The sequence below is a fragment of the Mustela putorius genome, unplaced genomic scaffold, assembly GCF_011764305.1.
Source record: "Mustela putorius furo isolate JIRA1106 unplaced genomic scaffold, ASM1176430v1.1 tig00000580_pilon_pilon_pilon, whole genome shotgun sequence".
Classification (NCBI taxonomy): Eukaryota; Metazoa; Chordata; class Mammalia; order Carnivora; family Mustelidae; genus Mustela; species Mustela putorius.
This window is the reverse complement of record NW_025421423.1, coordinates 12,219,484-12,291,572: the sequence shown is the minus strand read 5'-3', so window position 1 is coordinate 12,291,572 and position 72,089 is coordinate 12,219,484. Positions and strand designations below refer to the sequence as shown.

The 72,089-nt window shown below is 42.3% G+C and overlaps 1 long non-coding RNA gene across 1 annotated transcript; it reads right to left on the bottom strand.

Annotated features, from left to right (window-relative positions):
• Positions 1–32,503: 32,503 nt before the first annotated feature.
• Positions 32,504–61,917, bottom strand: LOC101686054. The gene is made up of 4 exons (XR_199105.3): positions 61,111–61,917; positions 57,968–58,261; positions 42,617–42,793; positions 32,504–35,526 (listed from the first exon to the last, which is right to left on the bottom strand). It is a non-coding gene; the product is annotated as an uncharacterized LOC101686054 (long non-coding RNA).
• Positions 61,918–72,089: the final 10,172 nt, after the last annotated feature.

Below are 72,089 nucleotides of genomic sequence, written 5' to 3'. Positions count from 1 at the left end.
TTTTCTTGCAGTTAGATGGGTCACTGGCTAGTTTGGGCCAATAGGCACTGAGTTTGAATAATACATGTCATTCCTAGCCAAGAGATTTTAAAGGAAACTCTCCTTCCTTTCTGTGGCAGTGCCGAACCCTGACATCACTTGTTAAGGTAGTAGTGTTCCTGTCTTGCTCTTCTGCCAGGCCGGGTCCTTGGATGACCGGATGGAGCTGGACTGTCTGCTGATCTGCATTAGACGTGTGCTGTGACCAAGAAGGGGTCCTTTGTGGTGCTATGTGTCTGAGATTTGGGGAGATCTATTTTAACACTTTCAGAGATGAGGACACTGGGCCTCCAAGAGATGATGTCAGTTATCTAAAGTCTTGAAGAAAATGGTGATGTTGGGTTTTGATACCACAGACCATGCTTCGCCTCAGTCTGTTGTTCTGCCTATCTAGCAGGGAGAGGGGATCAACCCTGAAAGTACGTTGGTGAACGTAGAAGCCAGGCAGAAGGAGTTGGCTGGTTTGGAGCCATGGCAACTCCAGCTCCACAGGGGGGCCTCCTCCCCAGTGACTGGGGGTGGGGGGGGCTCGTCTGCTGGGGTCTGTGTTGGCTATCTGGGCAGGGATACACGAGCTCTGACACGTTCTTCTTTTAGGGTTGTTTTTTTCTAGACTAGGACATGTTCTTTAGATAGGAGTACTAGTTCAGATGCAGAGTGTTGGAAGGTTCACTGAACAACCCTGACAAATGGAGCTGTAACGGTCATACTTTGAATATACTGTATGCAAAACTGAGGTTGAAGAGTATTGCATGGGGTGCTTTGAATTACAAAAGCATGCAGACCCCCTCCCTTCTCTTCACCAGCATCTCTTCCACGATGATCACTCACGTGGATTGGCGTATATCTTTACTCATCATTGCATGGCTGTGTTCTGTTCCCCCAGCTTTGAGTGGGAAGGTAAGTCAAATTGACTGGGGAAGATGGCGGTCTCTTCGTGCTCTGGGGACTTTCCTGATTTATTTACCTTTTCTCAGGAATAACAGGCTCTGGGTGGGAGCTCCTCTACACAGACTGCAGTGCAGAGCCGAGGCCGAGGTGAGGTTAGCACCAGGAGGGGCTCCGAGGGCCTTTGCAGCCCCGCTGTCCCTGAGGGTCTGGGGGTGGGATGTACCTGAGATGGGCCATGAGGCTGGGCTTGGAATGTTGAACAAGAATTTCCCAGGATAAGGACATGGGGAAGAGGATTCTCAGGGAGGGCACAGTGTGCACAGAGGATGATGACCCGAGGCACCTGAATGTTTAGGGCAGGAGTTAGCAGATTCTTGTGGCTGGAAGTCAGGGTACCTGGGGAGACTAGAAGATGCTGGAGGCCCTGTCCTCTCCTTAGTAGCCAGCAAGGGCTGAACCAAAGTGAATGTTCAATCATAATTTGTTGCTTGAGCACTGTAGAGGTGGGGCGAATGAAGGAAAGAGTGAAAGCAAGGAAAGACCTATGCCCGGAACCCCTCACTTTATCAGGACCCTCTTAGATCTTACTGGGGATGGGGCCACTGATGCCAGCTCTTTGCTCTTCATCTGATGACATAGACCTGTGCCTTAACAGAGGAGGACATTCCCCCTCACTTTCTGCCCTTTTTGTAGTTCTTTCCGATTATAATCCCAACATAATCCATCTATCTTTTTTTCTCTTGGTTTCTTTGTTTCTCTGGTTTTAATGAAAAAAGATCTAGCGTTGGCATTGGAAGCCTTTGGCTCTAATCCCACCTTATACTATTTCCAAAGTTTTGCAATTCACTTGAACAACTGATATGACGATTTTATCATCTGTATAATGGGAATAATAATGCTTGCCTCACAGGAATACTATGAGGCTGAAATGTACCATGCTGATGCTTCTCACTGTATAGTCCACAGATTTCTGATAGGCGTTCCAAGAAGGTGAGAGAGAAACACCTATCCTGTGGCTGTCCGAGTGTAGGAAAGTTTAGGTTGGGCACAGTCAAATTCTCAAAGTCTCTATATGTTAAAATACCTTGTGATCCCCCCAAAAGGGGAGGGTGGTTGGCAGGGTGTATAAAATGCAGGATTTGGGTGGCAGGCACTGTTTATCGCCTACCTAGAAGAATCCCGATTTCCTGTGGCCTCAGATACACACAGCCCCTCGGCAGCTGATCTCTGGCAGTTCAGGGTTTGGTGCTGTAGCCCACTTAGCCCTGCTTATATGTAGACCGCAAGCCAGGAGGTGATGTTTGAGCAGGGCCTTGTGGCATGAGTAGAAGCTTCCATGAAGCCCCAACGTGGAGGGAGGGCGCTCTAGAACGCACAAGGCCCAGAATAGCTTGTCGTGTCATGGCTTGTGTGTGAGTGGGGCCCCAGCTTTCTCAGACTTTTGTCTCGGATCTGAGTAATGGGGCTCTGTGAAAGTATGGGGTGAGAGGGAGATGACATAAATCATTAGCTTCCTATTCTCCAGTGACAGCGTTATTTGCTCACAAGATCATGCCCTGTGACCTCCCTCTGTTACAATTGCGTGCCGTGTTTGGGGAAATGGAGCATTCCCCAGGCCACCTCAAGGCACACCCTAATCCTCTTTGCCCAAATGACACAATGAGCAGTTGGGAGGAGAAGCTCTCCAACAATAGCGGAGGCGGCCTTTGGACTTGACTCTTCCACTCAGACACTCCCAGGTACCACCCCTGGGATGTGGGCGTTGAGTATCTCCCAATTAGTGTCTCCCGGAGAGCTCCAACCCGACGAGGACGAGGACGTTAGCAGCAGCCGCCTGCCCTACCTTCAATCCCTGTGGCTAAAAGCTGACAGGCTTGCCGAAAAATACCAACCCGGCAAGCCAGAGGGGATGACAAGTGCACCCGAGAGACAAGTGCAAAGACAAGATTATGCCAAACAGATCCCACACGCTGTTGACTCCTGGGGCGAAAAGGAAAGGTGAACTTGGGCACTTGGGAGCAAACGCAAGGTGATTCGCTCTGCTTCTGTGGGGTGCACCCTTGGATCGCAGCCATCAGATCCCTTTCAGAGGGAGTTTTTCCTCACCACCAGTCTGGGTCAGGTGTCCTCCTCTCGGTGTAACCCCACATTCTAGCACATTTTCTTGTAAACACCTGCCGCGTTCGTCTGGTCCCTTCACTAGACCGTGGGCTCCCTCCACACAGAGGGCCTCAGTTTCCTGCCTCAGTTTCTATTTACCACGCAAAAAGAACTGCCGGGTGATCCAGGGAATGCATTTTCTTAAAACAGTTCAGCAAAACTCAGCCTCGGTTTCCTAGTTTGGTGGCAGCACCAGCGCTCTCCATATTCCTCTGTTGTTCAAAGGGACTACAGTTTGAGTTTGTAATCTAGGGTAGCTGTCGTGTTGCAGAGAATAGTTCCTTCGTCATGTCTAAGAGGCCCAGGGCCCCCCTGTTGTTCATGTCTACCAGGCTCCACCTGGGAGAAGGCGTAATGCAAAGCCACTTCACATGCCGGCTTCCAAAGTGGCCCTCACAGTCATCCTCAGGACAAGAAGAAGCCATCACGCTGTTTGCAGACTAGGTACCCGAGCCTTCGGGAAGCTGGCTGCCTGTTCTGCCCAGCATTACAGGTGCGTGGGCCGCTGACACCTGCCTTCTGCTTCTCCAAAGGCTGGTTCTGTAGGCTCCGTATTTATGCAGCTGCACCCAAGTCAAGGGTCCTGCCCATTTATTCATGTAACAATAAATGTGACTGATTCCTAATTTTCGCTTTCTTGATGGTTATTATTCTTTAGCAGGCAAATAAGCTACTTTACAGAAATGCACCAAAAGGAAAATGATCACTGTCCTTTAAATGAAAGAGGAAGCGATTAGCATAGCGATGGTGGCAATGTGGTTAGGCTCCCTACTGGGGCCCTGACCATGTGTCCTGTCTCACTGTTCCTATGCCTTGAGAAGTTCTTCCCAAGTCTTCCTGCGTTAGGTAATGCTGCTGACAGCCTTGGAATCTCAGCGGGAGGATACGTTATGAAAGTAAAATTTAAAAGTATTTCCTTCTCAAGATTCAAGAGATTGAAAGGAGGGAAAGATCAAATACTTGAGTAAACATGGCAGAGGAAAACAGTTATAGCACATTATAATTCCGGGATTTCTTTCTTTCTTTTCTTTTTTTTTTTTTTTCTTTTAGCATTTGTCAGATTCCTTATTTCATGCTCATGCTTGTTACTGAACATTATTGAATGTTCTGGTCCCATGCTGAAACCAACCTGACCACCCAGCATGAAATTTTTACCTGGGATTCAAGACACAGACACGAGATGAACCCCCTTTCACAGCTCCTTGCCAATTTCTGCACCGGCTTTGAGGGGACAGATCTAGAAGCAGCAGTTAGCAGATTATCTCCCATTTTCAGTTTCTTCAAGGACCAGCCTCTACCTTTATCCCAAGGGGTCCTAATGAGAAGCTTTAGAGATGGCCTCTGATGCTATGTTTTTACATGCTGTTTTTTTTCGGGGTGAAACCAGGGGGGAGCACTTTCTGAATCCCGTGGAAGCTGTGGAGAGTCTTCCCAGCCCTCCTCAGGACTCTGACTGCCAGCAGCTAAGTAAGGGCTCAAAGAAACATGCAGGTTGAGGTCATTTCTGCTCTCAAGCCTGATTTCTGTTCAAGGAGAGGAGAAAGAAGTCCTCTCAGGCCCAAGCTGACAGCCAGGCCGGGGAAACAACAAGGCCTCTCTCCCCTCCAGCTTGTGGCTGGAGGGCCTGAGCCCCACCGCGGAGCCGACAGTCACTCCCCAGACCTCCCTGGCAGTTCAAGGGCTCCGTCGCTGCACAGAGTGCAGTGGGAACCCTCCCAGCAGCTTTGATCCTAAACCATGTGCGTTCTTGGACTGGCTTGCAGTGGAAGGAGCAGAATAATAGCAGCGAGGCCCACAGCCCCCTAGGGGGAACGGGAATCCTTTATCTCTTGGAGCCAAGGGTGAGAACTCTCAGGGCCAAAAGAAGCCTTGATGGCTGTCCATTCGGCCTTCCCTGGCCTGCCACGTGGCCTCTGGCTTGCATACCTCTAGAGACGGGTAGTGTTCTGCTCGATCTTTCCCGTCTCACCAATCCCAGCCTATCAGCAGCCTGACTCTCTGATAGCTTTCTTCAGTGGAATCCAACAAACTTGTACTGACGACTCCGGGCCAGGCACTGTGCTAAGCACTGGGAACATGGCAGTGAACCTCCAAGGTATCCACCCTTTGGTGTCCTCAATGCAACCATCCTACTTCCTCTTCCCTTCTATACCTATGTAGTGTTTGAAAATGGATCATGCCTATAAGGCCGAGTTCATCTCTGCTGTAGATTAACATCCTGTGTCTGGTGCTTGACTCCTGTTCCTCTTTGTCTATATCCTCCTAAAATTTGCATGTGGAAGGGAGTACACGCAAGCAGCCTGATACGGAAGAGGCAATACTAAACTTCATAATGTAGCCCTATGGTGAGACCGTGCCTTGGTCCAACATAGCTCAGAATGTGGATCACAATATTGATTAGAGATGCAGCTGAATTTGGGGGTACATATGGAAAACAGCAGAAAGAAATCTTAACCCCGTTCTCACCAGGCGGACACCCAACTCCTCTGAGACCTTTTGTAAGTGACTTACTAGAAAAGTCAGTGATCAGTCTCCAAAGGGATTTTTGAGCAAGCTCTGAGTTCCTACTGGGACTTTCTCCCTAGGACAGCATCACAAGTTATAAATTTCTTTGCTCTAGACCCTATGTGCCTCATATGTGTTCCCAATCTGCTTTTCCCTAGTGTCTGGTCTGTCTGCCTGACATGTACCTCCTGAGTGCATGTAGGGTTGAGGGAGGGGTAAGGGGAGTGACATTTCCTCCATCTCTCTCCCCATAGAGCACAGTTCCTGAGCACCTGGTCACTCTTGCCCTTCCTGGCTGTAGCTAAGATTCATGGACTAAGGGCTCTGTTCTTTGGCCTCCTGCCTCTGAAGGGAGGGGCGGTTCTTTCTGAGCCTTTTCTCTGCCTTGGGTGGCCTGGCAAGGAGTGGGATGGTGTACATAGGGTGGTGCAGGGGTGGTGGTGGCAAGATTCCCTATCTGATTCCTCTCATGCATAAAATACAGTTTTCAACACATAATAGGTGCTCAGTAAATCTTTGCTGAATAAATGAATGAGGAATGAAGAAGTATTAAACAACTGATGTTGACCCTGAGGAAGCTGGTGTTCTCTCTTAGCCCTCTCTAGTCACTCTGTTTTCCTTTTAAGACCAGTATCCTACTTTGTTGTTGTTATTATTTTTTTTTAATTGACATGTAGTCAACAGGCAATATAACATTAATTTCAAATGTTCAGTGCAGTGATTCAGCAAGTTCTCTGATGACCTCTTGTCTTCTGATCTGGACCAAGGGTTATTAGAGAGCCTTTCTTTCTTGGCAGGGAAGGGGAGATGAGGAACATTTATTAGGCACTTGCTGTGTGCCAGGGAACTTGTATAAAGCAGGCATAAGGACTTTTACAGATGAGAAAACTTGAGTTTCTTATTGGTAAATCATGTGCCCATGGACGTAGTCTGGTAAGTGGCATGGAGGGATGGGAAAACCTCGGTCCATCTGGTTCTCAAGACTTGGTCATCTTTACGTTGTGCCAAGCTGGCCTCTTTACAGGGCTTATGGTAAGAACTGGCTCAGGCTTCTGTAGCAGGCCTACAGTTCCCCCTAGGGACACACGCCTGAGCAGACTCTTGGTGCCTGGCTCTCAGCACCCACTTGGTACAGGGTCATCTGCCTGGGTGGTCTTAAACCTGTGAGGGCCCGAGAGCTGCTGTTTATCATTGTCTAGGCAGCAGATCAACCGTGGCTGGCCGTATTCTAGTCCTCTGGATGTTCAGTTTTGTTTTCTACACTGGTGACTGTGTGAATGAAAATAGGAATCAGATCCCTGGAAGGGGGACCTGTCTGTCCTTCTGTGACTGTAGAAGGCAGGTAGAGCATCTTCTGAATGTTCCTGAGGATGTCTGTCTGCCCCAACTGAATGATCTGGGAACACTCACCTCAGAGGAGTTTGAAGATGAAAGAGTTCTAGGAACGTGTTAGACACACACTGGCCCCATTTATCTGTGTATACTTAGGCCTCTTTGTGCTGAACTTCCTGGCTTTCCTGGGAGGGTCTCAGCATTGAATCCTAAGTATGGCCTGTTGGACCCAAGCAGAGTTGGGTTTAAATGCTCTGGCAAGATGTGAGTACCAGTGCTTACTAGCTGGTTCATTTCCTTTTCTGAAAAGTGGGAGTCAAGATGCTTACTTTATGGGGCTGGAGCACATCTGATGGTCAGCAGATGTGATCATGACCGTTGTTGAGTTGAGGCTGGAAGGTCCTTTCCATGTCAGCTTATGATCTGACCCAAGTGTTTTCCAGCTCATCTTTATATAGCGTCTCTTTAATAGACTTTAAGAAACGATTTTGAATCTACTGTCTCATTTTTTTTAAACATTTTAATTTTTAATTTTTTTTAAGATTTTATTTATTTATTTGACAGACAGAGATCACAAGTAGGCAGAGAGGCAGGCAGAGAGAGAGGGAGGAAGCAGGCTCCCCGCTGAGCAGAGAGCCCGATGTGGGGCTCGATCCCAGGACCCTGGGATCATGACCTGAGCCGAAGGCAGCGGCTTAACCCACTGAGCCACCCAGGCGCCCAACTGTCTCATTTTATCTTTATAATAATCCCACAAGATGGGTATTACTGGTATTTTATTAATCATACACCTTATGGGAAAATAAAATCTTAACAGAGGTTCAGTGAATTATTCCCTGTCTTCCCTGTAGTGCCGAAGAGTGGAGTGGTAAGGAATGCTAAGGCTCTGGAGTCACCTCTACTTACCTTGGGCAAGTTTTCATCTCCGTGCCTCAGTTTACTCACCTGTAAAATGGGATCATTCCCCTCGTAAAGCATTTGGTATAGGTGCAGAGGGAGCACTCAGTTGAGCCTGTTTGGAAGGATAGAGACGTGGCAAGTAGAGGACAGGGCCTCAGAGTCAGATCTGAGTCCACACACCTGTACTTTCCGCTGCCCCAGAACGTCCCTCACCCAAGTGCTAGTTTCAAGATGAAGGAGTCTGACACAGTCGAGACACTGTGGGCCTCCTATGATCCTCCCTCCTACCCCAGCTCTCTAATCCCCCACTTTATTTGTTTTTTCCTAGATGAGGGAACCCAGAAAGGTTAAGTCACTTAAGTCTTAACGTGGTTTGTGGCAACCCAGAATTACCATCCGGGGCTCCTGACTGTGAGTTACTCTTTTTGTGAACCCAGTATCTAAAAATTAAGAAAGGAATGAGATACACCCACACACAGAGAAAAACAGCATATCTTGAATTTCATTCCTGCCTCCAGCTAACACTTACAACTCTTGTGATCAATAATTCATTCCAACAGTTCTGATTTCTTCGAGGGTGGTTCAGCATAGATTAATAGTGGCAAGTAGACGCGGTCTGGGGTCTTCACGGGAGAAGCACTTTCTCAGAAGTTTTGCATGACCGAGCTGCTACACATGCCCCTCCTAGATGGTGCCCGGAATTCCGGGTTCCATGTGTTCAGTTTCACATCCCTTTGCCTGCCTCCCAAAGGGTAGGACAAGTGCAGGCTGAGGTGGTGAGATCCACGTGTCAGATAGAGTCCCAGTGGCTCCCTGGAGGGCGTGTGGAAGAGGGCTGGCTCATGTGTTGGAATTCCCAAGTAAAAACAAACAAAAAAATCTATCATCACATTGGTGCAGAGTTCCTGCTTCTCAAGAATTGGATTTCTTGGAGCCTGTCTCTTCCCACTACAGCTCAAAGCATTCCCTCAAGTGGGAATTCCAAGTGCCAAGAGAAGACATATGGATAAGCTTGGGAAATAACTTTGGTGATTAATATGGCCCCCTAGCATTTAACCTTAGCTTACCTTTGTCATTTTCTTTGCATGATATCTCTTTCTGCACCCTGTGTTCCAGCCAAAGTGAACTGCTCATCCTGTCTGTGCCCCGCTGGCCTCCCTGTCTTTGCTTGAACAGGTCTCTTGCCCTGGAATATTTCCCTGGAATCCCTGACCTCTTGGTCTCCACTAGCCTGGTCCCACCTGATCTTCAAGATGCAGCTCACATGCTGCTTCCTGACATCCTGTCTGATCTCTGGGAGCACTGCTCCTTCTTCCTGGCCCCTCGAATAGTAATTGAGTTCCTTCCATGAACCAGGAACTATTCTAGTTATTTGGGGTGCCGAAGTGAACAAAGATCCCTGACTTCGGACTGTTTACCTTCTGGTGCCTCCCATAGTTGATTGCTAATGCTGGGCATATGAAGTTCTCCTGAGAAATACTGTGCCACTCAAGGTCAGATTCATGTCACGTCCGGTATCTTTAGTTATCCTCTCAGTGGCTTCTATTGCTGTTGGTGTAAGGATGTTAATGCTGAGCATTCCTTCCTAGATCTCCTATGGATCCCATCTCCCCTCATATCACTTCCCTCCCAGCATTCTCTGTTCCGCTTTCTTCTTGTCCCTGCTTCTTTCCCTGATACGGTGCCTTTGCACAGGCTTTCCTTCTGCATGGAACGCTGTCCCCACCTGTCTCCATTTGGTTCCTTTCAAATCCCAGCTGAAACTTTACTTCCTCAACATTGCTGACTAAATCAAATACCTTGACGCTTCATGATGTCACCACTGCCATGTCACTCCCCACAGTTGCCAATTTACTTGTGTCTGTGACTGTTTTCTTCATTATCTGTCTTCTAATCTGGATGGTGAGTAAATCAAGGGCAGAAGTGGTGTCTATGTTTGTTTATCATTTACAGCCGTAGCAGATAGTAGGGAGTCAATAAGCATTTGTTGAACGAATCAATGTATGGATATCGCCTATGTATGGCAGATTATCCGCGATGGGCTCAATTTCAAGCACTCTGTTCTTGCTTGTACATTTTTAGTTGTCTGGACATCTGTCCTAGTTTGCGTTTCAGAAAACATCATCATCTGACCCTAGCGATGCTCTGTGCATAGAGAAGGTACTCAGTATTTGTGTTTGCTAATTGAATACATTCATGAAGTCAGAGTTTGGTAGAATGGGGAAGTTGGTGGGAGTGGGAATCACCTATCAGAAGAAATTCTGCTCGAGCCGAAGCTGACAGTGGCGTGTCTCCACAAATACTAACACACACATTTCAGAAAGGCTCATCAAAGGAGGCCCAGGCCTGCTGGAGGTCTGTTTATATTGTGTCAGCAAAGGATAAGGCAGATCTTCCTGTGATTGTTGCTCAAGGTATACAGAGTTTTACCTAAAGACCTTGCAGTCAGTGTACAAGACTAGTCAAAATGGAAAATAAAGTTTTCTTTTAAGTGAAAGAAAAAAGTAGCATTGGGTAGTGATTCTTTCCTCTTTTGCTATTTGCTGTATTTAAAAAAAAATTAAAACCTTAGGTTTACTTAATAAAGAAGAGCAGTTGTTGGTTTACAAAGCACGTTCACATATACTAGCTTATTTTTATTATTATAATACTCCAGAGAGAGTGGTATTATTAGTCCCATTATTTATTTATTTATTTGTTTACAGATGAGGACTGCAAGGCTTAGATCTCTATTCCCAAGGGCACGTGGCTATTGTATCAGCCAGGATTGTCTAGATTATACCGCTGTAAGAGGAATTCCCAAATTCTCTGTGCATAACAGAGTTTTATTTCTTGCTCATGGGGTTTGTCCGTTGTGTGTTTGCTAGGAGACCGTGCAGCATGCTTCAATCAAACATACAGTGTTGTCTGCTCCCTCTGGGCCTTCCTGTGGGCTGTTCCCTTTACCCATCCTTCTGGTCTTCCTTCTGTATCTGGTAAGCTTCTACTTGTTCTTCAGTCACTTAGATCAAACTTCACATTTTCTTGAAAACCTTCCCTGAATATGGCTGGAGATGGTTCTGAGCCTGGTGTCCACGAAGTGCTCCGGACTTACGCCATCAGACTATCCTACAGTTGATGGTTTACCTGACTCTACCCCAAGTAGACTTAGTGCTTCTTGGAGGAAAGGACTATGCCTTGAGTTATTTCTGTGTTCTCAGTGCCATTCATGGAGCCTGTCTCCAGCCAGTGCTCACTGAAGAGAGAAGAAAGGCTAAAGCAGGGTTGGGAGTTTATCTGGGGAATAAGCTGAGAATGGACGACAGTGAGTTGCCCATCACCTCATTCCCATGCAGCACTGTGGTTCCAGTTGTGAGAAACTGGACCCTGTGAGGCAAGTCAGGCTGATTTATCTGCAGATTGTATGCCAGAGTAGTTGAGGCGATTGCTCAAGATGTTTAAGGTTGACCATGTAAAGCCTGATGAAAACCTACCAAGTGTAACAACTGCATAGCCGACTCATTCATCCAGAACTTCTTGCTCGTGAAAATAGTGGATGATCAAAACTAACCACATCTCAAGACCATTCCATCTAAAAAACTCGGAGCAAAATTTAGCTTGTCAATTTTCTCAAGAGTTAGTTGTATCTTTTTTGTTGCTTTTGGATAGCTGGGTAAATTGTTGTTTTTCTTTCCTGTCACAGCCCTGGACTTTGACAGGCCCTTGTTTATAATCTGGCAAGTCTCATTGGTAATATACCTGTTGAAGGATTAATTACAAATGTTTAAAATATGAACTTTCAGTGAATGGGGAGCAGGGATTGTTTTATGAATTTTCTCATTACATCTCATTAGCATCATATCCAGAATTGGAGTCGTTAGAAAAACAATAGACACATGTTCTGGTGCTCTCTCCAAAACTTGTGTGGGCAATTTGAGTTTCGAGGCCTATGTGTGATTTAAGCAGGGTACTGCAGATACGGTGGGACTGGACAGTGCTATGTAAATACACCCAGAATATGAATGTGTCCAGAGTAGCAGGCCCCAGACTTGAACCCCAGACTGAACAGGGGTGAGAGGTGCTTGAATACCCATAGTGCTTGGAGGTCCTCTCATTCTATCTCCAGTTGCTGAAATAGGACAGAGAGCCTGGTCTTGGGAGTCAGAAGACCAGAGCCCAAATCCCATTTCTGATTTGTCTTGTTCGAAGATTGATCATGCAAGAGGCATCTTTGCTCCCGCTGGTCCGCAGCCTGAGGAAATGGTTTTCAGCTAAAGTGAATTTTGCCGTGCACATGTTCAGGCTATGTAGTCCAGTGCGATCCTGGGCAAGTTGCTTAAATTCTCTGAGAACTGGTCTCCTCACTCAGTAAAAGGAAGAGGGTACCATTTACCTTACAAGAGTGGCGTTTGTAAAGTGTCTGGCCATAATTGTACTCACTAGTGGTCAGTTCCTTTTGTAGCCTTTTTCTAGTGTTTGGGGTAGAAGAGACTGATTTATAACCCTTTTGGTCTTTACCAAAAGTTCAGTACATATGAAGCCATTCCTGAAAGGGACAGGAGAGTCCATCCGGGTCAGTGCCAGCGCCTCATGTGGGAATCTAAAGGATGACATGTTATGGTGAAGGGTTTGTGCTTACACTCAATGTTGGATGATTGAAATATTGATCGATGTTGGGAAAGCTTAAAAAAACAATCTAATTTTATTTCTATTTGTCCTTGCATTATGATTTCTGGTTCTACTGAAGGTCAAAATTGGAGATTTCATGGTACTACTATAAAGATTCTTTTGAAGGTGTTTTTGGTTAGCCAAACCAAATTGTACAGGGACTATCTCAAGGACTTTTTTCCCCCTCATGGGAAGGTAGGTTTTTGTAAAGGATATTCATCCAGATGCCTGTCTGGCTCTTTCTGATTGTTCCAACATCTCATGACTTTGGTCATCCCTCAAAAATGTTTTATTCTAGTATTCTTTTTCCTCAATATGAGTCAAAGCCTAAAATTCAAAGGAAAGAAAATAACCTAAATTCTAGAACCATCTAAAAAGTCTGAATATTTGTTGGTTCAAATAGCAGGAAAAAAAATAAGACTTTTTTTTTTTCTTTTTCTGTTCGGCTTCATTCTAAAGAGATCACTTTCAGGTCAGAAGGATTTTTGATGTTTTCCAGACTTTCCTATACTTTTTAAATACTTTTTAGAACATGAAGCACTAGGCATTTATATGTGAAAATCTTATTAAAATTCTTTTTCCAAAAACTTGTCATACCCTTTTCCCTAAAGCATTAAAAACATCCAAAGAGCAACGTATATATCAAAACCCAAATCAAGTAATTTAAAAAAGTATCTTAACAATGAAAATATAGCATATCTGATTTAACCACAGAATATTTGCCTTTGGTTTACATCAAAACTGTTAGATGAAGAAGTTAGTAAATTTAGCTTTTCTCTAATCTTTAGGCGTAGTACTATATTTATTCAGATATTGTTAGTCTACAATTCAAATTGCCTTAAACTTGACAGAACTACAAACATTGTTGAATATAATCTCTAAGTAAATAACATATTTTGGGTGAATCCAAATTCTAGGCATATAATAAGAGGGCTAACACTTGAAATCCTGTTTTCTTCTTTCTCTTTTCTTTCCTCTCTCCCTTCTTCCCTCCCTCTTTCTCTCTCTTTTTTGTAGTTTTTTTCATGCCTAGTCCCAGAAAACTGTGCCATGTGTCTAAGAAGAGATTTCACTTACTAATCACTCACTTACTAATTGATGGCATTGTAATATTTTCACTAACTTTTGGTTGTCATGAAAACTATCCCAAATTCAGTAATGGACAAATGAGGATACGATGTATCCTCTCATTACAGTGTCAGTGGAGTTCAGTAAACTTTCTATTGACTGGGCTACTCTATGGCTCTGTAGGAATGAATACCAGGATAACTTGTAGATTTTTGTCTGGTAGAGAGACAGATAATTCCTGTTAGTGGAAAAGATGTCCCCAAAGATTAAGGGTTATGGCTCTGTGGGACAGTGACCACTTTTGTATCTAAAGTAGAAGTCTGTTATTGTATACCTATTGTATACCTAACTTCTACTACCTAACTTCTCAAATACTTGTTATAACATCTTACTAGTTCGCTCATTAACTAATAGGTTAAATAAAGCCTTTGATACACATTCATTTTATATTTATTGGAGTTGAAAATTTACCTGAACAGTATATAAGATAGTTTATTTATCTTTTAAAAGAAAGTATGTTTTATATTTATTCTTACTGATGAAATTAATAAGTTCAGTGACATCCAATGATCTCAAGGTAGGTTGACTGATATCAGGGAGCCAAGGTGATATTTATGAAAGTCTTCCATATGTTCTCTTCTACCTGATTATGTGCTCAACAAACATTTTATTGCTGTAGTTATTCTTGCTAAGAGAAAGCCACGTAGAAGGGGAGGCCAGGTCCATGTGAAGCATTCACATCTGGTGGCAGAGTCCGATTTAAACCAACTGTTGCTATCTTGGGCCAGAGGATGGAGGTAGGAAGGAAGTGCCATGGGAACAGAGATAAGGAAGTTTAAATAAATTCCCTGTATATTAAAATATATATTAACATACACTTCAAGGAAGAAAAGGCTAATGAATAGCTTTTATTATATAACCACAGGCTTATGAAAATGAGTGTCTAAAAACATTTGAAAGAAATGGATAATAGAATATGTCTGAGGGGGAAATAACCATTAAAAACTTGAAAAATTAAATACCCCATTCTTAAAAACAATTTCAGACTCTGCCCATCAGTTTTAAAAAGCAGTGGTCATGAACTTTGCCATGAGCAGTCCATGAAGATTCAATACTTGATAGCTTTTCAGGAGTTAGGTCTTGTAAGAGGCTCATCTGTCAAAATTGTCTAGAGATAGTGTTCAAAACACAAACTCCTAGTCCCAGTCCAAGATTTACTAAATCAGACTCTTCAGGGGGTGGGTCAAGGAATGCAGGGTGTGTGTGTGTATGTGTGTGTGTGGGTGTGTAGACTTTAACATGCTCCCAGAGGATTTGGATGCAATTGAGTTTTGGAATTACAGGTGGTGGGGGCGGGGTGGTTCATAGTATGGATGGGGATCTAAGGTCTGCTTCAAGTCAGGACCTTTGCTTGATTTTGCTGTAGAAGGCTTCTTAGCGGGCATCCTCGGGCACTATTGTGCATCTTTTAGAACCTTAGGTTCACTATATAAAATTACTCTCTTTATGCGGCATAAGCTGCACCATTATCCCAGGGGCCCAAGGTTGGCTGGGTCTGAACTTAAACCTCCTCCTTTCTTTCAAACTGCTTATGTGCTTGTCTGCCCTCCAAGGAACTCTCACTTCCGGGAGTAAAAACCCCTAACAAGTATATACTTTCTGGAAAGCAAGTTGGCTTTGCAGATAAAAAGCCTTAAAATGAATCATATCCTTTGACTCCTTTATTCCAGTTTTTTTTTTTTTTCCCCAACCCAATCTAACAAAAACCAATGATCAGAACCATGTATACTCATTTTTTTTTTAAATTATTCTTGGAAGAGTTTAAAAAAATTTTTTTTCAAAAAATGCAATATAAATATCCAAGAATACGGGAGAGTGATTCAATCTTAGCTAATAACAATAGGATGAAGTCCTTATGGTATCTACAAACAATGTTTAATGACGTAGGACTATAATTATGGGGTGCTCACTTTGTCCTAGGAATTTGTCTTCTTTTTCAAATTTTCTGTGATAAACATTTATTAACTTTATGATCATAGGAGTGCCGTAAATTTTATCTTTTGAAGTTTTCCTATTTTCTGCAAAAAAATTTATTAACTAACCAGGTGACTGTGAATGATATTTGACTAAGAGACTAATTTTGTTAAGAAATTTAGCATCTGGGCACCTGGGTAGCTCAGTGGGTTAAAGCCTCTGCCTTCGGCTCAGGTCACAATCCCAGGGTCCTGGGATCGAGCTCCACATTGGGCTCTCTGCTCTGCAGGGAGCCTGCTTCCTCCTCTCTCTCTGCCTGCCTCTCTGCCTACTTGTGATCTCTCTGTCTCTGTCAAATAGATAAATAAAATCTTTAAAAAAAATTAGCATCTACCATTTACAAAGTCATCAGATAATTTGCTAAATGAAAGTGAGAAAGCTTTTTATTATTTAATAGGTCTGGCCTCTGCCTGGCAATGCTTTAGCAGTTCTGATTACTTTATTCATTTTAAAGCTAGAGCCTTATTTTTCAGAAGTAAATTCAAATTACCTTCCTTTTTATTTCCCTTCAGTTTCCTTCACCTAATCTGTCTATATCAATAGTGCTTTAATTACTTTTACCTGCATGTAACAACATGTTTGCAGGAGCTAATTAATTCACTGGCTGGAGGGAATCTCCATACCAGAGAGAATCTCTCCAGGCCTCCAGTTCCCCTGTGGGTACCTTCTCACAAATGTAGAGTTTGCACTGATGGCCCCTACCTAACACTGCAGACCGGGACTGGACAAGGGGGAGTTTGATGGAGAGATGCAAGGGAGTGGAAGGGTCAAGGCACTGATTATGAAATACATCATGGAAATTCACCTGGGGATGAAAAATTGGGAATATGATGGAGGCGATAGAAGGTAATAAATTTATAGATCCAGTGAATGGATTGGAACTCTTAACTGGGTCAAAATATTGTTGATGTGGCCATGATAGAAGATGTGAACTGGTGAGATAGAAGGTGGGCATCTGAGAGTGGAGAGTTCAGAAGAGAAATTTCAGCCTGCTGTGGTATTGGTTGATAAGATGTAGCTAAGTATGGCAGTGAGAGGCCAGGCAATGGATTAGTGATCTACATGAGTGATGAAGTCACCAGGAGAGATGCTAAGAGAGGTGGTGAGGAAAAGCGTTAGTCACCATGATCTAAACTCTTCAGTGAATGAGGACACCAACAGCGAGGGGAATCTAATGGCACATCCTTCAATGAAGCTTTTTGTTTATTTGTTTGTCTGTTTTGGAGTAGAAAAAGGGAGGAGAAATGATGTGGAAGCAGCAGGGGATCAAGGAGGATATTACCCCATGAAATAAAACATACCTTATAAGGCTCATAACTCTAGAGACCCTCCTTGGAGACTTTCACCTGGCACGTTTTCTCCTTTGGTCCCATTCATGCTCCTTCTCTTTCCACTCTACCTAGTTAACAGCTTGACACTGTTTGTGTATGTGTCTGTGGGTCTGTGTCTCCCTCTGGATTTGAAATTCTTCTGTGTGGAAGGCCCTTCAGTGTGTGCCCAGCATAAATGCTTAATGAATGTCAAATAAAGAAGTCATTTGATTGAAATGTGCTGGGAGAGTTTTTAGGATTTTGGTTCACCCCAGATTGGTGTACCAGTTCTCTTTGGAGACTATGCTTATAGAACCTCTGATGACCTCAACAGATACCTCTGGACTTTTGAGTCTTGCATTAGATTTGGCTTGGAAGTCCTCATGTGGACACCTACCTTTCCACCAACATTTTTTTTCCCCTAAAACAACTCCATTCATGTGTCCTTCCTCATTACCTGGCCTCTGATGTCCCCCCAAGCAGACGGTTCAGGCTCCCTGCTCTGTCCCAACACACCCTCTCCATGTGCAGGCACACTTGTCTTCTGAAATGCACACCCATGATGATATATAATGGGTTGCCATCAGATGGACTGATTTTGAGTCCTGGCTCTGTCAGAACCTAGCTGTGAGATTGATAGAAACTCATTGACACATGAAGAAATTACAGATCAAAAAGGTTGAAAAACCAGCCCAAGATCTTATAACTCAATAACTTATAAAACCCAGGGTGCTAGGGTTATAGAATTTGGGGTTCACCATTACCCCAAATGCTTCTCAGATGTTTTCTATCAGTTGGTTTGGTGGTGGGGTAGGAGGATAGTTTTCTCTTAATTCTAACAAAGTATCTAAGTGTGGGGCTTCGTTCACAAGTTCCATTTTTTTTTTTTTTTCAGCTCAGATGAAACCTGAATAAGAATGACAGTTGTAAATCGCCCCTTATGCATCAGTAACCTGCACGTCTTCCTGTTAACAGAATGTGACTTTAAATGATATGACTGCTGTTTTATCTTGGGTCAGCCCCTCACATTATTTCCGTCATAAACAATGTTCCAAATGATCGGTATTTGGGAGGAAACACCTTTCCTGTATGGCTTGGTCATGAGATGATGGGCAGTTAGGATAACTGTGACTTCACTGCAATCATGAGTTAGGCAACTAGAAGGTCATACGTGGGGCATAGGGTTACCTGCCTGGTATAAGCCATTTTCCATAAGCCACTCCTCTGTAGAAAGTAGGGGGTTTTGAGTAGTAAGCTTATACTGTATGTTCTGGTGCTACCCAGTGTGGGGGGTGGTGGGGAAGGAGGCAGCTCATTTAAAGCAGAAAGGGCACGAGTCTTGGAATAAAAAAAATTATAGATAGAAATCCTGGCCCTGAAAGTTATCTGCCTGTGGATCACTGGACAGATCCCCTCATCACCCTTAGGTCTGGAATTCTCTTCAGTAAAACATGATTCTTATATTCCTTATATAGGTCAACAGTGGAAAACATAGGGAAGTGCCCATATATAGGCTCCCCAAATACTACTTTGTATAGAAAAACTTTTAGAGGCTTAAAATCTTACTGTTTGTTTCAGAAGTTGCTTGGTGCTGATACCATTTTGAGTTACAACTTCCTTTCTGGTACAATATGTTTGATATATTAAAGCAAAGAGTGATCTGGCTAGTTGAATGAAGATGTTTTCCCTTATATTTTATGTGTTTCTGTAGGGTTCTAGATGTTGACTTTGGTTTTTTCAACCAAGAAAACAATCATGTTCCTAACATGGTTTTGTGTATCTTAACCCAGCAGGCAAGAACAGGCCTTTAGTGTAAGTAGTCTTAAGAAATACTGATAATAATTACATGTTGTTTTCTCACTGTTACTCCTACAGCAATCACAACTCCTCACAAAAGGTATAAAGGACTTTTAGGTCCATTAACTACTTAGAGCTAACTCCACAATACTCTTGAGCATCATGAGGATTAGTATTTGGTATTGACCTTGACCTTGACCTGATAGATGAGGGATCCACCTCTAATTAAAATGCATTTATTTTTCCACAAGTTCATTTTAAAATACAATTTCTGGCCTCTTTTGTAATCAAAACGGATCACACTTATTTGTGTCTTCATTATACTTCTCTGCTTCTCCTTGCTTATTTTCAACTTGCCCTCGACGTATGTATTTATAAATCTCATCCATCAGAATAATAGTGCTTATGCTGCCTGGAGTGGGCGGCGTGTTTAGATGGTGAGCTAACAAGTGCCCTTTCATCCTCCGCAATGCCAGCAAGCAACTGTCAAAATAACAGTATTGCTCTGCCTAGGACAGCTAAAGTCAAGTTCTTGTTCTGCGAACAGGGAAATACAACAGAAAGAAAACAAGCTGTGGCGTTCCCCGGATCCAGGCTGTGCTCCGTCCTGTTTGTTATCTGCGGAGCGCTGATGTTATTTCAGCCCTGTTGTCATTCTGGACGTGCTGCTGCGGAGCTGTTGTGACCGTCAAAATTCCTGCCATTACTTGGGGGCTGATCATGGTAGCCCCATGTGCCAGGAACGGGCTTCCTGGCTATTGCTAGTGACACACATCCAGGGGATGAAAAAGAGCCTCCGAGTTAGCTCTGTGTGTGCACGTGTGCGCGTGCGTGCCTGTGTGTGTCTCTGTGCTTGGTTGGTTAGAGTGGAGGAGCGGCCACGGCATTATTTATTTATAATTTCAGGTACTCTGTTTCACAATGTCATTGTTGGAGGAGTGTTTAAATGCCATTAAGACCAATCAACCTGTCTTTATTTACTTTAGCCTCAAAAATGTTACACAAACTATATGTTCACTTTTTAAAATTGGAAAACACATACAAGCAAAATGGAAACAGCACCTGTAATTTCACTACTCAGGAATCAGTGTAGTTAGGAATCGGGTGCATAACTCTTTGGTCTCTTCTATGAAAGAGATTGTGCTTGACCTTTTTTTTTTTTTTTTTTTTTTTTTTTTTTTTAACTTAGCAAACTATTATAAACATATTTTTCCAAGTAAATAAATTCATAACCACATCTGATTTTTATAGTGTTCCACTGTGTGGGTTGACTATAGTTTTTGTAACTAATTTCCTGTTTTGGGATTTATCTTTTCTAAGTTGCATTAATGAATACCCTTGTACATACATCCTTTCACACCCAACTGGTCTTCGAAAACGTCCTGTATTGGGAAACAGCTCCCTGCCCACAGCAGATTTAACTAGGGCATGGGTTCTAGAAATGGGACCCTTAATCTGCACGATATAAGGTCTGTGTGGCATGGTTCGTGTCACACTGTGTTCCCCTACTCTTCTGAACTCTTTATATTTTCTAGTCACCAACTACATGCTTCCAATTATATCTTCTTCCATCGACTATGGTTGCTTCCATTCGTCTTCCCAGGCCGCAGGACCATTAATGATGTTAACAACATCACATAGTGTCAGCGGTCTTTCTTCAGTCTCTAATTGACAACTTGCCATCTTTTGCCTCAACCAAAAATTGTATTGCTTTTATCAATGATTATGTCCATGTATGTGAAAATGAAAAGCAATAGGGAAAAAAAATGCTGACTTTTAAACACAAACTTAACTGTAAGAAAAAGCACAAAACCAACGATAGTTAAAGGCTCCCAGGAGGTCACAGGCTGAACAGAGCCTCTGAGAACTTCTCTGAATACTCAGAAGTTTCCCGGCCCAGGAAATCAGGTCGCAAGATCTTGAGTGAGCGCTAGAAAATGTAAGGAGTTCTGTAGTGGGGCTATCTGGCAGGACTGTGGTGTAGGTAAGATTCTGGACATCTGGCAGGAAAGTTGTCAGGATGCTGTAGTGCTGTGTTTTCTGTGTCTAAGCTCACTCTGGCCAACTTCCTGCTTGCAAGAGTTGGCCCAGCAGATTGCTTCTTTGCGACAAAAGGAGTAACCTTGGCTGATTCAGGCAATAAGGCATGGAGAGGAGAGTCAGCACTTCACCAGTCAGCATGTAGGCCAGGCGAACCAAATAGTGGCACAGTCCACTAAAACCCTCCTGATTATCTGCTTATCTTCATCCTTGGTTTCCTCATTATTTTTCTGAAGACATCTTGAAGTGTGGCAAAATTGGCAATTTAATTGCTGTAACAACTAATAAGAAAAATAAATCTGGAAAATCCAGATCTATTCTTAAGTCACTTCTGCATTCCACTGTGGGTCAAAATTATTGCTAGTGTGCACATGTGTGGGCACACACACACATACAAGCATTAAAAAAGATCGTAGTCAATAAATCACATACATTACAGAGTGCACTCAACTCAAAGTTGAAGGTAGAGTTCTATTTGATATAGCCTGTTTGATAACTCTTGTTGACTAAAAACATGTAACAGCATGTGAAAAAAATAAAGCACTTTTAGATAATTACATACATATTTATTTTTAGAAAATATACCGGAGACAAAAAGTTTTATTTCATTAGTACTGTTTAGGTATAGCATAAAATGGACTGGGGTGTATTATGTTCAAACTATTCTCCTACAACCAATTTTTCCTATTTCTCTCTTCTTGGGTTTACTCAGAATATGTCTCCACAATGGGTTGTCAAAGGTTGGTAATGTTTCCTGGGTCTTCTCATGTACCGAGGCAATAGCTGCATCTGTTCTAGTCAATATTGTAACCCAAGTGTCATATGTAAACAAGTAAATCTCTACATCCTGGCTTTGGTAAGGGCACCAGACGATCATCATTGAGGGGCATGGACATTCTGAAGTGGTTAGTGTTGGGATGGGAGGTGGTTCCCGAAGAGAAATGAAGAAGGAAGGTAATTAACAAAAGCAAAATGTCCTGGGCCGGGACCCTCAATCAGCTAGCTGTCTTTTCATTTCCTCTGCTCCTAGAAAGGAGCATCATACCTGGAAGGCCCAGCGTTTCTTATTACAAGAAGATTTCATATACAGGTATATTAGGAAGCCAGTAAGCCAAACTCAATAGCTAGGATGAGAGATTGATCATTAAAATGATGATTATCTCTAGATCATTCACTCTATAGATGTGAATTCTGAATCCCAGAGAGGGGCTGGGATGTCTTTGAGGCCACTTGTGAATTAAGAGCAGAATCGAGAGTAGGACTCCTTCCTCATGTTCCAGCTTGATGTCCCTCTCAAGGTAGCACCGTTGGGAACAATGTGAAATGAAGCAGTTCATGTTAGCAGCTGCATTTTGTGACTGGTATAACTCCAAAAATCATCTTAAACAAGAAACTGCAGAGATAATTGTACAGAGGATGTATGGCACATTGAAATTCCATTATTTAAAAAACAAAACAAAAAAAAGCAAAAAAAAAAATAACCTCCACATTTTTTTTTTCTGGTATTGCCGTCTAAATTTATGGTTTGGTTACTGGCCTGGCAGGCAGCATGATGTATGCTTGTATCACTAGGTTGTTAAATACCTCTCTCTGCTTCATTCTCAAGAGATTTTTCTGCTATTCCTCTGTGTATTTTATTTTATTTTATTTTTTTTGGCGGGGGGCGTCATTTGTTACAAAAAGCAGATATACAAAACCATGGAATTGCAAGTGGACCTTTGGGTACTATCAACATTTGAGTAACCAGGCCTGTACCCTTCTGTAAGTCACGGTTTGCTGGGGGATTTTTGTGCTGCTCCTATTATGCTGTCTGGGAAATGGTTCTTAAGATCCCAACCTCAGGGCTGTGGAAACTGAGGTTCAGAAAGGGAACTCCTGTATTCTGAGATTTGGTACAAATTCTCTGCAAGTCAAGTTTCAGAGAGGACTGGGGCTGGGTCAATTCTAATTTGGAGGCCTGCCCTCCGCCCCATTTTGGGCCCTTCCAAAATCACATCCAGTTTTTCAGTCATCTCCTTTAGCAAATCTAATCACTTCAACTTCCCATGCACTCGACATTAGTTGTCCAGATGAGTTGAGAGCTCGGGTTACCTCCAGGCTTGATCACCACCCACATTTTGTATTTTCGTAAGAGAAATGCAATTAGCTAGGGGGCTTAGCATTCTGTGGTTTGTATAATCTATTTGAAGAGTTTGTTTTGTTGGTTATTTGTACGTCCCCTCTTAGTATGTGAGTTGAATTTTTCTTCCATTTTATTCCCATCTTATCATACTTTCATTATCTGGTCATTTAAAAATTAAAACCAGATTTGAGTCGGTGTTTAAGACATGCTATCTGAGGTTGGAAGACAGGATTTTTGTTCCCAGTTCTTCTTCTCTACAGATTCATGACATTGGTTAAGCCTGGTCCCCTCTCGGGCTTTAATTTCTTCACCCGGTGTTGGACTAGCTGACCTGTAAGAGGTCTTCCTAGTCTGAAATGCTGTCCTTGCATTTTGGGTTAGGGATGTTTAGCAGAGTTTGATTATCTTGTTTTAGATCAAAGACTGTGGGAACCAAAAAGGTCTCAGTTTGGGATTGTCTCTGTATGGTGTCCAGGTCTCTCAGAAATTGTCCAGGCAAAGCCTGCTCTGCTCCAGATCCCTGTAGACATCATGTGAGGTGCTGTGGCTCCCATAGTGCTCCGGGTCATGAACTGACAGGCTGGGAACGTGCATGCTTTCAATGTATCATGAAACCCTTAGCAAACTGTCAACAGGTAGACTTGCAGACTTTTTATCTGGTTGTTTCTTAAACAACAACAACAACAACAACAACAACAACCACCAACCATGCCTGATAGCTTCATAGATGATGAACTCTGTGAGGAAAACTTTATATCTTCACTTTACAGAGGATGGTCTTGAGGGCCAGAGAATGAGTGAGTGAGAGAGATGTGATGGCCTAACTCCCTTTTTTCTTTCCCGATTTGAAACCCGCCATTTTGGCTTAAGTTTATAGAGTTAATGCCAAGACTCCTCAAGCCATATGGGTGTCTTCCCCCCGTGTTAGGGTCAGAGACAGAATTAAAATTAAATTCCTATTAGTCTGAGAAGTGGTGCTGCTCTTCCCAAGCAATCTTGCTTCACAGCAGGCTTCATTTGAGGGAAGCCAATTTACCTCAGGTGCCATAGGGCCATTTGCCATTGTCCCATGGAATAATATCCAAACTTCACAGCATGGCATTCGAGGCTGTTCAACCTTTAGTTACAACCCGTTTGCTTTAAACTGGTTTAAGCCTGACTGGCTTGTGGTTGTAAGTCTTCCTAGCCTGTTCCTGATCTGCTGTGATTTCCCCTAGCATCCAGTGACCCTTGGCTCTGCCTCCAGTAATTAATGCCACCCCAACATTTCATACTCAACATGAGTATTCCGTATCCCCAGTTTGGACTATTACCTTTGTCTCAAGGACTCCGTAGGGTTTCCTTCGTGTTCCTTAGCTCCTCTCCCAGGGAAAGACACCCTGTCAGCCTCGTGAAAATTACTCTCTGGCTCCAGTTTGCTTGTCTGGCATCGTGACTGGCTTCTTTTTCACTTGTCGGGACAGGTCAGGAGAAGGAGCTTCAGGACAGCTACGGTGGATTCCCTGAGTAGCTCCTCTATGCCATGCCTTGGGTTAAGCTGGGAATATGGAGAAGGATTAGATGCTCCCCTGCCTTCAAGGAACATGTAAGCCATCAGGGAAGAAAATGAAATAATTAAAGGTAGTGTTATGTTGTAGGTATGATGAGAGAAATCCATATGGAGCGAGTGAAGGGCATAGAGAAGGGACAAGTCCTTTGTGCCAGGGTTGTGGGGATGGTTGGGGAAATGTGTTGCTGAATCTCCAGGAACATCCCACGTGAAGAAAGTACGCCTCCTACAGAACCAGACTTCGTCCCTGAGACTGGGGAATAGGTCCTCTGAAACAGAGAAGTCCATGGTTTGTTAATGATGCCTTTGCAGACAGAGTAATGTGAGAAAGAAGTCAGAGCCTCTTGGATGGAAATCTTTGACATTTGGGATCCAGAGTGCTCCATGGCCAGGCAGCCTGACCAAGGGTCTAATTTGGTCTTCTTCAGAGAGGGGAAATTCCCAGCAGCGACTGCAGTGGAAATGCTAAATCTGGAAGGCCGACAGAATAGACTCTTGTTTTATCTGGCTGAAATGAGGGGGAAATGGCTCTTGATATGACCTTTCTTCCATGAGGGGGTTGCCTTTTAGACTCGGAAAAACTGGCTCAGAAACAAACTGATGACTGAACCAATACATGCAGAACATCAGTGGCGAGTAGTTTCCTCAAGACCACTCTTTTTCATGTGTGTTAGGTGAGAAAGGGTTAGGTGTCCGGCCCTGGGCAATGGCATACAGGGTGGTTCAGGCTTGAGATGAGTAGGGCTGTTTGGTGCCCATCAGCTGGTGGCAGAGCTGGGACAGGTCCATTTCTCAGGAGAGGAGCAGAGCAGAGAGGAAAGGGTTGGAGCTGTCTGCTAGGCCTGTCCCACCCCAGCAGATACAGAGGACGTTGGATTCCCTGGCTCCCTGAGAGAGGTGTTGCTCTGGACACATTTTTCCATGGTGACATTGCCCAGGGTCCCTACAGGAGGTAGACTGGGGAGAGGAATGGGAAAAACAATGTTCTCCAGCAGGACCATGACATAATGGAAACCCTGACACTGATTTGCAAACGTCTCTCTGCTCCGACTACCTGGGGCTTTTATTTAACGTCGGACACCATGGTATTTATGATTCAGAGTTGATGAAATAACTCTACCTTCAATTAAAATACATGTGGGTTAGCCTCAGGATCATACTGTTGAGTGGAAAAACAAAACCAGGAGAGAATACAGACAGTGTGATTTCATTTATATAAAGCTCAAAAAATATACAACTACATATATATATATATGTGTGTGTGTGTGTGTGTGTGTGTGTGTGCGCGCATAGGTTAAAGATGAAAACATATGTATGTTACTATAAAATTAAGCAAGGAAATGATTAACATAATATTTGGGAAGATGATTATGAATTTTGGGAGGGAGGGAATGTTTGGGATAGGGAGGGATACCCACAAGGGATTTCAAGATAATGATAATGTTCTTTTTGAAAAACTACACAGTGAGAACAGAAGTGTTCATTATGTGGTAATTCTTTCTATGTGAGGTATGTTTTATGAATATTAGCTAAATCTACCCTGTTTAATAGAACAAACTGAAGTCTTCTCACTAACAGTGGTAGGATTTGTGTAGGGACAGAGACGTGTGTCTGATGCTCATAGGTTAGAAGGAAGGACATCCGATCAGTTGGCTTCTTACTATGAATCAATATGATTCTGGCTTTCCTCATAGCAATAAGTGATTTATATTTTGAATAAAAACCCAACTGTACAAACTAACCCCAGCTGCCCCTGTTGAATCAAAATTTTATTTCTCTTCCTGATGTGGGAAACAGGAATGAAATAATATAAGGTGAAAAAAAAGAGGAAGATATCAAACTGTTACAGTTTCATCCTGATATTGTGCAACATTTTGTTCATGTGCAGAGTTGAAAAAGGCTTGGAAAGTGTCTATTAAAGTACTTAGAAGGAATTATCTCTTGACTTATTTGTTTTCAGAATAGAAGATAGGTTTTATGAGCGGCTGTCCCATGGATTATTTCCTTTCCCTCCACTTCTGGACAGGTTGCTCCATCCTCTCGATCATTCCTTGTTGCCCTGTGACAGCACCAGTTTCTTCTCTCTGTGTCTTGTCTGAGAAGGACTCTCCTTTCTGCTTTTCAAAAATGGTAAACATTTAATTCGGTCACTGGAACATGTTAGTGAATCCAGGAGCTGGGAGACCAGCCAGGAGTTAGGAAAACCACAGGAAATATGTGGCCGGATGGGTCTTTGACTGGGCAGAGGGTTGTATGGGCAGTGCAGGCTGTGTGGTCCGAACAAGCACAGCAGAGGCAATGGGATCTCACCTCCTGTCTCTTCCTTCTTTTTTTCAATCTACTCCACTGTCCTAGGTTAGGTTTCCTGGGAAGCAGACTGACACTTAGGTTAGTGTTCACGGGGTACATTAGAGAGTGTTCTTGGGACCAACATCTGGGGAAAGGGGGTGGGGAGAGAAAAGGTGGAGAGGGGAGGGCAGAGGAGGGACAGGAAGGAAGCAGGATTGGGTCTAGGGAGAGCTCAGGCTGGGCTGCAGGCTCAGTGGAAGCTTCAGCAGACCCGGAGAAGCTGTCAAGATGGGAGAAGAACCATTTGGAGCCGGTCCAGTTTTGGGGGGTAGGGTCGGACCTATATAGCCCACATTAGTTGGACACCAGATGCTGCCCACCTCAGGAAAAGGGCATGGCCCTGGGTCAAGGGAGGTCCTTTCAGCTGAGATAATCCCCAAAGTGGGGGCCAACAGGCTTCCCAGCAATTTCATATCAAGTTGTTCACTCTTCAAGTGGGATCTTTATTTCCATTCTGTAGTCAAGATTATTTTCTTTTCTTTTCTTTTTTTTTTTTAAAGATTTTATTTATTTATCAGAGAGAGAGAGGGGGAGAGAGCGAGCACAGGCAGAGGCAGAGGGAGAAGCAGGCTCCCTGCTGAGCAAGGAGCCCGATATGGGACTCGATCCCAGGACGCTGGGATCATGACCTGAGCCGAAGGCAGCTGCTTAACCAACTGAGCCACCCAGGCATCCCTCAAGATTATTTTCTTATTAAAACATGAATTTAAGAATGTCAGCTGCTGCTCAAAATCCTTCCATGGCTCTCCACTGACAATAGGAAAAGGATCCAACCCTTACCTTGGCATTCAAGTCTTTTTGCAATCCGATCCCAATTTTCATTCTTCCTTTCTGACAACATTCTTCACCTCTGTCCATGACCTAATAAAAACACAGCATGTTCCAGCTACACTAACTATTTCCCATGCGGAAGGTACACCTTGATATCCCATTTACTCTGTCTGGAACATCTTACTCGCTCAAACCCCTACTCAGTTTTCGAAACGAAGCTCTAATGGTGATGAGCCCCGGGTGATGTACGGAAGTATGGAATCACTGTATTGAATACCTGAAACTTACACAACACTGTAGGGTAACTAAATGGAATGAAAATGAAAATTTAAAAAAAGGGACAAAACCAAGCTGAAATGCCCTTTCAGCTAGAATGTCTCCAGGCATAGACTTTCTTTTCTGCGGATCCTCATGTCCTATTTTTCTGGCCTTCTTCTCTCTCCACTCATATTATTTTCCCTTTCCTCTTCTTCACCCCTGACTTGTGCTTCTCTTCCTTGTTCCTGTACAAATCTTCTCCCATTCTCTCTGATTCCTCTCTTTTTCTCTCTGGGCACTTTTCCTTCTCAGGTAGTCTCCCGGGAAAAGCCAGAGGCCCGGGGCTTGGTCTGCATTACCTGCCTCAAGGGACTCTGGATTGGCGTGCAGGTTAGCGAACACTACTCCCGAAGCTCTTTATGCCACCCTGATGACCCTGCTTTTCCTGAAGGTTCTGATCATTTGCCCGAGAAGAGCTGTCCATGAACGTCGGTGTGCTGGGACTGCTTGCTGATCAGGCGAGCGATGCAGCCTTACCTAGAAATACTGTCAGGGTTGCTCCAAAGAGTTTCCGCCTCAAGGAAGAGGTGACTTATTTTAGCGATGGGCTTACGTATCTGACTCCTCCAGTAGACTGAGAGTGATCCAGGCTGGAGACTTGGCCTGCCATCTGCGTGCGCCCTCTGCCTCGCCCAGCCCAGCTGTAAGTGGTGGTGTGGGTGGTGGTGGTGGGGGGGGGCTTCCTTCAACATCTGTGGAGTGAATGAATTGCTACATATGTTTTGTTTTTCATTTGAGGGTGAAACGAAAGTGAATTCCTTGCTCAGAGACTCAGCAAAGCAGCATGAAGAAGAGGCCACATCCCTTTCTAACATGCTCAGCTTTTCATTGCCGAGTTGATGTCAGTCGTGAATTGATGGTGTGTTGATTACAGCTGTGAAGACTTCCACTTATTTCCATCTGTCCCTGACACACATTAGCAGCAGACACTGACGGAAACCCGGTCACGTGCTAGGATCTGCGTTCATTTCTAGCCCTCACAGTAATCCTACGAGGTAGATACTGGGATGCCCATTTTGCTGGTCGAGCAAGTGAAGTTCAGAAAGGTTAAATGAAGTTGTCTCTGGTGATGTACTTTCAAATGACAGACCAGGATTTGAACCAGGGCAGCCGATTCCAGAGCTCTCCCTCCTGTTACTCCCTACTGCTAAAATTCAGTATACGGGTACTTCCTGCATATATGGGTGGTGAGAGACATTTACCCATTAGGGGTGGGAAACATTTTGGGGAGCAACTGTGCTATCATTTCGAAGAAAGGCCACATAATTCATCCGTCAAAACAAGAATTAACACCAGTTTCATGCTGACTTGAAGTGGACATTTCAGCTGGGTCTCTGTAACATCTTCCACTGTGGAACAGAGAGAGTTGGTGAGTGATTGTGAAAAAGAGTAGTCTCGAAGTTCTCTGAGACAAAAGAACAGCAGAATCCCGTGCTATCACTCGATGTTGTCATTACCAAGAAAATGCATCCAATAATGTTGTTGCTCTTAAGTCATCATGGCGATCTCCCCAGGCCATGCACTGTGCCAAGTGCTTTCTGTGCAACGTCCCATTTCAGGCCCACAACAAACTTTCGGGGTAAATGTGATAATCGTAGATACCGTGGGAGCCAGCACTCTTGCTCTTGGGTCTTTCTGTGAGATAAGTAGAAGTGCACAGACATCCTTGTGTTCGAGTAGTGACTGTAGCTTCATTCATAATAGCAAAACTGAAAACAGCCCAGATGTCCATCAAGAGGAGACGAGATAAACTGTGGCATGTGGGAATATTACTGAGGGATAAAAAGGGAGTAACCCCAATGGGCGCAAAAACATGGATGGAATCTCAAAACCATTATGCTGAACCAAAGGTATCTACTTATTTCACAAGAGTACATATGATGTTATTTCACTTAAATGAAGCTCTAGAAATAGATGGGCTTTTTGGGGTGGAAAAAACATTAGGACTGTGGTTACCTTTGGGATGTAGGACTCCAAAGGCATCAGAGAATTTTCTGGGGTGATGGAAATGTTCTATGTTCTGATAGGGGCCTCCACCACACAGGGAGATGCATTCATCAGAACTCACTGGGAGGTACATTTAAGGTTTGTGCATCTCGTTGTATATAAATTTAACCTAAAAAATGGCAAACAAATATTGATCTCTGGTTAATCATATGCTTGTTGAAGTGTTTAGAAGCCAAATTTACTCATGTCTGTAACTTTCCTTGAAATGCATCAGAAATAAATGGCTGTGGATAGACAGGGAGACATGGCTTGATGTGTGATGAAGGTAGCATAGTAGATGCCAGCTGGCAGTCTGAGTAGTGGACAGCATGGTTATGCATGATGGATTTCCTTCAACTTTTCTCTGTGCTTGAAAAAATTCATAAAAAATGTTGGAAAGAGGCACCTGGGTGGCTCAGTGGGTTAAAGCCTCTGCCTTCGGCTCAGGTCATGGTCCTGGGGTGCCTGGGATCAAGCCCTGAGTCGGGCTCTCTGCTGAGCAGGGAGCCTGCTACCCCCACCCCCACCCCCGCCGCCTGCCTCTCTGCCTACTTGTGATCTCTGTCAAATAAATAAATAAATAAATAAAATCTTAAAGAAAAATGTTGGAAAATCAAGTAGTAGACACCCAAAGAGGGAGTGTAATCAGAACAGAATAAACTAGAATAAAGTGCCCTTATTTTGATACAAACGAAGCTCTTTCACACCAAAGGTCAGAAGACTCTTAAGCCTGTATCTTAGAGTCAAAACCTTACCACATTCGAGCCTTTTACTTCTTCTTGGTCCAATCTGATGTTCCAGTGCATTTCCAGCCACTCTCGGACAGATCTCATCCACTGGTCCCTTGAAATGACTTCTTCCCCCTTGCATTCTCGACATACATTTAGGATTCTGTACCTTTGCTTTATGCTGTTTCCCGTGCATGGAAAGTCTCCATCTCTGCAAAGTCTTTACTGATCCTTGTGGAGCCACTCTCGTGTCCCTTACTGCCAGTTCCTATTATGGCACTGATCACATTAAAGTTTCCTTAATGCTGTTTCCTTCTTTCTCCACCTCAGGACTCAGAGAACCTCGAGGATGGGCAGAGGCAGTGTGGAGCTTAAGTCTTTTGTGCCCAGGACCTGGCACAGAGCTTGATGCAGAAAACAAACTCAAGAAATACTGGCATAAGCAGCAAGCATAAGAAATGATGCGTAGATGAATTAGAATAGAACGGACATTGGGAAGTCCCTGTAGCATGCATTTGCCACTTTGGTCTCAGATCCTTTTCTTGTTCTTTCTTTGCTTTCTTCTGTTTATAGGGGGCTGAGCCCTGTGAGTGACATTTCCCAAGGACCTTCACCATCTGGCTTCTGGCTAAGACCAGCTGCTAGGAGATGCTGGTGAGAGACTGGAGGGAAGATGGGGAGAAGCCAGGGCATTTCTCTCCTCTTGTCCTGCTTTGGCGAGTGTCGCCAACAGCAGCAGAGTCTCCTGCACATCATTCTAGCTGCCATATGATAACCTCTCCTTCTCGTCGCCCCCACTCCAGTTGCCTCTTGGTGACTCCACCTCCTTCCCTTGTTCCTCCAGCCCTTGGGATGGTGGTGGCTTTTAGCTGTTGATAATCTCTAGTTTGACCATTTATTCTGTGGTTGGCTTTTAGGCTCTTCTGAGAACTTTGTGACTAATTTCTTCTGGAGCTAGCCTGGGCTCTGTTTCCCTGAGTAGCTCCTGACAGAGGTAGTTCCCTTACGTGGTACTCCAGTTTCTGCATTTTTATAAAATGAGATGGATGAGATACAGGATTGCCAATTTTCTCCTTGCTAAAATTCAGATTAAGGGGAAGAGATTCATTAGAATGCCACCAAAGTTGACCCGTTTTTCAGTTTCAAAAAGGGAGAGAAAGATAGAATTCCTAACACTTCCACTTAGTACCCTCTGTGCTTCCTCATGCGAGAATCACCGTGCTCAGCTAGGGCTCATCAACAGGGGCCATGAGTGAGAGTCTGCCCCGGAGTCCTGCCCGGCATGATGATTAAAATGCTACCTGTTAGGTGCCAATTTCCAAGGCACCATCAGCGATTACACAGTGGCCAGAGTCAGGGAGAAGCAGCGGAAGCTGGGGTGGCAATGAGGAGGGAGGGACCTGGGATCAGTGCTCATCCCCTACCAGTCCTTGTACTTCCATGAGGACAACCCAGGACCCCGGGGTTAGCGTGGGTTGGAAGGAAACCGAGAGAGGATGAGCCGCTTCTCCGCTAGGACCTCTTCGTTCATGGTCATCAATTATCAGCTAACATTTCATCATCCCGTCTACTAACTCCCACCTCATCGGGCTCAATACGATGGAACGCGTTATTTTGTGTGTGAAAAGAAAGACAAAAGTGGATGATATCTAATACCTTCTCTCCAGCTACCCTCAATCAAGTGGGGGGTATGTAGACACATGTATGACTCTCATTCATAAAAACAATTCTAACACAGCACAGTTTGTAGTATATACTATAATAAGTGCAATAGGGGCGCCTGGGTGGCTCAATGGGTTAAAGCCTCTGCCTTCGGCTCAGGTCATGATCTCAGGGTCCTGGGATTGAGCCCCGCATCGGGCTGTCTGCTCCGCGGAGAACCTGCTTCCTCCTCTCTCTCTCTCTCTGCCTGCCTCTTTGTCTACTTGTGATCTCTGTCAAATAAATAAATAAAATCTTTAAAAAAAATAAGTGCATATAACAGAGGAAGAAAGAATTGTAAGAGTGTTTTGGAAAGAATTGGTGGAAGGATGTATTTTGAACTAGACCTTGGCAAAGGATAGCCAGATTTAAGCATGGGGGGAAAAGACATGGTAGGCAGAGGTTAAGAGCCCGAGCAGAGGCATGGGGCAAGAAAATGTAGGGCCCATGAGGAGTACGTGAGGGCATGGGGAAACCAGAAGGGAAGAAGGCAGGGATCAAGTTCCGAATCAATCAGTATGAGATGAGGAGTTTGGAATGTATTCTTATGCAACTGGGAGTGACTGGAGGTTTTTGAGCAGGGATAGTCAGATCTGTGTTGTAGGCAGATTGCCCTTGTGTCATGGCAGCGTATGGATGGGCAAGAAAAAGGCATGCGAAGAGCCCATGGAGGGTGCCATTGTAGTAACCACTTCTATAGCCTCTCAGATATGCCCTTAGAGGCCATGGCCTCCATAGGGCAATGGAGACAAAACAGAAACTAGTTGAGATTGCATCATTAGGAATGCTTGCAGACCTCAAGAAGACTGGGAAGAATGACCAGTATCTGGGTTTGTACTTGGCAGGGCTCATGGAGGGGCTGTGGGGGCAACTAACTGGAGCAGCCATGAGAGTGCAGCTGAGATCACGGACCACAAAGCCCCGTGAAACCAGGGAGGGGTCAGCTAGAGGTCCAGTGGAAGAAGCAGCTGTCCCAGTGCAGGCAGCCTTCAGCTGTGGCGTCCGTGAGGGGATAAGGACAGACTGTGAGGTGAGTGACCCTAAGAGGAGTTCGTGGGTGCCCAGTAGTCACCTCTTGTGCTCTCATCTCCTGTATCAGTAACAGGAGTTGGTCTTTACTATGTTGTTCTTGCAAGCTCACGTGGAGGCCAAGGGGACAATGTAAGGTCCAGAGTAGGTGGATTGAGTTGCAGATCTGCACTTACCCTGTCAGCTCTAAAGCAGCTCTTAACCCTTCTGCTACTCCTAGAAAAACAGTCTGGTCACTGCTTGATGCGAAGGGCTCTGGAGGTGGCGCAGCCTTGCGTAGGGCCTGGTGCCAGTGACTTAACTTCCCAGTGTGTCAGTTTCTTCCTTGGTAAAGCGGGGACACTAGCTTTGCCTACCACTTGTTGCTGTGAGGATGAAATGAGATGACGCAAGCTAAGCTTTTAGCACAAGGTGTGGAACACAGTAACTAATTAATAATGTAATTGCCATATTACATTATTAATGCCTTATCATAATTATTACTCACTACTGTAAAGTGGGGATAAAAATCTGTAGCTCTGAGAGTTTCTGTGATGATCCAGTAATGAACACGAAGGTGTTTTAAAAGTGTAAAACGTAGTACAGATGTAAGATATTAATTATGATGATAACAAGGGCCCATTCGAAGCGAGATGCTCCCCAGATGCGCTTTCAGAGCCAGTGTTGTGTGAATGCCTAGAGATCATTCCCGATTTCTGTGCTCTGGCTTCTCTCACTGCCTGAAATCAGCTGATAAAGGCTTCTCAGCCCCTTCTGCCCTGAGTGGGGCTAGTCTGGTCCGCTCTCCTAGCAGTTTATGTCAAAGATCTTGTTATGATAAGTGTAGAATGAATGAAGCCAATGTCTACTGTGAAGGCCACCTTGGGGGTCACAGAAGCCATCTCTACCTGCTCCTCTAATGATGCAGTTATAAAGCCCAGTTGCATTTAGAGCCTTAGTGTTCACAAACCCGTTAAGAAACTTGCCTGAAGTCATGCATCTGCGAGGTGAAGAAGTTGATTTTGGAGGCCTGTCCTATCTGATTCTAATGCTTGTGTTCTTTTTTTATTTTGCATTCTCTGTGCCTCTCACTGTCTTATTTGGGGATGATGGAAAGGAGTTAATTAATGATTTGGGATAGGAGAAGTTGGCAGAAATATGGTGATGCGCTCCACAGCCCCTGTGGCTACTGATATTAGAGCCAATCGTTGGAGGTCTGGGTAACAGACCTATTCTAAGAGGAGTGCTATGTATTATGTATTTTGAAAAAAAAAAAAAAAAGAGAGAGAGAGAGAGAGAGACTGTTACCATTCCCAGCAGTCAGAGCAAAAGCTGATGTTCGCCTCTGGTAATCTATCCAAGTAATAATGACCACAAGGCCAGGATGACCCAGAGCAAAATTATCTTTCCCCTCCCAGTTATTATTTTGCTTCCAATTTTAATGAGAAATACAAAATTCCTTCTATTCATTGTTCCAAAGCTTTGAGTCATCCTAATTCTTTCTTCCGCTTCTTCTTACCACCTCCTGTCAGTTCTCAAGTCTGTTGATTTTTCCCTTCTTAAAGTCTCCCTCTTGCAGTCCTTCTCTCCACAGCTTGGTCAGGGCCCCTCGTGTCTTCTCAGGGTTATGGTGGCAGCTCCCTAACTAGCCTCCATGCCCCATCTCTCTGTGTCTTATTCACCCTGTGCCCAGGCACCAGTGTGAGCTTTCAGAAGCAAAGCTCTTTTCACATCACATCCCTTCTCAAAGTACTCATGATATGTTCACAGTGTACACAGTGAAGCCCAAGGTCGTGATCATGGTGTTCAAGAACCTTCAAGTCAGAGACACCTGTGTCATCACTCACGATGGCCAGCAACACCCTCTTCACTTTCTCATACACGTCCTACCAGGCTGAGCTTACAGATCTTGCCTTTGTCACAAATCTTTTCTTGGTTCTCTGTGTTCCCATCATCCTCATTTGGGTGTACTCATTTCACGCTGTTTTGTTTCTGACTTATCCAGGTGTCCATCTTCCTGCCCAGAGAGCAGGCTCCGTATGACCAGAGCCTGGGCTGTATGTATCTCAGCTTCCCAGACAGCATCCATCACTGGCCCCACACAGCAGGGCACAGAGGGATTCAGTTAACATCTTTGCCTCTATTTGACTGCAACTACCTAGTTGAAAATTACCACATTAAAAAGCAACACAACAGCAAAGTGTCTTTGCTCCAGTATCCCATTATAGAGAGTTTTTGAAGTCTTGAGTTGATTTCATGATCTAGTTGTGCCTAAAAAAATTATAGGAAAAAGAGATGTTCAGGCATAAAATCAATGAGCAATACTTCAAAGATAAAAAAGCAGATTCAGGATTTTTTCTACTCTTCCCATTTGCGGCTAATACTGGTGCCAACATTTGGAGGTGGTGGATATTTCACTTATTTGCTTATGTTATGTATTTTCTGCATTCTTCTTTTCCCTCTTAAATTATATGCATTATCAGGTGTCCCTAAATTGGGATTAATTCATGAAAAAGCTATATAGTTTTAAAATGTTATCTTGAGCTGTATTATAGGGACTCCTATGTCAGGAGGCTTTGGTGAAGAGTCTGGGTTTTATACTGTTAATGATAAATCATGGGACTGTTTTAAGTAGGGGTGTGATAAGAGATGAATTTAAAAAACATCATTTAGGCTGTAATGGGGAGAATGGATGGAAGGGTCGGAGTGTGGAGTCAGAGAATCCAGTACGATGCTACAGAAGTGGTCCAGGGAATGATGATGGTGGTGTTGACCTGAATGGTGGTAATGGAAATGGAGAGAAGGAAAAGATCATGGAATATATAGTGGAGACGAGTCAGTGGGTCTTGGAACGAATTTGATGGAGAAGGAAGGTGTACTGGGTTGAACTGTGGCTTCTAAAAGATATGTCCATCTGGAACTTCTGAATATGACACTTATTTGGAATAAGTGTCTCTGCAGATGTAATAAAGATAAGGATCTTGAGATGAGATTAGATTAGGGTAGGTCCTAACTCTAAAGATGAATGTCCTTATAAGAGACAGAAAAGAGACAGACACACAGATCAGAGGAGAAGGTCATGTGAGGACAGAAGCAGAATCAGAGTGGTGCATCTGTGAATCAAGGAAGGCCAAGGATTGCCCCCAGCCAACAGAAGGAAGAAGAGGCATTGAATGGATTCTTCTTTAGAGCCACCAGAAGGAATCAAACCTGCCTACATCTGATTTAGGCCTTTCAGCCTCCAGAACTGTGAAACAAGAAAGGTCTGTTGTTTTAAGCCATTAAGTTTGTTACGTCATGTGTAGGAAGCTAATATGGAGGGGAAGAGGGAAATGAAGAATACCTCCTCAGATTTCTAGTTTTAGGTACCTAATAGATAGCGATACCATTTACTAAGATGGGGAAGACAGGGAGAAGGGCACGATTCTCTACAACTAAGTATATCTTCTGGGGGTGGCAAGGTGAAAGGAATTCTACAGGAAGTAGAATTCAGAGCCACCTTGCAGATCCAAGGGAGAGGAGGAGGTAAGCATAGGAGGCTCCGGGTCTAGAGTTAAAGTTACAAGGAGGGAGAGCCAGATGGATTGAGTAAAGGAGTGACAGGGGAGCTAGTGGTGACACACTTTAATCTTCCTTCCCAATGAATGTGGGCCATTTACTTAATTTCTTTGAGTTTCATTTGCTTCGTCTTAAGATAGAAGTTAAAAAAAATTCACCATCAATAAAATGACAAAGCAGCCTACTGAATGGGAGAAGACATTTGCAAATGATGTATCTACTAAGGGGTCAAGATCTAAAATATATGAAGAACTTATACAACATATCAAAACCACCAAATAATCTGATTGAAAATGGGCAGAGGACCTGACTAGACATTTCAGGATCTGAATAGACATTTTGCCAAAGAAGACACGCAGGTGACCAAAAGACACGTCAAAAGATGCTCAACATCACTAATCATCAGAGAATTGCAAATCAAAACAATGAACTATCACCTTACACCTGTCAGGATGGCTAGAATCAGAAAGACAATAATAACAAGTGTTGGCGAGGATGTGGAGAAGAAGGAACCCCCATGCACTGTTGGTGGAATGCAAACTGGTGTAGCCACTGTGGAAAACTATATGGAGGTTCCTTAAAAAATTAAAAATACAATTATATGATCCCGTAATTCCACTACTGGGTATTTACCCAAAGAAAAGGAAAACACTAATTCAAAAAGATCTATGTTCCTCTATGTTTAGTGCAGTATTATTGACAATAGCCAAATTATGGAAGCAGCTCAAGTGTCCATCCATAGATGAATGGATAAAGAAGATGTGATATGAATATTCCTCAGCCATGAAAAAGAGTAAGATCTTTCCATTTGCAGTAATGTAGATGGATCCAGAGGGTATAATGCCAAGTGAAGTAAGTCAGACAGAGAAAGACAAAAATCATATGATTTCACCCATATGTGGAATTTAAGAAACAAAACAAAGAAACAAATGAAGAAAAACAGAGATAAGCAAACAAAACTCAGACTCTTAAATTCAGAGAACAGACTGGTGGCTGCAAGAGGGGAGGTGGCTTGGGGGAATGGGTGAAATAAAAGGGATTAAGAATACACTTTTGTGGGGCGCCTGGGCAGCTCAGTGGGTTAAGGCCTCTGCCTTCGGCACAGGTCATGATCCCAGAGTCCTGGGATCGAGCCCCACATCGGGCTCTCTGCTCAGTGGGAAGCCTGCTTCCCCCCCCCCCCCGCCTCTCTCTCTCTCTGCCTACTTGTGATCTCTGTCAAATAAATAAATAAAATCTTAAAAAAAAAAAAAGAACACACTTTTGTGATGGGCACTAAGTAATGTATAGAATTGTTAAATCACTATAATGTGCACATGAAACTAATATGACACTGTAAATTATACTTCAATTACCAAAAAAGCAACACTTACCTCAGAATTAAGAAGATGCCCTTTATTTACCTTTTTCCTAAGATGTTTCTTTAAAGATCAACATTTTCGCCTTTTTATTCCACCTCTCGATATCAAAAGAATTAGTTGCCAGGCACTAATGTCATTAAAAAGAAGAATTTGCTTTCAAAAGAAGTACGTCTGCTACCTTGTGTACTTGGGGACTGAAAGTCTCTAGGACGGCTGTGCTTTGACCGTGTGAGCAGATAACCAAGTGCCTTAAATATCTAAGTTTTTATTTTTCCAGGGATTTCCCAATTTTCCATTCAAGATACTGCTCCCCCACCTCCCAGTGTCTGGTCCAGAAGGGATCACTTTACTGTAATATGGTATTTATAAACACATCAAGGTATTTTATTGCAAAAGAATTTTTCAACTGCAGAATCTGAGAAAAGTCTTCAAATCATTTGCCTCTTGCTTTCCATGTACGATTACAGGTACCCTGATAAAATCAATGGACTTGTTCAACCCTCTTGTGTCAGTTGCCTATAAATTTTCAAGATTCAGTCAGTGATCCTCGAATGTGTTGACAGATTCTTTACGTTTTGGTTTCTGCGGTTAGAAAACATCTAGGAAGCTGTAAATAATTGTCTCCCTGCTTTTGTTGAAGCTGTTCTCTCTGCCTGAAAAATCCCCCATTGTTATTCTATCCTGGCCTTCCCTAATCCTTCCTAATACTGCTTAAAGGTCCCACTTCCAGGAAAACCCCTCCTTTTTATTGTATTGGTTTGGAGGTGGAGATATTTGGAGAAATCTAGACATTCCCCGCCCTACCCCACCCCACCCCAGCCAGCTGTGTCCCGGTTCTTCTTCCCTGACCTCCTTCCCGTGGCAATTTCTGTACCATTCTTGGCTTATTGGACCCTGTCTGCATTGAGTGCCGTGGTTTCCCTTGTCTTGTTTCTTTCCTTCCTTCTCAGCACCTTGATCTCCACTCTGGTCTGCATTCCATCCACACAAACTCCCACTGTGAGGAGTGCCAAGGGCCTATGTGCATAGATGGACACATGCATGGCTATAGGTGTGCAAGTATCCTCAACACACATACTGTATATGAATTTTGAAGTGGCTCTTTGCTCAATGCTCTCCTTGGCAGTAGGTACCAGGTACCATATTGATGAAACATTTTGGCACTAGGCCTTGTTCTTTGACTTAGCTTCTGAACCACCAGTTTGGCTTCTCCTTCCTTCCTTCTCAATTCTTTCTCCCTGATTCATCTTATTGCTTAGCCTCCCATTGTAACTTTCCCCCAATACTCACAGCTTGTTTTCCCTGGATAATAATTCAGCTTGTCTCTTGACCATAGCTTCTCTTAACCGTGGCATCTCTCTCTTGGATTCCCTTGGATAAACCACTTACGAATTTAGCCCATTCTCCAGGACTCTCCTGATATCCCACCGTTGGGCCTGTCTTATTTTATTAGCAGAACATTTTTTACCTTATTGACAATAACTCAGGGAAGAACTGAACTCCAGAAACATTATAATCTCTCTCAAGAGAAAGATTTAGAGAAGATATATGGTGGCCCCAGTTTAGTTACCCATCAGGTTTCATGAAAATATTGCTTTCGAGTATAGAAAAAGTCCCTGCAGTCATAGTTTGGGGAAACCCACATGCCTGTAATTACTTGGTAGATCATAATGGGGCCTTACTGTATGATGCATGGAGAAGTTTAGTGGCAAAGGTGTAGGATTTTTGTTTGTTATTTTTCCAAAGTCAAGCAGAGAAGTCAGGTTCGTTACTTCTGATTCATTCCATATAGTCTCATCTTTCTCATGTTGATACTTTTATTGATGATGTAGTTTAAAAGACCTCACGGTAACAACCAAGATTACTGAATGTCAGAGTTCAAGGCCCTTAAAGACCATCTAGCCTCACTTTTTCCAAAGTGAGGAATTGTATTCCTGGAGGCAACTGGGTTGTTTTGGTGTGGTATCTGGTTACAATGCTAAGTACTGTTGACTCTCATAGTGTGAGGCATTCTTTAATTCTTCAGCCTCTGATTAGCCAAGGAGATTTGGAGCCAAAATATCCTTATCACCTCTCCATTACAGTTTGGAGCCAAATGTCCTTATCACCTCTCCATTACTTACTAATCATCTTAATTTATTCATTTGTTTATAAATGATGCAAAAGTAAATCCAAGGCAAAAAAGCCCTGCAGGTCGCCCTCTCTATGGAATGAACTTCATAATGTCTCTCTTGTCACTGTGTTTATTTTTCATGTTTCACATCTACACATGGCAAGGGATATTTATTTTCTATTGAAGATGGTAATATAAGGTTTTCATTTACAAACACTTATTTAAGTAAAAATAGGAGTTAATCAAAAGGAAAATAACATTTATTAAGATCCACATACTCTCAGGATCTGGGAAATTCATGGTGAAAATGAAGAGGCAGTCCTCACTCTCTTCAGAATTAGGTCAATTAGGTTGAACTTCACAGTCTTTGTGTCTCACCTTTGTATTTCTAATACGAAGCTTCCAGAATTATCTCCACCAAGTATCTGACTTAATTTTTCCTGTGGCAAGGAACTCCTCAACAGTACTGTACGTGATGCTGTGAGAAACCATGTGAGGCTGGCATGTGTCAAAGCATTTCCAGGTTGGGGCTCCTCCTGTAGGCAACAGGCCTCACACAAGACTCTCTCCATCTTAAGAGATGATTAGGCTCACAGCAGAGCCAGGAAAGAGTTAGTCCACCAAATACTTCCATGGCTCCTGTCAGAAGATGGCTGGGATGCTCTTGAAATCTCTTGGGATGTCATGTCATTCCCTTCCCCCGGCAGAAGGTGGACTGTTGCCACGTCTGAGAAGTGATTGGTGATGTTGTCATTAGGAGCCACTTCTCCTCAATTGTCCTCTTGGCTTTCACTTTTCCAAATCAAGTTGGGGGGGAGGAGATATGGGGATCTGGTGAACATCTGGGTAGCATATTGGTCAAAGGAATCTGTTTCTCTTTTCCTCTTATAGTAAGGAAACTATCCTCCATTCCTAGGAAAATGATTAATGATAGCACACGGAAGCCAAAAGCAAATGAGCTGTTAACTTTACTCTTTCCTTCTTTCTTTCTTTCTTTCTTTCTTTCTTTCTTTCTTTCTTTCTCTTTCTCTCTCTTTATTCCTTCTTTCCTTTCTTCGTTTCTTTTTCTTTTTCTTTCTTTCTTTTTTTTTTTTAATCTCCTACCTGTGGAAAGACAAACTCTTCTGGTGTGTTTTGCCTTGAGTCACTCAAAATTCTAGGCATCTCCCCAGCTCTGTTTCTTGAAGTGCCTGTGGCTTTTGCTGATTGATTTCCTTTTTGGTGTCCTTGAGCAATTATCTGTTGTATGTGACACAGAAGTTTCTGAAGCGTAAAATCCTGCCTTTACCTTCCACTTTAGTTTCTCTCTATCAGTTGAAGGCAAACCGCAGGCCAGACAGACGGGAAAGCACATTCACAAGTGTGTGGTGACCTAAAAGAGTTGGGTGACTCAACGACTGAGGTCAGGGTCACCTCCTGTGGCCACCTGACTTTAGACACCATAGAGAGAGCAGAGACCTGGTTCCAAGTCCCCAGGTCACCCTTTCCTGCAGCAGCTCGAGGCTTCACAGCTCCGTCTAAAGCTCACAAGAGTTGGGAAGCATAGTCTGATTCTCTCCGTATGTGCAGGACACTGGGGTCGAGGTGCCTCTCTGTAGCCTCAGAACCCCAGTGCAGCCTCCTCTCCCTCCTGCAAGACCCTCCCTCAACAATCCTTAGTCCTACCTTTTGTTTTTTCAGCTTGAAACTTCTCTCAGCCTCTGTGTTTCTCTACAGTTCTTCCTGTTTTCCACTCCTGAGCCCGTGGGCAGCCTCTCTGTGTGATCTGTGTCCATAAGGCCATTTCTTTTCTGTCCCTATGCTCCCAGATCTGTACCCCCCACACTGGCTCTTACCTCCTCACGCTGCTTCTCTCCACATTTCCCTCACACCCAGAGAGAGGCCAGGGAAGGCCTGTGGACGGGCCTCAACCTGTAGCCAGACCTGAGCCACGCTTTCATCACACAGGAGGGCCTCCTCCTCATCCGACCAGCTTCCCAGTCACCCCTAGAACTTGGGGGAATTGCTCTTATTTCTGGCCCATTTGTCCTCCTCCCAGGCCGGCACATGGAGGCTAGATAAAGGTAGGAGAGCTGAGAACCTGGCATCTTCTGAAACCCATCCATCTCTGTGCTTGCCTCCTCACTCTTGGCCTCCGTGTATGGCTTTCTGTCCCCATGCCTGTCCCTTCACTCCATCTAGGCCCAGCCCTGGAAGCCTCTGCTCCATACCTAATGGCCTGTCTCCTGGCTCGGTTAGTGCTCTCTTCAGAGGACAGCGTCTCTCCTTACCTCCTTCATCCTTTCTCTTGCCGAAGTATCTGTGAGTCCCTTGAAGGCAGAGAACATACCTGACGTGTCTTGGTCTTCTCCCTTATTCACAGTACAGGGCTCTCAGCACACCGAAACCATTCCATTTGCTGAGTGACAGTAGGAGGAGGTGGTTGAGACTTGACTCCATGGTGTGAGATGAGGATACACTAGAGCCTTGCTTGTAAGATCCAAACATCTCTCTCTCCCAAGAACACCTGAGATGGAAGCAGAAGCTAGTAAGGAGGAGACACACAACCCAAGTCTTCATTCCACAGTCTGTTCAGCCAGTATTGACCAAGTGCTTTATCTGTGCTGAACTGAGGAGGGGAGAAAGACAAGACCATGTGATGTGTAAGTGTATACCTGATACAAAATAATTTAACTTAATAAAACATAGTTCCAAGGGGGCCTGGGTGGCTCAGTGGGTTAAAGCCTCTGCCTTCGGCTTAGGTCATGATTCCCAGGGTTCTGGGATCGAGCCCCGCATCCGGCTCTCTGCTCTGCAGGGAGCCTGCTTCCCCTCTCTCTCTGCCTGCCTCTCTGCCTACTTGTGATCTCTGTCAAATAAATAAATAAGATCTTAAAAAAAAAAACAAAAAATAGTTCCAGTCACGAATATTAATGGATTAGAAATGGGAACAGAAGAATTTTATAACATGTAGGAATGACAAAAACGATAAAATTCAGGACAAATTTAATAAGAGGGTTACATAATATGTATAAAGAAAATAATTCAGTTTTATTTATTTATTTTTAATTTAAAAAGAACAAATGGTGCCCCATCCTTCCAAGACCTCGTATCCCAGGAGCGATCTGATCGCCTCCGCCGCAGAGCGGTCATTACCATATGGTGGCAACGGGCCTCTGCGCCTTCAGTCTTCACGTCTCTAGATTGCTCAGATGCTCCCACTAGCGTTAACTTCCCTGACTAAGCAAAGATTTAATAATAAAAAAGAAACAATTTCATCAATAGCATAAGATATCTGTGAGGAAAAGCGGTTAACGAGCTTATTAATAAGGTTAATAAGTACATTAATGAAGCCGACATGTTTATGCTCATCAGGTTAACCACTTGGTGACACTGGCAGTGTCTACTCCGGAGCGGAAGGGCGTCTGGTGATTGAATCCAAGTATACTCTGAATTATTCATTCCCTTTCATTTCAGAGACATAGAGATGGATTTTTAAAAATATTTTATTTATTTGACTGACAGAGATCACAGGTAGGCAGAGAGGCAGGCGGGGGGTGGGGGGTGGGGGGAGCAGGATCCCTGCTGAGCAGAGAGCCGGATGCGGGGCTCGATCCCAGGACCCTGGGATCATGACCTGAGCTGAAGGCACCCACTGAACCACCCAGGAGCCCCGAGAGATGGATTTTGAACTAGGAAAATCTGCCTCGTGGGTGACAATTACTGAACAAATAATGTAAATGCTATTTCAAAGTCTCTAATAAGAGTCCCTTATTAGCTTATAGAGAGGTTATAAAAATAAAATGACCTATTTTATATTACTGATGTTAGGGCATTTGTATATTTTCTTTTTTTAAGTCTTTATAAAGACCTTATAAAGTCTTTACTGAAAATTATGTATATCTAAGTTATGCAACATGATTTGACATATATATAGAGAATGAAATGATTACTCAAGTCAATCTAATTATTAATGTGTCTTCTGCTCACATAGTTACCATTTCTCAGTGTATAGTGAGAGCGCTGAAATCTACTCTCTCAGCAAATCTCCAGTATTCCGTATGGTATTCTCTAGTACTATTGTAAGGCATTTCCCACTATACTTGCAACTTTACAGTAAAATAGAGCATTATTAAAATAGAGTTTATAAGTATGCAAATTTACCAGATAAAACATGATACATAGTTAAAAATCGGCAACATTCTGCTTTAGATCTCAACATCAACATCTCCCAAAGATCCTATCTTTTCCTACTAACCAGTTATCTATATCTACCAATAACGGTAACAACAAAAGAGCCTAACAATGCCTGCTTGAGAATATCTCTGTCACTCAAACATAAATTCTTATGTATCAACTTCTTTTAAAAGAGGTATTCAAATCTTCAAAATGTATTGATGAGAAGTCTGAATTTTTTCAGAATTGCCTAGTGAATTCTAAACTATTTTAGACATGATCTATGGAGTAGAACTTTGAACATTGGCCATCCATTCTTTTGGACATTGAAACAAAATAACATTTTTCAAGGAGAAACCTGGCCTAGTCCCCAGGCATCTTGCTCTCAGAAAGGCAGGTCAGGTATGTGTGTGGGTTGGGGGTTTGCTCTCTCATCTCTGCAGTGGTTCCTGGTCAGGAGTCCAGAGCCCGCTAAAGCCGTGTTTTTCAAATTGAGTTGCAACTCATTACTAGGTCATAAAATTAGTTTAGTGCCGTTGTCCATTAGAAATATTATGTAAGCCACATATGTAATCTAAAATTTTCTGTTAGCTACATTAACAAAATAATTGATGTTAAATTTAATAATATATTTTATTCAACCCATTATATAAGCATATTATCTTTATGACATATAATTAATATAAAATTATTAATGAGATCATGCATATTCATTTTTTGTACTGGGTTTTCAGAACCTGTACACTTGATTTATTATACACTTTAGGCATACCTCAATTCCGAACAGCCACATTTCAGATTCCCACTAGCCACATGTGGCTGGTGTCTACTGTATTAAACAGCCAAGTTTAGTGCTTGCAAGTTTATACACTGCAACAGAATAGAACAGAATGGAAAATTTCAGAGGGCATTGCTAATAGTAAGGTAAATAATTTTTCAAGGGATGCAAAATATGTTTCTTAGTGGGGATCATGGTTAAAAAAGGTTGGAAAGTTGATGTATTAAACCAAGTTGATCTTTACCCCATTAAAGTGCCTATAGAGATATCCTGAAGATTGCTCCCTTGGAAACATAAGAGTTGTGTGGGGGCACTTGCCAGGCCATGCACTGGTCTTAGGCTCACCACTTCTTGATATCTATTCAGGGCTTAGAGATCTATCAAGTAAGATTTGGGATGATTGCTTGGAGAACATGCAGCTCCCCAGTCTGCTTATATGCTAAAACTTTTCAGAACCCAGCCAGATCAGCAGAGAGATGGGGCCTTTGACCCTAATCAGGTTGTTTTTTTCTATTTGACTATGGTGTGATATTATGATGATAGGGTTCAAAGCTGCTTTACAGAACAGCGTCATCAGCATGTAATGGGCACTCTAATGCATTGTTGGGGAAATGTGTGTTGGTACCTTTCTGATGGGCAGTTTCCTACGTATCAAAGAATTTAAAAATATGTGTGCCCTTGGATCCAGTGCCTCCAGGAGTTTCTTTTTCCACTTCCAGGCATAAAAGGAAGTGATAAATGTGTGAGTAAAAATTTAGGTATCCTAAATGCAGTGTGTTATGTTGGATTGGATCCTGGAACAGAAAAAGGACATTAGTGGAAAACTAATAAAATCTGAGTGAAATATGGAGTTTAGTTAATAATAATGTAACAGTGTTGGTCTCTTAGTTATGAGAAATGTGCTATGGTAGTAATGTAAGATACTATTGTTAGGGGCAACTGGGTGTGGAGTACATGGGAACTCTCTGTACTGTCTTTGCAACTTTTCTCCAAGCAGTAAATTATTCTAAAATAAAATGTGTATTAAAATATTTAATCCAGCATTTTAATTTAATATTTAATTTGATTCAATATTTACTTCAATATTTAATTTTAAATGTTTATTAAAATATAATTTTTATTAATAATAAGGATTTTCATTATAGTACTATGGTAAAACAAAATTGGAAACAGCCTATCCAACCACTGAGGATTTCTTAAATAATTTTGGTGCTTCGTACAATGAAATATCAGGGGCGCCTGAGTGGCTCAGTTGGTTAAGTGTCTGACTTCAGCTCAGGTCATGATATCAGGGTCCTGGGATGGACCCCGCAGCAGGCTCTGCACTCAGCAGGGAGTCTGCTTGTCCCTCTCCCTCTGCCCTGCCCTCTGCTCTCTCTCTTTTTCAAAAAAAAAAAAAAAAAAATCAGACAGTCATTTAGATGATATTTTAAAATTAAAATTTTTTGCAAATAAAGATGTTGACAATATACTTAGTGAAAAACAACTTCCAACCCAAAATATTATTTTATAAGGTATGTATGTAAAGAGAATTAATTCACAGAATATGCACCAAAATAGCAAGAATTGTTATCTCTAAGTTAATGAAATTAGAGAGGATTTAAAACATATATGTGTATATATGTTTTAAAACATATAAAACATATATGTATGTATGTAATTGTGTATATGTGTTTTCTGATTTTCCCGTCTGGTGCTTATATTGGTTTTCTAATAAGAATTTTTAAAGTTTTTTTTGTTGTTTGTTTTTTATTTTTTGCAAAAGTGGATCAGATGAGTCAGAGTGCCCTGACATGGGGTGATAGCGATGAGTGTGTTCTCACCGCAGACTTGGAAACAGGGGACTCCGATTGCCCCCCTGAGAATTACACTCAGGAATCAACATTGGAAGTGTTAGTGTTGAGTGGGTGAAATCTTTTTAAAGTATCAGAATGATTCACAGGCAAGAATTAGTCCCAGCTACAACCAAACTTGACATTAAGAAGTACAGTTGAGAAGTGCATCTGTCACAAAGGATTTGGCTGAGATTGGCTGTGTCTGGAGGAAAGTCACGGAGGTGGCCAGCGCCCATCAAAACAGGCCCAGGAACGATGTGCTCCATCAGACTGGCCTCCGTTTTCTTTCTTCCTCATAGGTTCACCCCATGGTGAACTGAAAGCATCATCATGTTATCCTGGCCCAGTAGCATTAAGTATTTAGATCGCCCTGTTGATTCCCTCACTCCAACAAGGATTAGACCCTCGAAGGAGCCTGCCAGTCACCTGGCTGTCCTCAGCTGGTCAGGCTACATAAGCGTTCATCCACTTAACAGTGAGCTTCCTCGTGAATTAGCAGATTTGGCAGCTAATTTGATGAATGTGTCTGTGAGCATTGTTAGCATGAGTCAGTGCTCTGGGTCCAGTCAAATCTGTGGCTCTGACAGTAGGAATTTATGAGCCCAAGAAGGGAAGGGCTAGACCATGGCCCTGTGAGTTGACCAAGATAACGGTCCTCCTGGGGCCTTGTCAGGCTTCCTCTCAGCCTCTTCTCCATGCTATGAGTCACCTTTCTCCTGGCATGTAGCAGCTCACTTATTTCTTTTTCAGAGCCCTGCCCATCCACCTGGGATTGAGAAAACCAGTCCCATACCCTTGGGTAGGGCAGCAGAGCCCAGTGAGATGAGTGCTGTTGTAACATGGCTAGAGAACTCTGAGAGACATGGGAACCTGACAAATTTGCAGTGCGTTGAGTAGTTCCAGGTATCAATCCTAGCTTGCTCGAGATTACTCATGTCACTGTACCATGGCCCTGTTGTGCTGAGAAAAGCATGAAACGTGGTGTCAGCAGGTTTTGGTTCCGTGGTTTATGTCCTAATTATCTGGGTGACCTTGCACAAGCACTTTTTGGGTCTTTGATCATAAAATTAGGGATATGGTCCATAACACATAGCATTGTTTTAAGTTTAGTTGTTATGATGGATGGGAAATTATACTATAAACTAAAAAGAACTTTATAAAGTAATTATTTTTTTACCTAGGAACCGTATTAGAATTTGTATGTCTGTGAGTGACTTTTGAAATGCAAACAAATTGAAATATTTTATGTTCTAGAAGCTTAGTTTATCATGCAATGCATGGAAACCCATCAGTTATAAAAGAGACATAATTAAGTATTTAACTCAAATTAAGCAAAACCAATAACTAGGTTTTGTTTTAAATGATTGCTTTGCATCTAAATTAGATTTCTGTTTACTATTTTTAAGATAACAGTTTGATGAAGAATATTCTTTTGCTACCCAAATTCCAAAGCCCTGGTGGAACCTCTCCAAAGTAGAAGCCCCTAAAATTCTTAGGGATAATTTTCTGTGAACCTATAGGCACACCATCTTGTCTGGCCTATGCTCGACTTCTTAGGTTAAGTTCACTTGTGACCTTTGCCTGGCTACATACAGTACAGCAGGGGAAAAAAAAACCCTGAACAATTGTCACAAGACCTTCATGGTGTGGCTTCTGGTTATGTCAGTTTACCTCTCTACGTCCATTAGTAAGATCGGAAGAAGACTTCCCTTGTAGGGTATGGTTTCAATGGAACACTAAAGGTGGAATTGCTTTGTAAACTATTTCAAGTCCTATTATTGTTACTCATTATTTTGTTTGTTCAATAAAACAGTAATGCTGAACATTTTGAACTTATTTTTAAGATGAGGACATAGAGTAGGGCAGGCTGACCTCCTAACCCAGACTGCTTGATGCTTGGACACCATCCTACTGGATCTTCAGGGCTTGGGCATGTCCATTGATCGAATACTCCCTTCTGGTTGAAATTAACTACTCGTCTTCTGGAAGAGTTCTACTTTGGAAATTCTTCCTCTAAATAGAAATCTGCCTATTTTCCCTTGTCGTTCGTTCTTTCTGCTGCTGTGACAAGAGAATAAACCCTTATCTGCCATGACACAGATTTTGTGGGCAACTGCCATGTTCCTCTTTCTCTTTTCTACAACTCATACTTCTCTTTGATATACCTCCATCCTCTCTGCTGTTTTTGCTTGAAGTATTTTCCAAACTCTTCAGCATCTTGGCTGAGTTTCTTCAGATACAGAGAACTGGTCACCCCAGCCTGTCACTTGAATTATAGATACAAATGGCTAACACTTATGGAGTACCTTTTCTGTGGTAGCACTGTTCTAAGAACTATATATAAATTAGCTCATAACAACTCTATGAAGAAGGTATTCTTATTCTTGCCCCTTTTAGAGAAAAGGAAACAGAGGCATAGATAGTAATTCACTCACCCAGGTAGTAGGTGGAGAATCTGGAATGTGAACACTGGCCTCCACTGTGCCATATGGCCCTCTCTGAGAAAGAACATTTGTCCCTGTCTTTGCACTATGAGCACAGGAGAAAATTGAACATTATTCATTCATTAGTAGACCCAATGATTGGCACATTCTATACTTTACTCTACTGCACAAGCCCAATGGCTTCTTTCTAGATCTTGGTTTTCCCACATGTCATATGAAGGGGTTTGATGAGGTGGTTTTTGAGACCCCTCTGTAGCAGTAATATTAGAAAATTTAGTGGCCTAGCAGTTTACAGCAATGGCAACTTAAAATGTCTGGCCTGGTTTCTGGGCCACAATGTACTGATTTACTCATGGTGTAGGCTTACCTATGTTAGTTGAAAGCATTTCTCTTACTAAGAAAATCCTATTCTGATCTTGGTCATTGTTTCTATTCAATAGGAATATTTTGAAGAAAATTGGTTCTGGTGAAAATGGGTCAGATGTTTCTTATATCTAATCTGCAGTTCTCTCTCTGCTCTAGCTCACAGGACACTTACATCTGAATTCCTCTTCTTAAGCCCCGGATCTGATAGTTCAGGCCACTAACCCAAATTATGATTCCCCACTGCTTGCCAAATGGGAGTTGAACTTGCTAGCATGCTATTCAAGACCCTTGACTCATGTTCCAGCCTTTATCTCCATGGTGCATCTTTACCCATCATTGGCTTCTCATTTGATGCACACTTCTCCCTTCATTTGGAATCCTCTCGAATCCTTTGTCATGTTGAAATTCTACTTGTTTTTTAGGGTCAGCATCAATGACCCTTTTGGTTTGGAGCCAACTTTTTTTTTTTTTTTTAAGACCCATGATCTACCACCTCCAAACTCTATAGCATTTAAACTGTGCTTCTCTCTCACTGCCTTTCCTCCAATTTAATGGTCATAATAATGTTTTTGGTACAGGCAAAATGATTGTATTCATGTAATAGAGTTTTCTTTTTGATAGTTACGAAGGTGCATACAAGTTTGTATAGATATTTGATTTTTTAAATATTTTGTTTGTTTATTTATTTATTTATTTGTCATACTCATGGGGAGGGCAGAGGCAGAGGGAGAGAGAGAGTCTTAAGCAGATTCCCCACTGAGCACAGAGCCCAATGTGGTGCTCCATCTCAGGACCCTGACTTCATGACCTGAGCCGAAATCAAGAGTTGGACACTTAATGGACTCAGACACCCTGGCCCCACCATCCTGTTTTATTTTTTAAAGGGATGATCATAAGAAAATGGATAACTGAAGAGAAAGTCAGTTTGAAAGAGAGACTGAGTTGTTAAAACTATTTTAGCAATGATAACATAGGATCCGTCCTAGAAAGTCTGCCTTAAGAATCAAGTTTGAGGCCATTTTCTTTTTTCTAGGTTACTAGCTTCCTAGAACATGGACAGACAAAGCATAGGCCAAAGGTATAGTTTTGTTGTGCCATTTCTATACGAGGCAATAGGACACTGTGGAACTAAGATAGTTTTTGGAGCTTGGCTTAGGTGAATTTTGGCTCCACTTCTTAAATTTCCACCCGGAAGTCTCTTACTTGTTAAGATGAATGAAAGGGCATTTGCCCCATTTGTGAGTGCTCGGCAACTTTGAATATTCTTTTTATGTTTGGAGAACAATTTACAGTACAAATTCTGCTTCCTTGAGATAGGAGCCATAATTCTCAGGGCACAGGCGTGAGATCACAGGCTCCATCAGTCAGAACTATTGATATGAGACTTCATTCATTTCAGTTGGAGCCACCCGGGAACCAGTTGCCATGAGAACTCTCTTTTGGTGAGAGTGGTGGTGTAGCCCTTGTTTTGTGGGTCAGCCAAAGTTGACTCTGTGTCCAGGCCCCAGAGTTGCTGTTACAAGCCATCATGTGTGTGTGCGGGAGTAGGAACCGGGATATTTTTACTTAGGTGTTTGGGCAATCTGTCTAGGTTTTCATTATCTTTATGAAGCACTATAGTAACTAAATTCCCTGTAGATGTTATTGTAGCTAGTTATCTGGAATGTATGGGATCCCAAGTCTTGCTATAAAAATTTTGCTATCTGAATGGGAGGAATAGTTGAATTACTCTCCCTTTTCCCCACTGTGATGCTCCTCCCCCCCAAAACTCCCCCCCCCCCGACCCCCAACATGCATACATTGACTTTAGAAATTCTGGATGAAATCAGGCAAGTGTCTTTCTATGTTTGTCCTGAGTTCTTGACACCCCTAACTCAGTGCTTGGCACATGGTGAATGCTACTTTCCTAGAAAACACCCATTGTGTTTGATATCAGTTTTTATATCAGTAGCTGACAGCATTTTAGCAGCCTAAAAGGATGATTAATGCTTGTGAGTATCTGGCGTCCAGTAATGTTATACCCCCTTTTCACTGAGGCTGGCAAGGAAGGAGATATTGCATTTGTCTTACAAATTTGCTGGGGCAGAGCCAGAGTAAACATTGACTGGAGGTTCCATTTAAGGCCAACTCATTAGAATTTTAAACAATTTGTAAGAATGATCTCAATTAGCACAACTCATTAGACTAATTAGACTTTAAGCCTTTCTTTTAACCTGGTAGCCTTGGTGGGACTCCCAAAGATGTGTTGCCGGGGGTGGATGTCTACATGGTTGTGTACCTGTGGACGTGCCAAAGAGTTAATTTTCCCACAGCAGGGTGGGGTAATCCAAAGAAAACAGATGGGGAATTAGAGTGGCTTGACAAAAGCACTATATGATTGTAAAAGGAAACAGGACCAAGGCTTGGCAAAAAAGAGAGAGAGAGAGAGACTTCTGTTGCTTTCTCTCTTACCACAGCCAGAAGATGCTGCTGTTGCTATTCCATGCTCAAGGCTGGTCAACAAAAATGGTGTAGAGAACAGCCACTGCTATCTGTCTCCAGGCCAGCCTTGGGTAACCTTAGGATGACTTCACGTTAAGCCAAAAATCTGTGCTAGCCCTCGTCCCGACTAGTACCTGTCATGTGCCAGCAGCAGTGTCTTGGGTGACTCTTCCCTTGGGAAGGCATTTGTCAAGTGTCCAACCTGTGTTCTTCCAGTTAACTCTTTGTAGATGCCGGCACTCCCCCTCCCTCTTACCGTCCTTGAAGTTATGAAATCTTTGAAATATGTTGATTTTGGTTGTGAAATATATCACATCAAGACTCCAGACACCCACTGTCTTTTCATATGTTTGATTCCCAGGAGTTCTCGAGTTTGGAAGAGAACCCAGGGGTCCCACCCAGCAGAACTTCTAGTTTGCAATAGCACGCACAGGTGCACATTGCGCCCACTTCCGGTGACAGAGCCTGTCCTGTCTTCCTGTCTTCCACCCACCCAAGTCTCTTGATATCTAGAGCCATGCTGAGTATGCTGAATCCAGCTCCCACATGACAGCCTTTCAAACATGCCCATGAATCCCCGACTCTGCCCTTTAGGCAAAGAACTCCATCCTCCATCAACGTTTCTCAGGTGGTACCATTTTGAGATCTTTCTCCTTCCTGGCCTGTAACCCTCCTCCACTTGTTCACTTTCTCACTTGCAGTGAAGAGCTTAAAACAGAGAATATTTTTCTTGCTGTGTCTACCCTCAACAATGGCATAGAATGAATTTCACCCTCTTTGCCCAGGCCTTTATACTTCTGTTGATATAGCCACCACATGGTAGCTTTAGCTTTATTTGGTGATTTTATCAGAGCTTTGGGTCATACCAAACATCATGTCTACTGACCTCTCATATCCTGGCTTGTCCATGTGGTAGCTCAGTTGTGAGCTACCATAGCTCAGTGCTATGACCACGCCTCTCACCCCCCACCCCCCAACAACAAGGGTTGTAATGATCCCATTTATCTTGTTGGATCTGCATGGTCTTTCTGTGTAACTCACTCAAGAACGAAGACGTATGGATTGTCCTAAGCTGTTTCTTGAGGTCAGGGACAGTTCCTCTTGCCCACCTACTACAGTTTATTGACTTTTACTCAGAAAACCCTACTTGTGATTTTTTTTTAACGAAAAAATACTAACCCCCTGAATTCCATATCCTGAGCTGTTTTTCTGCACACACAGCAGTTTTTTGGAAGTGAAGAGCACACTGGGTTAGAAAGAGAGGAAATGGTCTTCAACTCCTATTCTTTCTTGGCTTTCTTTCTAGGAGTTGAATAGTTTCTTCTTAAGAATCTCATCATAGTCTTTCAAACCCATATTGTCATTTATTTTTCTATCACTTACTACCTAATGGAGGCTGGGAATGGGAAGAAGAACAAGGGGGAAGTCAGGGCGTCATAAAGGGCATTGGATCAGGAGCTAGGCTGGCTTCATAGGCGTCCGACCTATGCAGGTACACTAGACCCTGCATCTGGATTAATGCTCCATTGCTGCCATCTTGAAATTCCTAAGTTTTGAACAAGAGGCCTCGTGTTTCTGTGTTGTACTGGGCCCAGCCAATTATGGAGCTGATGCATCCTGACTAGAAGTATCTTTCTTCCCCCTTCTCCTCCATCTCGGCATATTGCTCCACCTCGTATCCACTGTAGGTAAGACGAAGGGGTTTTGCTCACTGGCAGTCTAAGAATCTAAAACAGAAAAAGGTAGAAAAAGGGACCAATGAACTCTGTCAAGAATTATGGATGGAACCGAGGCTTCACATGAGGTCTTTATAACTTACCTGGTCCAGGTCTCTCATTTTATATTAGAGGAAACTCAGCTCTTTCTTTCTTTCTTTCTTTCTTTTTTTTTAAAGATCTTATTTATTTATTTGACAGACAGAGATCACAAGTAGGCAGAGAGGCAGGCAGAGAGAAAGAGCTGGAAGCACGCTCCCTGCTGGGCAGAGAACCTGATGTGGGGCTGGACCCCAGGACCCTGAGATCATGAATTGAGCCGAAGGCAGAGGCTTAACCTACAGAGCCAACCAGGTGCCCCAGGAAACTCAGTTCTTAAAAAGAAAATGTCCTCTTCAAGTCCCATAACACATTGGAATAGAGTTGTCTGTGGGGGAATCTCCTCCCTAGAGGAGCCCACTGGGAAGGTGATGGCTATAGGTAAGGAATGGCCAATGATGGGACAGGGAGAATATCAGACAATTACCTCCTGACTCTAGTCCTTGCCTTCTTCTGCTCTTTGAAACACACATATTTGGTATAGATTAAGAGCTTTGGTGCCAAGTTCCAACGATAAAGATAAGCCATCCAGAGTCCTAGGTAGAAAATTGACCATAATGTTGTAGAGGAGCATGGTGACCCTGCCCAGGCCTCGCATTCCTTGGGGACTTCTAGGACTGGCCTATCCAATGAGTGTCATGTGGTCACTCTCTCCTCGTAATGACATTCTGTGTTCCTTCTTCTGGCAGTCCTCTGACTTTCACATTTTTCTCTCTCCTTCTATTCTCAGCTCTTCCTTTGGAAATTTGAAGCCCCTACTCCTTTTTGGTGTCATGTAAATATTCATGGCTCATGGCATGTGCTCTGAATGTAAGCGTCTCTGTGACCAACCTTCTCTGCTGCTGTGGTAACATGCTGGGGCTAGGGTCAAAGGGGAGAAGGATATGAGGCTATGAAGAGGGGGCCCCTCCACAGTTTACTTTTTCCTTCAGCTATCTTTTGAGGGATTTTTTAAAAAGTAAGTTCCATGTCCTACCTGGAGCTTGAACTCACAACCTTGAGTCAAAGAGTTGTATGCATTATTGACTGAGACAGGTGGCCCTCCTTAAGCTAGCTAAAAAATACAATTTCACATAGCAAAGGTTTGTTTCTTACTTGAAATCCTCTTTGGATCCCTGTACCAGTTTCTTATTCCTCCTGCTAGAGTGATTTTGACTGTGTAATTCTAAAGAGCCCTCTGATTTCCCCAGACCCTCCATTCCAGTCATCCTCCTCCATTCCATTGCTGGACCTTCATTAAGGCAAATGAGCTGATCTCTTCACCTGGCCCATACTCCTCAACTCCTAGGGGAGGTATTCCAGCTTCACTCCTCTTCTAATTTCTAGAATGTGCTCTGTATTCTTCACCACAGGGCTTACTTATGCCTTGAACAACTCCCACCTCATGTTTTCCCCAACACAGCTCCTCAGAGAGGACTTCTTTGACCATTAGACTAGTTTAAGTATCCCTGGTGTTCATTCTCACTGTCATACCACTTATGGCTCATTTATAATCCTGCTTGTTTCCAGTGTAATTGTGACTGTTTTGTCTGTTGTTTGTGTCCCTCACTAAATTAAAACCCAAAGGGCTAAAATGTGCTGAGAGTTTACTCTCTCCCACAGGCTTTACGTGTGTTATTTAATGTTTAAAATAACTCTTAAGGGATAGATAATGTTATTATCATTCCCATTTACAGATGAGGCAACTGAGGCATAGGGACTAATTCATTTAATCAAAGTGACATGACTCCTAGGTGTCAGAGTTGGTAATCAGATCAGACAGGTGGTCTGGCTCCAGAGGTCATGCTCCTCCCCACTTGGCTATCTGCCATGTCAGTAGGGGCTGTGGCTATGTTTGTTTACCATGGTGCCCTTCATGCCTAGCTCCTGGCATGCAGCAGGTCCTCAATAAATACATGTTGACTTAGGGAAGTTTGCAGTTACTTTTTCTTAATTGTAGGGTTTCTCAGCTCCTTGTCATAGGGAGAAAGGAGGGGATGGGTGTACATACACAATCATGCCAGTGGTCAAAACTCTACCTTCATAGCATCTGGTGACTTTATAGGCAGGCCACAGGAACACTGGGAGAATAGATCTGACAATAGGATGATGAATTCAGACCTGGTGCTGTGGCCTCAGTGTTTGCCTTTTGTTACTATGGGCTGTCCTGTTTGTGCTCCACCTCTGTGTCAATGGAAAACAGCTCCACAATACTTCCAGTGAAACCCGGCCCAAAAATCATGGAAAGGGATGGTGGGTGGAGAGCCCAGTGGACAATCTTCATTTCACATGTGGTTAAGGGCCGAGTTCCTTCTTAGTGTGTCTTAAGCTTTGGACCAATGGTGACTAAGGAGGATGATTCATCAGTCATCTTCCAATTTTCACTATTAAAATAATTCTAAACCAAACCAGTTTCCATTTTCATGGAAGACAAACCTCAACCCTGTTGAGTCTGTTAATATTTAAGTCAGAGGTTGGAAGGGGGCAGAACATAAAGGCAGTCCCTCAATGAACACACAGCCTGATTTATGGTCCACTGCAGAAGTGAGGACAAGGGGTTCTGACCATGCCTTCTTTTATTTCATTCGACTATATAAAAAGTATCCCAGGCCAGGCTCTGTGGTAGTTTCTGTGGATACAGAGAAGAATAAGACAAAGTTCCTTCCCTGTGTATGTATGGGGGGGGCATATATTTGTACCCAATGTAATACCTGGTTGATGGTGCTGGGTTAATCCAGTTATCTGTGTTAAAATCCAGGGAGATCCTTAAAAGAAATGCCATTTGGGCTTTGCTTAAAAGCATCCGGAAGACTGATAAGAAGAGATGCTGGAAGTATATTCCACATAAGTGGGGTAGAGTCAACAGGGGTCGGAAAGGTGAAATTATCTTTGAGGCATGGGAAGCCATTAGTGTGCAATGGATGACCTATTAGGTATTGAAGGAAGGACTGATACTAGACAAGAGATGGAGAAAGCACCCTGTGGAGGGACTGTATGCTTGAGCCAATGGCGCGGAAATGGTGGCAGTGGGACAGGGGAAAGGTCTTCTACCTCTCTTCTCTCCCATCTCTAATAATCCACAGTGATAACTGAGCTTTCAGATAAGAAGACTGAAGGCAGATAATATGGGAACCATAGTCCCCATGGCTCCTCCTTTAAATGGCCTGACCACATCTCCTTCCCCAGGACTTAATCTGCAAATGCTTATTTCGCATCATCCTTTCAACACCATTCTACCTGTCCATCAATCAGTCTATATATTGATATAAAATTAAATCATAACTGAATACCTGCCATTTCAAGGCACTCTGTTAGATATTTAGAAGAGATATCAAATGGAATAAGGCAAGCAGCTTTTGTGTGCCGAGTTTCTACTATATGTTGATGTTGATTCTATGAGCTTCGTATAGATGATAAACTGAGGCTTTAAAAGGTCAAGTAGCTGGCCCACCATCACATAGGTAGTGAGTGGCTGAGCCTAGACTCAGACCCTAGAAGATACCTATACCTCGGTTTCCTGGTCTGTTGTGTGAGGAGACTATAATATAGACATATCTTGGAAGATCTAAAGATCACGAGTTCGCATCAGTAAAACCCCAGCACAGGGCATCACACCTAGCTACTGTGCTTGATTACTGCTTTATGCATGTTTCTTTGCAACTCCACACCGTCTGCCTGGGAGGCGATACAACATCTCAAGGTACAGCCTGAAGATATAAATAGACTGGAGAAGAAAATAGCTTCAAAGTGATGCTGGAAAAGCGATTAACAAAGTAGATGACCAGTCTAATGTACGTGCCAGCCCACCATTCTTCAGGATTCACTAACCTCTTTCCAAGGATCAAGTCCAGTTCCAGGGAAAACTGCCATCCAGTGACTGTGTGACTTTAGTTCCTATGGTCTGCCTTCTAATGATGGCTCCGTGACTTAGTGCTTCTTACTTCTACAGTGATTGTCACATCCAAAAAGGCGTTGGAACTTGGGAGACTTAGATTTACAGCCCAATTCCAACACTTGTGTGCACTCGAATCATGGGATAGTTACTTAACTACTTTCAGTTTCCATTTCCTCCACCGTCAAGTGGAAATAATAATACCTCGTCATAGGGTGTTGTGAAGTTACCTGAAAATAAAAAATGTATACAGAACTTAGCACTGCATCAGACTAACAGAAGCTCTCGGTGAATGGTAGCTTCCATTATATGAATGTTTTACATCTTTTGTAAAAAGGTTGTTGATGAGTCTTAGATAATAATCCATGATATATATAGATGTGTATCTCTATATATCATATATGTATATTGATTGATTAATTGATTTATAAATGCTTCGTTGGAAGAGAGAGCCATCTCTCCCAGTCTGGCTTTTTCTGATATACTGTACAGAGAAATGTGCAAGAAGCCAGAGGGAAACCCAGGAGAGATATGCTGCCAGCCCATATTTTAGTTTAAACAAACCCACTGCATGGAATCCCACACTTACACAAAGATAAATTCAAAAGCAGTGACTCCCATCATAAGGGACTTGGAAAGAGTACATGAAATCTGTCTGAAAGTAGTTTGGAAAGGCTAGAATGTAAAATAAAGAATATTTTATATTAGGACCTTGGGTGATGATTTAGTTTATTCTTTACCTTATCATGTTGTTTTCTAGGAAGAGATACAAAAAAATTAAGTTACAAAAATGGAGAAGAGATGAACTATTTTTAAATTGGTCTTTTTTTCCAGCTTTCTAGGAGCACATAATTTTTTATGCATAATGTACATCTACTCCATTTCTCTTAATGTTTTTTTCTGTCCATTTTTAATGTCCAAATTATTTTCATCTCAACTCCATTATTCCTTACTCTCTTTCTCTCTTTTCCTTTTGTATTTTTAGGTTATGTCTTTTGAAGGCAAAACAGCTGGTTCATCTGGTCAGTTAGTCAAATAATTGTTAATACAATTATAGGGAAAAATTTCAAAACCACAAAACAAAACCTAAACAAACAAACAAAAAACCCAGCCCATTACCACCACTAACCACAATGTTCAAACTTAACATCCAGACTTTGTCTTAGGCACGGAGCAGGTAACTTCAAAGAGCAAACGGTGTCATTTAGTTTTTGTTGGCAGTGGTGGTGAAGCCACTCTCCTTTTGCTTATAGAGTCAGCTAACTCAATTCCTCACTTGTTTATTCTACCCTCTAGTGCTTGGAAAAAGTTAGGTATTCTCCCATGGTGTTCTTTATTCCTAAACTTGGTGTCTCCTTCAACCAGTGAAGGATTAATTTTTAATCCTAACCTCATCATTTGGATCTAGTGAGTGGCAGTCTATGATTCTTTTTTCTTATCTGTAAAATGGGGAACTACCGTGAAGGCCAGATCAGAAAAGAGGTATGTGAGCCTTTTTAAGGACAATAGGATATACACATGCAGGGCTTTATTGTCCCTTGTTGAAATTCTCCCGCAAAATTCTTTTTTCCCAAAGAAGTGGAAAGTTCCCTTTAATAGCCCATGTAATTGTTTGAGACTGGAGATATAAATACCAACTTCTATTTATTTAAAGCTATTCTAATTCTTTCTTGAATGGTAAATTATATCTGAAAACCATTTTAAAAATTCTCACTTAACTGCATTTAAAAGCATAGATTCTATAGATTTCCTAAAAATTCTTGGGCTCCAAAATTCTTATTGTTTAAACAGTTTGGAGCCACTTCCTCTGTTCTTACAGGTCACAAATTTGATTTCCCAGAATTTAAAGACTTGGAACATCCGAGTACCTTATCTATTGTCTTTAGGAATCTGTGTGAAAGAGTATCAATCCAATGTCATTTAAACACCCCAGTTCAACAAACACTGGTAGCCTTCCACTAGGCACTGGGAAGAGACCGGAGAAGAAAAAGTGGAGCATGGGTTGTAGAAGATAGTGTATGCCTATAGAAGTTAGCTTGCTTGAAATGTTTTTCTACTAACATCATGAGAAACAATAATTCAACATTTGTGTTAGAAGACTTCATGGTTTATAAAGTGCCTTCCTTAGCTCTTCTTTTATCTTAATAATAATCATATGTTTTTCTGTTATAGGTGAGAACCCTGAGATTTAGCATGGTCACATGTACTTAAGTGTGACTCCCTCTAATTTTTGGCAAAGCCAAGATTGATATACAAAAGCCAGCATCTAAATTTTGTGTTTTCTTTCCTTCTTGCACCATACTGCATCCATCCTATGAAAGATAATACATTCACCAAAAAAATTATCGTCTCATTTTTGTGTTTTAATTTGGCCCAAATTACACCTGTTTCTTCTTGCCAAGTTTACTACTACTCATCTGTCTGTTCTTATGACATACTAGAGCTTTGAACTTCTTGGAAGAAAGGGACTGTCTAAATTCAAGGTATTATTATTGCTCTTACTATTAGCCAAGACAAATGAAAAGTGAATAGAGCATCTCTTGTCTTACTAGAACCCTTTAATTAAGGAAATTGGTTATTTTCGTTCCCTGTAGCTATGTAATGATTAATGCAACATGGCACAATACATTCAGAATGTAAGACATATCTCACTGAGACCATCAACAAGTGTACTTCTCTAAAGAGAAAAGAATGGAAGATTGGACCCAATGCTGACATCTGATTTCTACAGTGAAACATCATGCTAGAGTTTGCAAATTCTAGAGAGTTATTTATGTCCGGTCTAGGGACCATGAAATTATCTAGTGAAACTAATTTTGGAGATATATATATATATATATATATATATTTATTTATTTACTGGTAGAAGTAAAAATGTGAAAAAAATAGAGACAATAATTTTAGACTCCTAGAGCAGTGAGAAGATATTGTAAGACAGATAAGTAGCTAATTAATGCTTTACCATACAATATTTCTTGTAGCTACACAAAAAAGACAATGCACAGTTTTCAGTATAATGAAAACAAAGTAGAATTGCAATAGAAGCAGTTAAATAACTTGCTTTATCTTAGTCACCAACCTTATAGCAACTGGTGGGAGCTGCAGGTGTGTCTATTCAGTTCACTGCCTTCATGCCTCAGAGAGACCAGGCTGCTCCTTGTTAGCTGTGTGATCTTGGACAATTTCCCTAGACTCTCAGAGGCTCTGTCTCTTCATCTGTAAAGTGGGGGAAATAATAACCATCTCATAGGGTTCTGTGTATGAAGCGTGTGCTTGAATACAGGATCTGGCCTGAGTAAGTGAACGTGAATTTTAGTAAAGACGCTGATGCTGACAGAAGTCCTTTGGCACCAAGCTTTCACCACCTTTCTGAATAGGCCAAGAAAGCATTTCTCAACCATTGGCCTTTGGCTTCCCCTGGCAGGGGTTGGGTCTCAACCACACCTCTGGCTCACTTCTTTAGAATTTGGCTGTGGCCCATGGTCCCATATCCAGTCCTTTCCTTCTGTCGCAAGTCTTCAGCATGCCCCATGCTGGGCAAGAAGCATTGAGGGCCCTCAAAGAAGGTGTCCTATGTCTTTGTGTCCTTTGGGTATTTGAATGCCAATCATCTCGTTCTTGGGCTCACAGTATCTCAGGCTTCTTGTTCTCCTGGGATCCTGATGGAGTGTCTGTGAAGCTGCCACCTGCTGTGAGACCACAGCTGGCAAGATGAGAGTCAGGGTCTTGATTAAACTCGCTTCTGTGCTGCTGACTTCTGACCCTTAACTCTGGGGTTAGGACTTCTCCTGAGCTTTAGACAACATTGTGGGAAAAATCACTGATGACTGTGGGTCCCTACAGAGCATAGCACTCTTACATCGAAGTTAATGAGACTTCACTGTCTCCCCCACTATCTTGAGAGACCGAGATGTCTCAAGGCAATAGGTGCCCCTTCCTCTTTTTTTTTGTCTTAATGTCTGACCTGTTGCCCATTGTGTTGTAGCTTCTCAGGGAATTTTTGGCGAATTGGACTTTCTAACTTAAGTCTTTAGCACTGTACTCGAATGCTAATGGTGCTGAAGATGAAGATGATAATGACAATGATAGTGATGGCAGAATTAGAAGGGGACAAAAGTAGTCAACAACTATAGGATATAGTCTACAATTCAGCTGTTGGACATTCAGAAGAGGCATAGGATGTTATACTCACTATCAACTAGAGAATATGGCTGCACATTCCCTAGTGAGACTAGAATCAGAAGATGAGTTTACTTCCGTGATCCACACAATAGCATGAAATTCATAGTGACCAACATTTGTGGAATACTTACAGTGTTCTTGTCAAATTACAAAGAAGTGCTGCTATTCTTCTTCTTATTATTGTTATTATCATCATTATCATCATCTCCATTTTCTGGATGAGAAACCAAAGCATAGCAATGTCAATTGATTTTCTCAAGATCATCCAGCTTGTAACTGGCAGAGCCAGGAGCTGAATCCAGGCAGTGGGACTCTAATGCTGTTCTCTTTACTACTACTATTTCTCTTGGGACAGAAAGCAGTAAAGTTACAGGGTCCTAGCTGCAAAGTGAGGTATAATAACCTCGGAAAACTGGATGTTACAAACTTGACTCTGATTGTATTCTTTATTCTTTCACTGACCAATTAGGATAAATTAAAAAATTAATATTAATATTAACCTAAAGCCATAAATCAGCAGATCAAAAAATCCAGAGGGGAAATGCAGAATAAGATCATGGTTAAACCAGACTGATTGATGCACAGATTTCAGATGTTTCCTACATGCAAGGATCCAGATATAGACACATCATCTTGGAGCACAACTGTGGACCCTCACCAAAAAGCAAAAAAAAAAAAAAAAAAAAAAAAAAATATATATATATATATATATATATATATATACACACACACACACACATATATATGTATATATATTTCTTCTCATTATTATTTTTAGTACAGAACCTTTACAGATGGACAAACTTTCATAGTAGTATTGATACCCTCCCAGAGCAAAACTCTGAGGTGTTAATGTCCTCACCTCTAGTTGCTCACAGAGGATGACAAAGATCCTGAAACAGACAGAAACTCCAGCATACCACAATCTGTTGAAATACTGTAGTAACATTAGAACTCTGGGAATTTAAATACTTTCCTAGTAGGCAAGATGACCTATTGGACAATTTTTTTTTTAAAGTAGGCTCCAAGCCAGTGTGGAGTCCAAGGTGGGGCTTGAACTCACCACCCTGAGATTAAGACCTGAGCTGAGATCAAGGGTTACATGCCTAACCGCTTAACTGACTGAGCCACCCAGGCACCACCTATTAGAAAATTCTTGAACAAGGAATGGGGAGATACTGATTTGAGTCCAAGTACTGTCACCTACCCACTACTATGTGATCTTTGGCAAGTTATGTGTGTCTCTGAGTTTCAGTATTTTCATTCATAACACAAGGGAGTTGGACTAATTCAATGATTTGAAACTTTTTTTTGAACACTTCTAGATCTCTTGCTTTAAATACATGGTCTTGGGATCAAAAGTTAGATATTGAAGTTCTGGGGTTCAAGGTCTTGCCTATGTACACCATCTTCCTGGATCCCATGGGGACCCTCGGGGTCCTGTGGTTAACAGTTCTAACACTACTGTAGTAGATTATATCAAATTATAGATAATATTTTCCAGCTCTAAAATTCTGTGTGGCAACCTCAAGTGAAGGTAATAGCTTAACAAAGTCAGCACTTGTACAAAATCCATCTTAAGCTTTTTTTTTTTTTTTAATGGTTCCTTGGAAAAATGAGAACAAAAGCTAATCATTCCTTAACATGTTTAAGCCCGAAGTAGGGTTATTCTTCAGGTACAGGTTAACAACTTGCAGTATTGTTAGAGATAGTAGCCTTCAAAGGAAGTCAGGAGTTGAGTTTGGGAACAGAAACTATATTTCATTCCTATTTACCATACCTCTTGTTAAGCATAGATGCTTGTAAATCAGTCCATGGGACACCAGTAGATTTGCGGTTCTGAAAAGCAGTTACACCAGATGTGTATTTCACAGTACAGTATTTCCATATAGTTCTGTTCCCCTCAGCAGATTTGTATCAGACCCCCAAGTGCTTCGGTGTATTGGATACTGCATACATGGAAGGTAGCCTTGAAAGGTTTTGGTCACTCTGCCAGAACTGTGAGTGGCTCTGGTTTGCCATCTGTTTGGTTAGTTGATATTCTGCAGTACCTGATTCACAGCTGGCCCTCAGAAATATCTGTTGAGTGAATGGATGAATTCAGTAAGATGAGTCAGGTCACTCAAGGGTCTTGGTGGCTACTCAAGCCGAGGGTTAATGAGAAATAGCCTAACAGTTGACGCAGACATTTAAATACCTGGCCAATTATTGTTCTTACATACATGTGACTGTGGGAACTTGAGCCTATAGAAATGTTTTATGGGCTTAGATCATAACTCCACAAAATGAAAGGAGAGGACTCAGGGCCTTTGTTTGACATCTACAAGAGCAAATAATGGCTGGAAATCAAGTGCTCAAAGATGGTTTTTAAAATAAGTTGATAATCTGATCCATTTAATAATAAGTAGAAATGTATGTATATAAGATGTTATGTTGCTCAGACCTCCTTGCTGGGATCAGAGATTTACTAGTTTATAATTGACTACTCCACTGTCTCCACTTTGAATCAGAAATTTCGGGTTAATAAAGGCAAAGGCAGAAAAGAATATCCCATGGACAGAATCTTAGTTTAATGTTGTTGTTTTTTCTCTCTAGAATGTATTTTATGCTTGCTGGGTTGAACCAATTCCTCATCTTGCTTTGTGATTTCAAACTATGGAATATATTTGTCATCTGAATCCAGTTTTAGATTTAGGGATGTTTGCTAAATTCTTGTACTGTGGTGGCATAAAGTTCATAGAGCACCAGGACAGCATTTCTCTTGTATGTTCAAAGGTTTGACTTCTGAGATGCTCCCTGATGAAAAGGGTTTTGAGGTCAAATAGATTTTATTGAAATGATGCAACCAAATCAGTACTAGGTTAAAAACTGTTTTTAACTATTCATAAATGAACATGACACATATCCAAGAGTTTGCATTAAAAATCTTATTCCAGTTGAATGTAATCTTTAAATATTGCTGATGAATATTGAAAGAAGTTACTTCTCTGACCAATAAGAAATGAGCTTCTTAAAAAAGCTGTGCAAAAAAAGTTTACATTTAAGATGAAAAATAACTTTGATGTAATCATGTGATGGAAAGTGATCAATATAATTAATTTCATGTTTTCTGAAGGAGAATATGGTAAAACACAGTAGTTTTCCCCTCGTGCCTCTAGGCCATCACCATGAATATAGTACAGTATTGCAGAACAGTGAGGCCTTCGCAGCTATATGTGTGGAGCCCTTCGTTCCCAAACCTTTTAATTCTTTGAGTTCTTTTGCATGCTTTTTATTGACAGACTTCCTCATCCCCTGCTCTGAAATTCTCACCTATCACTTCTTCTTGCTGCACTCTGATCTGATCACATTCTTTTCTGATGTGATAATGAAGCTAGTGTGGTTTTTAGAACTATTGCAAAATAAAATACATTCCAAGAGATACAACTTTAGCAAAGTATATGAGTATTACTTTGGATTAATGATTTTAGGGAATATTTATTCTCACTGGTCTTTCATTTCTGCTTATTCCTGGATGTGAGTAATAGCTATTTTGAATGGACCATATTCCTACTTCTTCAGATATATAATGAATGGATGAAACCTTCCCTTTATTTTAAAAAATTCATACATTTCGCTGTAAAAGACCATTGATTGCATTCTCAATTAGCCATCTGTAGAGAGCCTGAGAGTTCCAACTAGACTATCATTAAGGTACGTGCATTCACCCAGTAGCTGTGTATCCTAACTACAAACAAATTGAATAGGAATGGAAGGCTCATTAAGTTCTGTGATTACAGGCACAAATTTTATAAAAGTAAATGAATGCCATAACACACAGACATCTCAATCACACCAATGGGAGATTTCCAAAACACCCTAAAATGATGAAATAAGACACCTATCACTTTCACGGAAAGCCATGGTTCAGTGGTGGTTCTACTATTGATAAAACTGAGCTGCCTGATCACGTTGTACCAGACTTCTGCATTTGTTCACTTCTCTACAGAGAGAAGTCATGTACAAATATTTGAGATCGCATTTTGCCTGGAAATCAACTTCCTTTCAGATGTTCCCATGGTGTTCATAAGTACTATAGGGAATAAAGTAAGTCTCTTTATAGCTAAGGCTCTATCTATTGAAATATATCAGAAATAATCTGGTCTACTAAGCTGAATACTCCTAGGCCAGGAAAAAAAAATCCCCACAAAGCTCAGATCTAAATCCCCGAAGCAGCGTGATACAAAGAACAGAACTCTGGACTTGATGTCTGGAGGCCTACATGAGTCTGGATCCAGAAAGCCCGAGTCTCCCGCAAGCTGACTTTGTGATCACAGGCAAGTCCCTTGTTCTTTCTGAACTTCATTTCCCACCAAAAACTGAGGAGTCTGAATGACATGCTCTAAAGTTTTTTCCAGCTCTAAAGCTGGTTGTGTCACCTCACCACAGTGGGAGAAAATGAAGTCCTGCTCTGTGAAGGGACTGGAGAGAGGGCCCACCATGGCTACGGATCCATGAGGCATTGGAAGAAGGGTCTGGGCTGTTCTCCCTTTTCTCTTTCCTAGGCTCAAGGCTACTTCTGCCTTTTTTTTTTTCTTTTAAGATTTATTTATTTATTTATTTATTGACAGACAGAGATCACAAGTAGGCAGAGAGGCAGGCATAGAGAGAAGGGGAAGCAGGCTCCCTGCTGGGCAGAAAGCCTGATACGGGTCTTGATCCCAGGACCCTGGGATCAGGACCAGAGCCAAAACCAGAGGCTTTAACCCATTGAGCCACCCAGGCACCCCCTATTCTGCCTTTTTACTGCTTCCCTCAACAACGGGTATTTTTTTCAAGCAAGAAGTCAGCCATAAGAAGCTTTTTGAGTTCTCCTTTCTTCCTCATAATGTGTTGTTTTATGCATACCTTGACCTAGTATTGTCTGGCTCTCTGCCCTTGGGGTGCCAGAGTTGACTCTTCCGACTGGTGTTCTGTGTCCAGAAAGTTAGAACTGGCAATGCCTCTCCTGCTGGGTGACAGGCACACAGGGTTCATGTACACTTTTCTCTTTTTTCCCCATCTCTCTTTCTTTGTGGAGTTTGTAATTTTTAACCATTAAAGTATTTTATTTGGTTAAAAGCAATCATAAAAGGTTGGAACTCCACACTGGAAAAATATTTGGTACACCCATAATATAGCACAAGAGGTAATATTTCTCATAGATAAAGAACTATTAACCAGCGTGTGGAAAAGCGTTTATAGAAATGAAAAAGAAATGTCTAAGGACATGAACAGACAATTTGCAAATGGAGAAACACTAATAGCCAATAAATATGTATGAAAAATTTCAACCTCACTGATGTTCAAAGAAAAGTTAATGAAAGCATAACTCACTTATCAGGTTGGCAAAGATTAAAAAGATTCAGGAAAAAAAAATGGATGTAAATTCCTACACAGTCACTGGAATGGTGAATTGGCACAAACCTTTTAGAGTGTAGGTTGGCAATCTACTTCAAAATATAAAACACAAATATACATTGACATCTACATTCCACTTGTAGAAATTTATTTGGAGGAGATATTGGCACAAATTTAAAAAAAGTGAGGGGCACCTGTGTGGCTCAGTGAGTTAAAAAGCCTCTGCCTTTGGCTCAGGTCATGATTTCAGGTTCCTGGGATCGAGCCCCACATCGGGCTCTCTGCTCAGCAGGAAGCCTACTTCCTCCATTCTCTCTGCCTGCCTCTCTGCCCACACTGTCTCTGTCAAATAAATAAAATCTTTAAAAAAAAAGTGAACATTAGGATACTTTTGTTAATATAGAAAAATAGAATACAATGCCTATCAATAAGAAGCTGATTAAGTATAATAGAATGTTTCATAACAATTATAATGATGACATAAATTCATATTTGTGACCAAAGAGAGAGATCCATGTCATTCTTTTGAGGGAAAAAGTAGCACCTACATATCTATATTTTTCCAATTCACAGAAAATACATGGAATTTATGTACATGCTTAGAGGAACGTTTGGAAAAAGATTCACCAACTTGTTAAGTGTGATAGTCTCTGGCCAGTTGGATTTCTGGTGATTTTATATTCTTCTTTGTATTTTTGTGTATTGTATAAATTGGTAATAATTAAGAAGTACATTTATCAAGAACCAACTTGTTAAAATAATTCATTTCATATGCTTGCCACTAGGTATTGAGATGTTAAGGGGTTATGAGAATGTACTTCATTCGGTTTTGTAGTTCTGATTCCTATTCATGCCTAGGGGGTGCTCAGTGAATATTATTGGGATTAAATTGAATTTTATCTACCATCTTTCCTTGACATCCATTCAGGTAGATTTTTTTTTTTTAAAGATTTTATTTATTTATTTGACAGAGATCACAAGTAGGTAGAGAGGCAGGCAGAGAGAGAGAGAGAGGGGGAAGCAGTCTCCCCACTGAGCAGAGAGCCCGATGTGGGGCTCGATTCCAGGACCCTGAGATCATGACCCGAACCGAAGGCAGTGGCTTAACCCACTGAGCCAACCAGGCGCCCCATCAGGTAGATATTTTTATGTTGGTATGATATATGGTCTGCCTATATTGCTTAGCATTTTTAGAGAAGCACAGAGTGTTAGAACAGAATAGAATAGAATAGAATAGAATAGAATTTCTCTTTATACCAAAATTCTTACTTTGTAGATGAGGAAAATGTCACTCAGGTAAAATGACTTGTTCAGGATCATACAGCTAGTGGTTTTCAGAATGCAGGCTCCATGAGAGCAAGTCTTTTAATCTGTTTTATTTATTATTATGTCCCCAGCACTAAGATCTAGCACATAGTAGGGACCAAATAAATATTTATTGAATGGATAAATAAATACACTTTCTCACCACTCTGGGTCAGGGAGTTTGTCCATTTTTTCCCTATATAGTGATTTTTGTGTTTGAGATAGGTTCTCAAGGTTGGTGGTTGTCTAAAATTCATTCTCTTCCTCATTGAAAGTTAAGATTCCCTTTTGAGGGGTTTATGATTGACTGAAATGCTGAATATATTGTTACTGGCAATGAAATGAGGGCAATGAACACAATTATAAAGAAGCCTTATTTCTTTCATCATTGATAATCCACCATTGTAGCTCAAGAGGATGGCTCAGACCTGATGCATTATGGGTCAGGCTTGGTGACACCAAGCAATGGAGAGGGGAAAGAGCCAGAGGTAGGCAAAGACACAGTCTCTAGGGCTGAAGGTAGACTGAGGTGCGTGACTGGATTTAGAGAGGCCAATGAGCAGTCCTGGAAGAATACCTTCAGGGTCCAATATCCCAGGGATATTTCTGGAAGCAGTTGATACTAGAGCTTCTCATCTAGGTCATCCAGGGGCTGAAAATCCAGGAAATGACCACCATTTAATGGTAAGACTAGAGAGCAGCAAAATAGCAGCTTCTCAACATTTAGGGGACCTGGACTGGGGTATAGTCCTGCGAAAATGACCTGAGCAAAATCACGTAGCTTACTCGCGTCTCGCTAGATGGAATGAGACCTCACGTTGGGCAGCTCTGACTCCACCAGGTCAAACCATAATGATCACAGATGGGTGACAGGAAATGGAAGCCCAGTCCTCAGAATGGGGCTGATCTAGATTGAGGGGTCCTGAGAGTGAGACGATAGAGCTACACAGACGCTCAGGAATGAGGGAATTGGAATGTAGTGATAATTTCATTAGGAACCCACCTGTGTTAACTCAAGTTGGAGGCACAGCCTCATTCCCAGTCCCCGGAGACTGTGATAAAGCGGGAGACGGGATTGGGAGAATTAGCTGACATGCTGACTCCTTTGCTAGTGCCAGCATCGACGGCAGGGCAAGGATAACTGTTCAGGAAGAGAACACTTTGGGGAAGTACTAGGGCAATCCATGGCAGAGGCTGAGATCATCTATTTTCCCTCCTGTATAATGAGGTTGGTTCATGCTACACATTCATTGCTTTGTTTAGTTTCAGTATATCTAGTTCTTGTTGACTTCCAATCAACTAACCCTCGCATAATCCTTTGGACAAGAACAATATGTACTGGCACACAGTCAGAGGCAAATATTGTGACACCACGTTCAATCTATAGGACAGACGATTTTCATGCAGTCTAAACATAGCCTGAAAGTCTTCTCCCTTCATCTTGGGGTTTTGCGTCTCTCCAAAGTAAGCTAACTTGTCTGTGTAAGTTAATGTTCCCGAGCAGTATTATGATCTGTTTATCACGGACAGTGAGATAAAGTCACTGCAAGGTGTGTATGTGGGAGGAGACGGGAAATATTGCTTCATTTCATGCCATTCTTAAAAGCAAGTTTTGATCCTGTTTTGTTTTGAGGACTCCTGCTTTCCCCGTTGTGGGATCCCCCCGGGGGGGGGGGCTTGTTAACTTTTTCCCCCGGCTGTGGAGTCAGCTGGTGCCCGCACAAAGACCCTGAAATGCGGTGCAGTCTGATTTCTCAGAACTCGAGGCGATGACCGTCCATGAATACTATCCACGCTGTGGGCACTGGAATTGGGGAGTGTCAGAGAAGCAGATAAGCCAATTTTAAGGATTCTCTAGAGGAGCCCCCGAGAGTTCCTCTCACTGTTGATGGCATATCCTGTTCACAGCTTCAGCCTCTAGAAATGCTTTGATTCAGCAGCGACTTGGGGCTTTTAAACACTCCAATGGGCCTTTGTTGGCAACGGCCCTGCCTGCGTGCACAGAGGGCTCATTCTTCCACGAAGGGCCAGCCGGCCTGCTGATGGGCCAAGGCAGTTTACACTGATGTTGCTCGTGGGAGGGAGAAGAAAGCAAGTAGGCCAGGGTCAGCGTGGCCTATAAAGGCACCATTGATTCCTTTCCAGCTCAGTATTCTCTTCCCCAAGTGCATGCCACCTTCAGTATGCCTCTTGTTTTATAGTCTTAGAGCTGCAATTCCTACAGACTGAAATACCTCTGACACTCCTCTAGAAGAAATTCCTGAATATACAACAGAGGCTGTTACAAGGTGCCGTCCCCAGTGTCCCTTGGGGGGAATGCTTTGTGGAGAAAGTAATGTCATCACACGCCCCTACACACGCCCACCTTTCCCTTTGATCTTAGTGTTTACCTGTGGCTTACTGGTATCAAGGCAAACTGGGTATGGAGCTTTGACTTTGAAATAGGTCTGGTGCTCCAATAGGTGTTCTTTGAAGTCAGATCCATTATGCATTGTTTATTGCTCTTTCAAACATACCCACATGTATTTCTAAGACCAAGACTCTTCTTTACTCATTCAAAAGGAGCGCTGGAGTTTGTTGCCATTTTGGCTATCCTTTGATATTTTTTAAAATGAGAGAAATAATATCTCTGGAGTCCATTTTGTCCACTTACAAATTATTTTAACGATATATGTTAAGGGCAATTTTACATTCCCTCTATCCCATTACTATCTTCCAAAACACAATTATATATCAATTGAATGACTCAGAACTTCTTCTGCCCAAGTAATAAATCATGAGTGTAATGGGTAAAAAGGCTTTGTCATTGTTCAGTGTGTATACAGAGTTATGTGGCATATAACCTCAAATTTCTTTCAGATCATATATAAATACATAATAAAATAATAATACTCATTAGTCAACACCAAGTATAAGTTCCAGATGTCTGAACATCAAAGTATTTATAGGCCTATAGGAACCGCCTTGAGACAGGAACAGTTCTTCAGAAATGGTATTGCAAGAAAGCAGGCTACAGAAACCTCCCAAATTCTCTGAAACAAAAGCTATTCTTGTTTATACATAAATTATGAATGACTTTTTAAGGGCTGACTCACTGGCCTGTGCATGTGCCTACAAGTCCGGTTTCACAAGAGAATGGGAGCTGACTGGACTAACAGGAATTCTACAACAAATCGTTTTTCCCAGCTTGCC